Here is a 72,089-nt window from a genome sequence, read left to right as displayed (position 1 = left end):
TATATATATTTTTTTTTTTTCTTGGAGAATAAGACAATCGTAATTATTTCAAGTATTAATATATATTTCCTTTCATAGTGAACGTGTTTCATAAATCATAATCAATATGATTTTTTTTTTTTGGAAACTAATATGATTTTTTTTTAGACAAGTAGAAAGTAGAATTATGTTTTTTATATTCACTTTTCACATACTTTTACATTATAGACTAAATAAATATGTATAATATTGTACATATTTGCATGATTAGAATACAATACAATATTTTCCTTTAAAAAATAATATACAATATTGTACAGTACTATTTATGCAAATGTATACAATTATATGTACAGAACCAGAAATGTAAACTTTTTTATATGATATAACTACCCTTTTGTGTATGACCATGTGAGATTTTAACCCGATTAAAGGAAATGATGTGTATATATTAATATAATGCATCATATATTTTCTAGGCAAAACTACACTTTTAGTTTTTGAAGTTTACCCTATAAGCACAATTGGTCCCCCAAGTTTCAAGTGAGCATTATTGGTTCGTCATGTTTAAAAAATGAGCATTATTAGTCATTTTATTAACTATGGTTAGTGTTAATATTTACGTAGCTATCAAAATGGTGACATGACATTTATTTAGCTGATGTGGCATTTTTTAAATTAGAATATTATAAAGTTGAATTTACACATCATAAACTCATAAAATTGAATTTACACGTCAAAAACCTATAAGCACAATTGGTCCTCCAAGTTTCAAGTGAGTACTATTGGCCCCTCTTGTTTAAAAAATGAGCACTATTAGTCATTTTATTAACTATGGTTAGTGTTAATATTTATGTGGCTAACAAAATAGTTACATGACATTTATTTAGCTAATGTGGCATTTTTCAAATTAGAATATTATAAAATTCAATTTATACATCATAAACCCATAAAATTAAATTTACACGTCAAAAACCCATAAGAGTTTTTTATGGTGGGCATGAGGTATCAAGTCGTGTTATGTGGGTTGACAAAGACTTCGTAGCCCACTGCAATGGCTTCGATTTGGGTTGAAGGGTGGTAGGCTGAGATGTTTTTCTAAACCCATGTGGAGGCGAAGGACTTGGTTTTTGGGTTGAAAACTGTGACTTTGATTCCAAATCCAGATTAGCCTTTGAGAATAGGTCGGTATCGAATACCTCAACTAGGTTTAGACCCTGAGATTTAAGAAAGGACGCCACCTTCGTTGCTGAAGGAAGTAGAAATTAAAAAATAAATAAATAAATAAATAAATGAAGTTGTTTTGAGTTTTGAAGCAAATGCGTGAAAATGCTGAAGAAAGTAAAAAAGCTTGTTTTTATTTTTTATTATTATTTAAAAATGCCTAAAACAAACAAGCAAAAACCCATCATCTATATATATATATATATAATCGAATCTTTTGAAGCTTCCACAGTTTTCCACGTCAGCATAGCATTAAAAAAAATAATAAAACAAAAAAATAAAAAATAAAACCAAAACCAAAAACGTCATAAACCCGACACTACCTGACTCTGCCTTTTCTTTTCATGCTTTCCCTTTCACGAATACTCTACCATTACCTTCCTCCCAGCTCCTCCTCTACCAGCTCCTCCTTAATCAGACCCACGACAATTCAACACCCAACCCATCCAGCCTGCCTTTCCCGATCCTCTGCCTCTCCATTTCCACGGTAAGACCCAACAGACACCTTCTTCAGACCATCAATTTCCTTCCTTAGATCACCAATATCTCCTTCCTCAGACCACCCACATCCAACCACCGATTTGGCACAAACCCCCCACATCCAATCGGCGCCCCATTTGCCGTGGGTCCAATCAAGCCCATGGCCACAAATCCCACCATACCCATATCCACTTCGCTCAGTTTCCACTCTTCCTCAGAATAGAAATGGAGCCCTATTTTCCGCGGGTCTCATCCAGCCCATGGCCCATCAACTATGTCAGTCGGCAATACAACCGACCCAGCCCGTCAAGACCGGCCCAAAGGTATTATCTTATAAACCTATAATATATATATATATATATATTTTTTTTTTTTTTTTTTACTTGAAAACAAACTCGTTCTCGAGTTCATCTTTGAAATCTGAAATCTTCGCTCAAATCAATAACAATATTTCGAATGCTTTAAATAACTTCAATAGGCTCTGAAACTTGAATCCTTCACAAAGTGTAGCATAAAGTTTCTTCTCATCTACTTTCAATTTATTTGCAATACCAATCAAAAAAGAGTTGATAATAATTAAAATTTTCTACTCCAAGAAAATCAACAAATTGTGTAGTCATCTTCAACAAATCAACTGGGACCTCAGGATTGTGAGTTGTGGACTCATCCTCATATTTGATCTCAATTGAATCTTCCATAATGTTCTCAATAATGACATATCTTCATTCCTGTCATCATCCACAACCAATTCAACCGTGTGTTTTTTGACCTCTTCAGCAAATTTTTGACAAGTTGTATCTTTAATCTTCAATTCATAACTTGCTGCAAGTCTTGATCTTTTTTAACCCCTACAAAAATTTCTTTGGAAATAGGTTGTTTCTTCTCAACCCTCAAACTCCTTTCTTTACTTGACACATGGACTTGACTGTGATAATATTTGATTTTGTGGTTGACCTTTCATGTTTTGAACATATTGCTTTCATATGAATATACAGTTTATAATCAACACTTGTATAATCTAGTATATCATAATAGTCATTAGGAAACCATAAATCAATTAATACCTTTTTCATTCTTTGCCAAGAGCAGATTGGATGCTTACCTCGCCGCTTTCTATCGATTTGAATGTCTTCCACCATTCCTCTGCTTCATTGTCTAAATTTATTAGATGCAAGCCGCACCTTTTCTTCATCACAAATCTTCCAAAAATTAAAATACTCTTCTAAATCAAGAAGCCAGTCATAAAATCCATCTTACACATATCTCCATCAAAGAATGGAATTTTCTTGTAATTAGGAGTGCGTCTTTGAATATATTGAACATTTATTGTTGTGAGATGATTTCCTAGCAAGAAGAGTAGCAATCTTTTGCTGGATTTCACCCATAATTTTCTGACTCTTTTCATAAAATCGTTGCTCATCACGAGCCTCTTCACGAAACTTGAGAAACTCAGCCCTAGTGAGGACTGGGTTGTTGACGTCGTCACCGCCGTCATTGTTGTGGTGGTCACCGTCTCGCCGATTAGCCATCAGGCCAGGGTAAGTCAAGGCTCTGATACCAACTGATGTCGCAGGAAGCCTGAAGAGAAGCACACACGATGCTCTCTTGATGAAACAGAAACTAAACTGTTAGTTTCTGGTAGTAAACCTCGAATCCACGAGGGGTTCCCTGAATCCACAAGGAGATAAAACTGGAATCCACCAGAAGAGAAAATTGACAAAAGTCTGTGTTTATTGATAATAGTCTATCGAAAAAACGTTTACAGACTTTGGGGCCTATTTAAGGGCTCCTTAAAACTTGATTGACAAGAAAATATAATCTAAATTAACTCCTAATTGATACCTAACCATAACAGGAATCAAATTTGACCTAAAAACATTAAATGCACCTAAAAACAAGGAAATAAATCATCTAAACCAAAATAACGTTTTTTTACATAAAAATACCAAAAATAATAAATTACAATAATTAAATAGTAATTGTGTCCTACATCACACCAAAAAAAAAAAAAAAAAAAACTCTTGACACACACAATGATACTATTTGATTTTTTTTTTTAATTAAAAAAATAAGGATTGGTATTTGGTACTACTTGGTTATCTAAAAGAGGTCTTTTTTGTGCATGGGTATATGTTAGTCACTACAGGTTAGTCTTGTTAGATCCAAGTTTTTTTTTTGGGAGCTGCACAAAATGAGATCAATTGCTATACCGGTGTATTTTTATGCTTAAAAAATAACAAAGGACAAAGTCCAAGAGGTTAAAAATAGACAATAAAGAAACTTTGACTTGAGACTATTATAGATTCAAAAGTAAATGAAAATAGAACATAGGATCATGAATGTCTGGTTCTTCTTCATCACCAAAAAAAAAAAAAAAGTCTCACCACACACATACACAAATTAATACAATACTAATTTACCTCACAAACAACATAGATCTTTCTTAGGTTTCTGTAGTAAAACTGACCACTATCAAAGTATGTGTATTTGCACATTTCTAGCAATTATGCAATTTACACTTGGTCATTCAATATGTGAGATGAGACCAAGATACATTTTTCATAATGTTTCCCCTGGTTCAACTTATTTCCTTTTTCCTAATCCGCATTTCTAAATATGTATCAATTATCACATGGGTCCCATCATTCACTATGTGAGCTGAAAAAAAAAAAAAAAAAAAAAAAAAAAAAAAAAACCACATTCACAATGTTTCCACAGGTTCATCCTATTAACTATTACCTAATTGGGAAACAGTAGCCCTTTTTTTTTGGCACTCTCATCTCTCTAACCATTCTTCTTACCTATAGGCATGATAAAGGTCGCATGCCTCAAAATCAACCTCAAATGTGCCATTCACAGCATCTCCATATTGTCCAATGCATTGGGCACAGCAATTTTACACACCAATTCATTGCTGCCCATTAATTTCATAGATATAATATATCCCAACCAAAGTCAGATCCCAGCATTACCAAAAACCCAGATATATATTTTCAACCCATAAACATGGCAAAACCCAAGTGGGGGATTTCCATTGAATTTGGTTCAATTTGCAATGAGAGGAATAAGATGATGACATTAGAATTTAGAAGGCTAGATACATTACAGACCAGAAGTTGACAGAGGACCTACATATCAAACTAAGATTGGAAAACTAATAAGGAATTGGGATCCAAGACTTTAATAAGTTAGCTGAGAAAATATTGGATGAAACCCCAACCCTTAAAAAGTCTCAACTGTACCCAAAATCAACCTCAATTCAAGACGTCAATATACAAATTTTACATATAAACCACACATAATCAAAGCCATACTTCTAACAACAAAATATACCAAAGAAGAAAATGTTACAGAAAATTAATTTATATCTATGAAAAGAAACATATATATACAGCAATTTCTTCATCACAAACGCAAAATGAAAAGAAGAAAAAATCCATTGCACCATAGCATAAAAGCAGATTTAAACACAATGTAAAGAAAAAAAAAATGAAAAAAAAGACATATAATTCAGTATGAACAATGTAATGAATAACTAACCTCAACGTACTCCACACCAATTTTGCTAAGATTATCAGGAAGCAAGCTGATAACTCCATCTCACTCAGTTTCCACTAAACAAATTCAAACCCATAGCTCAGTTTCCACACACAAAACATATAACTAAAATTCAAAAAAAAAGTTAAGAAATCCACACTAAAATAGTTAGAAATCAGATGTACATAGATTATCACAGAGGTAAACGAATACCATACCTTACCCTAATTCGAATGGAGGAAAAGAATGAAGAGAAAGGAAATAGCAATAAACCTAGAAATTGAACAGCCGTGAAAAAAAAAAAATCTAATAATAATCAACTATATATATGATAGAGTCCTAATAGTTATAGAGTTCGAATTCAGAAAAAAAAAAAAAAAAAATATATATATATATATATATTATAGGTTTATAAGATAATACCTTTGGGCCGATCTTGACGGGCTGGGTCGGTTGTATTGCCGACTGACATAGTTGATGGGCCATGGGTTGGATGAGACCCGTGGAAAATAGGGCTCCATTTCTATTCTGAGGAAGAGTGGAAACTGAGCGAAGTGGATATGGGTATGGTGGGATTTGTGGCCATGGGCTTGATAAGACCCACGGCAAATTGGGCCCTAGCTGGATGTGGGGGGTGTGCCAGATTGGTGGTTGGATGTGGGTGGTCTGAGGAAGGAGATATTGGTGATCTGAGGAAGGAAATCGATGGTCTGAAGAAGGTGTCTGTTGGGTCTTGCCGTGGAATGGGAGAGGCAGAGGATCGGGAAAGGCAGGNTTAAAAAATAACAAAGACAAAGTCCAAGAGGTTAAAAATAGACAATAAAGAAACTTTGACTTGAACTATTATAGATTCAAAAGTAAATGAAAATAGAACATAGGATCATGAATGTCTGGTTCTTCTTCATCACCAAAAAAAAAAAAAAAAAAAAAGTCTCACCACACACATACACAAATTAATACAATACTAATTTACCTCACAAACACATAGATCTTTTCTTAGGTTTCTGTAGTAAAACTGACCACTATCAAAGTATGTGTATTTGCACATTTCTAGCAATTATGCAATTTACACTTGGTCATTCAATATGTGAGATGAGACCAAGATACATTTTTCATAATGTTTCCCCTGTTCAACTTATTTCCTTTTTCCTAATCCGCATTTCTAATATGTATCAATTTTCACATGGGTCCCATCATTCACTATGTGAGCTGAAAAAAAAAAAAAAAAAAAAAAAAAAAAAAAAAACCACATTCACAATGTTTCCACAGGTTCATCCTATTAACTATTACCTAATTGGGAAACAGTAGCACCTTTTTTTTTGGCACTCTCATCTCTCTAACCATTCTTCTTACCTATAGGCATGATAAAGGTCGCATGCCTCAAAACAACCTCAAATGTGCCATTCACAGCATCTCCATATTGTCCAATGCATTGGGCACACAATTTTACACACCAATTCATTGCTGCCCATTAATTTCATAGATATAATATATCCCAACCAAAGTCAGATCCCAGCATTACCAAAAACCCAGATATATATTTTCAACCCATAAACATGGCAAAACCCAAGTGGGGGATTTCCATTGAATTTGGTTCAATTTGCAATGAAGGAATAAGATGATGACATTAGAATTTAGAAGGCTAGATACATTACAGACCAGAAGTTGACAGAGGACCTACATATCAAACTAAGATTGGAAAACTAATAAGGAATTGGGATCCAAGACTTTAATAAGTTAGCTGAGAAAATATTGGATGAAACCCCAACCCTTAAAAAGTCTCAACTGTACCCAAAATCAACCTCAATTCAAGACGTCAATATACAAATTTTACATATAAACCACACATAATCAAAGCCATACTTCTAACAACAAATATACCAAAGAAGAAAATGTTACAGAAAATTAATTTATATCTAGAAAGAAACATATATATACAGCAATTTCTTCATCACAAACGCAAAGAAAAGAAGAAAAAATCCATTGCACCATAGCATAAAAGCAGATTTAAACACAATGAAAGAAAAAAAAAAAAAGAAAAAAAAGACATATAATTTAGTATGAACAATGTAATGAATAACTAACCTCAACGTACTCCACACCAATTTTGCTAAGATTATCAGGAAGCAAGCTGATAACTCCATCTCACTCAGTTTCCACTAAACAAATTCAAACCCATAGCTTAGTTTCCACACACAAAACATATAACTAAAATTCAAAAAAAAAGTTAAGAAATCCACACTAAAATAGTTAGAAATCAGATGTACATAGATTATCACAGAGGTAAACGAATACCATACCTTAACCCTAATTTGAATGGAGGAAAAGAATGAAGAGAAAGGAAATAGCAATAAACCTAGAAATTGAACAGCCGTGAAAAAAAAAAAATCTAATAATAATCAACTATATATATATAGAGTCCTAATAGTTATAGAGTTCGATTCAGCGGAGGGGTCTGATGTAGGACACAATTTACTATTTAATTATTGTAATTTATTATTTTTGGTATTTTTATGTAAAAAAACGTTATTTTAGGTTTAGATGATTTATTTCCTTGTTTTTAGGTGCATTTAATGTTTTTTAGGTCAAATTTGATTCCTGTTATGGTTAGGTATCAATTAGGAGTTAATTTAGATTATATTTTCTTGTCAATCAAGTTTTAAGGAGCCCTTAAATAGGCCCCAAAGTCTGTAAACGTTTTTTTCGATAGACTATTATCAATAAACACAGACTTTTGTAAATTTTCTCTTCTGGTGGATTCCAGTTTTATCTCCTTGTGGATTCAGGGAACCCCTCGTGGATTCGAGGTTTACTACCAGAAACTAACAGTTTAGTTTCTGTTTCATCAAGAGAGCATCGTGTGTGCTTCTCTTCAGGCTTCCGCGACATCAGGTTGGCTGTATCTATAATAGTCTCAAGTCAAAGTTTCTTTATTGTCTATTTTTAACCTCTTGGACACTCTTGAGACTACTGAATTCAAAGATCAGTAAGTGCTTTGTTTTGGATTCACATTTTTAATATATTTACAGTCTCTACAATACTATGTCTAATATTTTTATGTAATATAATAGGTTGGTGGAAAATAACCAACCAATAGTGCAAATGCCCGAGCAATTCAAACCACAAGTAACAATTCAAGAAGAGATGAACGTCAACAGAAGAACCATAAGTGAAATAAAAAAAAAATTATGTGGGACTCTGATAATGAGCTCATGAGAAAAAAATATACCTTCAACAATAACATTGTGTCCTTAACATTGCTTTATGTACTATAGACTTGCTTTTACAAAATTTAACTATAAAATTATAAATTGATTGATATTAAATTCAATTTCTAGGAAACAATCTTTACATGTCAAGGAAAGATTATAAATATTGACATAGATCATTCTGGTTGGTACTTTATCTCTTGCGAAGAATGTCGTAAAAAGGTAAAGCCAAGAGATAAATTTTTATGGTGCGACAATTGCAACAAAAAGGCATGCTTACCAATCCCCAGGTACACAAAATGAAAATATTTACTTTTTATATTAAAATATACAACAAATAATATGATATTAACATTATATATGTCATTTCTTTTATCAGGTATAAAATTCAATTAAAGGTTGAAGATAGCTCAGGAATGGCCACATTCATTTTATTTGATTCAGAAGCAGAAAAATTACTCAACATATCAACCAAAGACCTTCTGAATAAATCTTTAGAGATGAGAATGTCGAAGATAAAATTAGTATTTAATATTTACTAAACTTTACTTTAGTGTACAATTTGAAAAATGTTACTTTTCTTAGGAGCCCGATGAAGTCATCCTTCCTGTGCAAATAGAAAATCTGAAAGGAAAACAATTTGTTTTCCAAATACAACTAAATGACTATAATCTCAACCATGGATGGGAATTCTACACTATCAAGAAACTTTTTGACTCTTTTGAAGAAACTGACAAAGCAATTCAATTTGATAAAATGACAGAAGTAAGTATTCTTTAATTTAGCAAAATTACAAATATGATATTTAAGATGTATATGTTGTAATACATTCCTCAACCTGTTCTATTGCCAGTTTTACATCAATGATACTTCAAATGAATGTAGCAACAACTTATCAATTGAAGAAGATGGTGATTGTACAAAATTTCAAAAACTTGATGTTCAAACAATGTGCAACTCACACCAACATCGGTACTCAAGGAAAACAGAAGGGCATATTCAGGGACTGCTACAAAGCAAAAAGAAGAAGATACAAAAAACACTTTAAAGTTGTCTTTCAATCTTTAGATTTTCTATGCACAATTTGGTTTTAATGAATTTGTGATTTTGGTACTAAAGATGTATTGGAACAAAGGAAATTTTTTTGCTTTTATGCACAATTTGGTTTTAAATTGAAAAGAGAGGAATTAAACTCTTATATTTAGTTATTTGAGGATACAACTTTACTTCAACGTTTTTTTAAATATAATGAATGCATTGAATATTTAGTGGAAGACATGAAATAAATGAAATTGAAAAATAAGAACATGCTACTAGAGAATTGATACTAAATTCCAATAGCTAATGTAACATCATTTGGAAAAAATTGGTAGTTTTTCTGTACATCGCACAGGTTAGCGACTAGTTGTATTTTAAGTTGAAGACTTTTCGTGGAAGAAAAACAATTAGCTGCTAGTGAGAAGAGGGAAAGAAACAAGAGGAAACAAGAGAAAGCTAGGTGAGCTATGCTTTGGTTTTCAAAGAAATAGTTGATTCAATCAACTGTGGGGATTATGACGTGTAAATTCAATTTTATAATATTTTTATTAAAAGAATGCCACATCAGTTAAATAGATGTCATGTCACTGTTTTGTTAGCCACATAGACAGTAATACTAACTGTAGTTAATAAAAGGACTAAAAACACTCATTTTATATACGTGAAGGACCAATAGTACTTACTTGAAACTTAAAGGATCAATTGCACTCACAAGATAAATTTCAAGGACTAATAATGTAGTTTCATCTATTTTGTACAGATAGAAAAATAGCAAAATAATAAATTTACTAAAATAAATTAATATAAGATAGAAGGTTGTTACAGATAGTGAAGGGCATGGAACCTGAAAGCATGTTTTCGCTGCGGCAAGACTGGCCCTTCTACTAGGCTAATTAGGACATTGCTTAAGGCCTCGAAGTGGAAGGGCGGCCCCAAAATTTTGAACAAGTAGGGGTAGGTAGAAAAAAAGAAATTAGTTTAAGATGAATTTTAAAAAATTTGGCACATTCTTGTAACTAAAGAACAAAAATTCTAGTATATCTTGTTAAACATTGGTACCACAAAAAATTGTTTGGTCTAAACAAAATCAATTGTCCCAAAAATAACATCATTATCCTCTTGATAAACCAAAATTCAATAAGATAAACTACAAAATCCAGTCAAAGAAATTAACCACAAAGCAATCACAAATCACAACAAATAAAAAATGGCGTAAAACCCATTTTTGTCACTACATTTCATGCGATTCCCACTTTAGTCCCTAACTTTTTTTTTTTCACCGCTTTTAGTCCCTATCCCAAAAAATGCGTCTCGTTTTTGTCCTTGTCGTTACATTAAAGACGGAAATTGTATAGGTGGCAAACGACATAAGTTAAGGACATTAAAATAATAATAAAAATTTTTATTTTAGCATTAAAAAAATGCCACGTTAGCATCTAAACTTAAAAAAGTTAATTTAGTAATTTTAACTAAATAAAAAAAATTAGAAACAAAAATAAAAACCAAAAATTACATTAATTGAGATCTAAGTATGTCTCGGACAAGAACACAAACTCAAATTTAAGAACACAAAATTAAAGTCCAAAAATCACAAAACACAAACACAAACTTAGCAACTGATCTTCCTTGTCAACCATACATAAAAGCAACAAACACAAAACACAAACACAATGACAGACATTGAGAGAGCAGAACAATATATATAATGCTAATGATAATCCCCATCCACAACCTCCTCGTGGAGCACCCATTGCTTAGATTCCTGGAGGTCTGAGCCATTACCACCGTGCTCCGAGCCATCGGCGACCTCAGGAAGCCGCCGCACAACCAATGGGCCCTACATATGGACCTCTTGGACTAGCTCGCCCTCTTCTTCGGCTTCCAAAGCGATAACGTTTGCACCTCATCCTCCACCTCGCCAATGCTCAGATGCGCTCTCTCCTTCCCTGGACAACATCGACGCCCTCGACGCCACCGTTTTGCGCAAGTTTGGGAGGAAGCTCCTCAGGAACTACACTAACTGGTGCTCCTATCTCAGCAAGAAATCCAATATCTGGATCTCTGATCACCGTAAGGCCGCCGCCGATCACCGTCGGGAGCTGCTCTACGTGTCGCTCTTCCTTCTGATTTAGGGTGAGTCTGCTAATCTCCGCTTTATTCCTGAGTGCATTTGCTTTATATTTTATAATATGGCCATGGAGTTGAACAAGATCTTAGAGGATTACATAGATGAGCACACAATGACGGATTCTCTTTATCTTCTTCCACGTCAGTTGCTGGATTTGTGTTTTGTGTTTGTTGCTTTTGTGTTTGGTTGACAAGGAAGATCTGTTGTTGAGTTTGTGTTTGTGTTTCTAGGTTTGTGATTTTTGGATTTTAATTTTGTGTTCTTAAATCTGGGTTTGTGTTTTTGTCCAAGACACATTTAGATCTCAATTAATGTAATATTTGGTTTTTATTTCTGTTTTTAATTTTTTTATTTCGTTAAAATTAATAATTTTTTTAATTTAGATGCTGACGTGGCATTTTTTAATAAAATAAAATTTTTATTATTATTTTAATGTTCTTAACTTATGCCGTTTGTCACCTGTGCAATTTTCATCTCTGATGTAACGACAATGACAAAAACGAGACACATTTTCTAGGCTAGGGACTAAAAGCGGTGGAAAAAAAAAAGTCAGGGACCACAGTGGGAATTGCGTGAAAATATAGGGACGAAAATGGTTTTTACACCATAAAAAATATCAAATCCCTAAAATTATTACCCTTTCTATTTCTCATTCTTGCTCTCTGCCTCTTCTCTCAAGTCTCTGCTCTTGCTCTCCTCCTCTCTCATTCTTTCTCTCTACTGGCTTCCTCTGATCTGAATCAATAATCATCTGATCACATCTGAAGACTCTTATCTGAACTGAGGACTAACCAACTGAGTTATAGTTTTGTTCTCTTTCTTTTGATTATGCAGATGTGTTTTTGACTTTTTGTTCTCTTTCCTTTTGTTCTGTTTCTTATTTGTTACTGGCTGGGGGCCGCAGGGCGTACTTCTACATTCTATTCTGGCTAGCCGTTAGGCCTTGAAGACTTGAAGTAGTTTATTTATTTATTTATTTTAAAATCCTGCGTTTGTTTATTTATTTATTTATTATTATTATTATTAGGTGATCTTACTAATAACACCTGCATAAAATAAAGACTTACTCATTATATTACCATTTTTTTTTTTTTTGAGAAACCAGATCATAAGCTTTCATTATATCAAACTAGCCAAAATCGGCTTGAAGTACACTTTGTAGCTGTGGTGGAACATCCTCCATCCACACAAGATAACCGCTAACATGTCTAGCATGTCTAGCAAGGTTATGTGCCAAATTATTACCCTGCCTATGAGTATGCGTGAAACTTAAGCTGCTGAAGCTATCCATAATTTGTCTTGCTGCAGCAATCAGATGACCATATGTTGACAGTGATTCCTTCTTGCTCCTCATGGCTTTGATAACTACTTCAGATTCTCCCTCAAGATGATAGAAGACACGCCTAACTCAACTGCAAAGGACACCACTCGGATAGCTGCTAGAGCTTCAACTTCCATGATGGACGGTGGGAGCGCTACATTCTCAGTCAAAGATGCGTGGACTTGACCTTGGTGGTTTCTTATCACCACACCCAACCCCGCCCTTTTTTCTTCTTTAAATACAACCCCATCGAAGGTTATTTTAAACTTCGTCGTTGGAGGAGGTTGCCAACGGACTTGCTGGTCCTTTGTTCTCGTTGGCTGACGTTGTCTTTCTGGAAGCACCTGCACAAAGTCGTGTAACATTTGGGTGGCCAACGGACCGATTTGGTTGTCAAAGGACACCACTCGGATAGCTGCTAGAGCTTCAACTTCCATGATGGACGGTGGGAGCGCTACATTCTCAGTCAAAGATGCGTGGACTTGACCTTGGTGGTTTCTTATCACCACACCCAACCCCGCCCTTTTTTCTTCTTTAAATACAACCCCATCGAAGGTTATTTTAAACTTCGTCGTTGGAGGAGGTTGCCAACGGACTTGCTGGTCCTTTGTTCTCGTTGGCTGACGTTGTCTTTCTGGAAGCACCTGCACAAAGTCGTGTAACATTTGGGTGGCCAACGGACCGATTTGGTTGTAAGTGAACTCTTTCTGGCTGACCCTCACTTGGTTCCTTTGATACCATATCGCCCAAACTAGCATGCCAAAACTCTCCAGATCCTTGCATTCAGCTATAACATGTTGAACTAACACCTGGAAGGTTGTGAAGCTTGTATTTCCCCTAAAGCTCCACTGATTGTCTTTCTCCCACACCACCGACAATTTTGGACACTCCCAGAGCGCATGAAGGGCTGTTTCTGGAGTTGCACGATAGTGATCACAGGTTCCCTCAGTCAGAATTTTCCTTTGCACCAAATTCTTCTTTGTTGGGATTGCATTTTTGCACACTCTCCACAGGAAATTTCTCACTTTATTTGGAACAGAAGCATCCCAAATATTTTTCCAGAGAGCTTGATTAAGGCCCAGATTGGTTGAGCTTGTGGCTTGAGATGAATTTTCTTTAATTAGAAAATTATAACCTGACTTGACCGTATAATTACTTGAAGGGACAAATGGCCAGATTATTTTATCTTCAGTCCTCCTCTAACTCAAAGGAATACTCAAAATCAGTTCAACTTCTTGGGGAGTGAATAGACCCTTAATCAAATCTGTCTCCCACTTGTGAGAATCCGGGTTGATGAGGTCCCTCACTTTGGCATCTTGAAAGGCTTCCACCACTAGTGATTGCATTGTAGGCCTATTCCGGGATGGTAGCCAAGCATCATTCCACACGCTAACATTCTCCCCACATCCTATCCTCCACGCTCCTCTCTTCAACACATCTCTTCCTTTCAATATACTCTGCCAAGCATAAGATCCACTAGATGATTGAGTAGCCTCCATGATGGAACAATTAGGAAAAAATTTTGCCTTGAAGATCCAATAAAACAGAGAACTTTTATTGTGAAGAAGACGCCATGCTTGTTTTGCTAAGAGAGCATCATTAAATAAGGCTAAATGCTTAAAACCCGTACCTCCTTCTTTTTTTGGTTGGCAAAGACTCTCCCACTTCACCCAATGGATTTTTCTACGCTCACCTCTTTGTCCCCACCAAAATATCTTGACAAGGATTTCAATCTCAGAGCATAGACCAACTGGGAGTTTAAAGCAACTCATGGTATATTTGGGTATTGCTTGAACCACAGCTTTAATTAATACCTCCCTCCCTACTTGTGAAAGTAGCTTCTCTTCCCATCCTTGTAGTTTCCTCCACACCTTTTCCTTGATGAAGTTGAAACTGGCCTTTTTTCTCCTACCCACAAATGAGGGTAACCCTAAATACTTCTCATATTGCTTGATTTCAAGGACTCCCAAAGCATGCTTTATGCGGTTTCTCATATCTTCTGAGGTGAGCTTGCTAAAAATATGGTAGTTTTGTTCCTATTTATCCGCTAGCCAGAACATCTACCATAAGTCTCCAAGATTTCAAGTACTTTTTGGCACTCCTGCACTGTTGCCTTGCAAAATAGGAGACTGTCATCTGCAAAAAGAGGATGTGTTAGTTTTGGGCTATTTTTGCAAAGCTGATAGCCTTGGATCTCTCCAGAGAGTGAAGCTTGGTTTATGAGACCATGAAGACCCTCTATGCATAGTAAAAACAGAAAGGGTGAGAGTGGATCTCCCTGGCGAATACCCCTTATTGGATGAATCATACCTTTGGGCTCCCCATTCACCAATATAGAATATGAAACTGTAGTAACACATAGCATCAACAATTTCACCCACTGTTCACTAAACCCCAACTTCCTCATTACCTTCTCCAAATATGGTCATTCAACCCTATCGTAAGCTTTACTCATATCCAATTTAATCACCATATAATTATCTCTCCCTTTATGTTTCTGCAAGCTGTGAAGTGACTTAAAAGTTACCATAATATTATCAGAAATCAATCTACTCTTAGTAAAAGCACTTTGATGTTTCGAAATAATTTTTGGTAAAATTTTTTTAATCTATTTGCTAAAACCTTCGAAAAGATTTTATATAAAACATTACATAAACTGATGGGTCTATATTCAGAAACATTTTTCGAGCTTTTTAATTTTGGGATAAGGTTGATAAAGGTGTGATTTAGGTGAAGGGGTAGGGTAGCCGAATTTAGAAAACTGAGAATATCCAAAGTGACATCATTTCCAACAAGGTTCCAGTAATTTTAAAAAAATAGAAGGGGCATACCGTCAGGGCTTGGAGCTTTTAACGAATCCATCTGTTTAATTGCTTCCTTTACTTCTCATGCCATAAACTGAGCTGAAAGCTGAGAGTTCATATCTTCTGTAATTATATTCTGAATGGAATTAATAGTCTCATTGTGCTGAGGAGGTTGACTGGAAGTGAATAGATCTCTATAGTAATCCACCAATGTAGCCGTCACTTCTTCCATATCTGAACACCATTGCCCTTCGAAGTTTCTGATGTTTACAATGGAGTTCTTTTGGTATCTTTGGGTAGTTCTTCTATGGAAATACTTTGAATTCTGGTCTCCATTCTTTGTCCATAGCACTTTTGACCTTTGTAGCCATATGCGTGATTCCTTATCCAGAAGATCATTAATATTTGCCTTAAGAGATCTTACACATGAATTATCCCCAGATTGCAAAGCTTCTTTTTCAACTTCAATGAGTAGTCTTCTCTTCAGGTTTAACTTAAATGTAACATTCCCAAAGTGGACTTTACTCCAATGCATTAATTCTTTCCCACATTTCTCAATCTTCTGAACCACCCTTACATTCGAATCTAAACCTTCTTGAGAAGACCATACTACTTCTACCACTTCTGTGCATCCCTTGTTAGACAACCACATTTCTTCGAACCGGAAAGGTTTGGCAATACGTGGAAGATCCATACTCTTTGGCCTAATCCATAAAGGACTATGATCAGAAGATGTTACACATAAATGGTAAACTCTCGACTCCGCAAATCTAAGCATCAATTCATTATTGGCTATAGCTCTGTCTAGTCTTTCCCAAATCAAATGGCCATTAGCAAAATGTTTTTGCCAAGTGAACTGAGATCCCACAAAGCCAAGATCTATAAAACCACACTCATCCACTGCTTCTATGAATATTTGCATCTATGTCTGGCTTCTATTGCTTCCTCCCCACTTTTCTGAACTTTTCAGCAACTCATTAAAATCCCCTGCATACAACCATGGAAAAGTAATACGATTATTTAATTGTCGTACTAAATTCCATGATTCAAATCTTTTACGCGTGATGGGTTCTCCATAGAATCCTGTTATCCGCCAAGCATCTTCCTTCCCCTTATTAACAATGGCATCAATGTGATTTTTTGAGTTGGTATCTACTTGTAAATCCACACAATTCCTCCAATACATCACTAGTCCACCTCCTCGATTATTCCTATTAACAAAGAACATGTTAGAGAAATCAAAGTCTTTTTTTATTTTTTTTAGCCTTGCTTCATCCGCCCAAGTTTCGACTAAGAACATGACCGAGGGATCTTTAGCTCGGATCAACTCTTCAAGCTCTTTCTCTGTATGCAGGTTCCCAATCCCGCGACAGTTCCAAAATAAGCAACTCATTGCGATTAGCGGGGCTGCCCAGCAGCCTCCACCATTTGAATATTGATCTAGCCATCCTCCTTCGAAACCTGTAACTTCTAACTAGGTAAATCAGGTTGGACTTCTTCAATACACGTCCCATAACGTTTGCCATTGCAAGATTGAGCATGCATGGTTTGATCCTCAGAGTTCACTGAACGTGCAATCCCCTTTCATGTCCTTAGGGTTTGTTGTCCACTTGTCATCACCCTATTGGTTCCATCGGATAATTCATGCAATGAGTTACTGTTAGTGGACAAATTTAAATGACCGCGTTTATCCACCCCTAAGAAATCTCCGGAGTTTGAAGCCAAAAAATGATCTTCAGCTTCCAAGATAATCTCACCCGTAACAGTACTCTTTTCCTTATCAAAACGCCTTATCTCAGCATCAATCTCTTGTATTTGAAATTCAAAAGACTCATACATGGAACCAACTTCTTGGATACTTGGGTTAATGATTGTATTTTTCAAATTTGGATGATCCTCCAACCGAGAAGATTGCGGGATAATCTACTCGATATGCGGATCCTCCAAAATTGAAAAATCTTGACGGGGAAACTGGTTGGTGTTGTTCCGCCACCCTTCTAAACTCCTTCAGTCGTCGGTTTTGCCACTGGTGTTTCAGCCCCTAACACGTTACTCCTACCTTCAACTGCCATGAAAGTTTTTCTACTCGATGGGAACTGTGAAGCCCTAAGCCAATCTCCGTATTCTTGTTGCTCCTCTGCTAATGAACACTTGCTTGCTAACCATACACTGCACTCCTTATCACCGTGAGTTACCATGCCACACCAGTAACAGAAATTTGGCATTTTCTCATATCTGAACGACACCCACCCTTCTTTGTCACCTTCAAGCAGAACTTTTCGACCACGACACAGGGGTTTTGAGACGTCTATCTCCACTCTCACTCGTAGAAAATCACACCTTATCATATCCCCCCTGTTTTCCGAATGCGAAACAGAGCCCACCGATTTGCCCACCTCCATAGTTGTTTTCCAGTTCAACTTGCTCACTGGGAGGCCATGCAACTGAATCCAGAAATTGATCTTCGAAAACTGTAGCTGACGGATTGGACATGAACCATCAAATTTCTGCAATAGTACGAGATGCTTGTCAAAAGTCCATGGTTCCAAGGCAAGAACACGTTCCGCATCACTCTCCACTTCAAAGACAAATAGGATCGTATGACTACCCACCACCCGTATATGGAAGCCGTGCTGTGCTTTCCATAATGGTTTAAAAGTTCGTCCAATGGCCTCAACATTCAATACCCTATGAGTTAAAAATCTTGCAGCTAGAATGTATTCCTTGACTACCTCATCCGAATCACTCTCAAGGTTGACTCTCTCCCCTTCATCCTCTGTGAGAGATAGGCTATTCCAGTTGCTTAAAACTTCAATCCATGGTAAAAGTGTTTTATAACTAAAAGAGAAGATTGGAAAAAACTATAAACTACACTGTTTCCGCAACCCCAAAAGTAAAAGAGAAAACCATGAACCCTACTAGTAACACTGTTACTAGAGGGAAGAGATATCAATCCTAGGGATGATAAGGAAATTCTACTGTCTAGTTTCCATGGGGAACCCACAGCGACGTCCGCAGAGAAAAAAATAATAATTAAAAAAAAATCTTACTAATTATATTACCTATAACTAAAATATACATATATAAAAGTGCAAGATTAACAAACACAGAAATCAAGAAGATCACAATAATAACACTCATCATTCACCTAGGCAAGAACACCTCACTTGAACACTTCTATAGTTACTCTTCTTCTTTTTTGGGTAATCCAGACTTTCCTTAAAGAAAAAAACTAAGAAACAACATAAGAACAATCAGTCCTGCAAATATCAACAATACTAGCAGGGAGGTTGGCCTTATTACAAGAAAAGAACCTTCTAAGACTACAGCCAGCTTAGCAGAAGCATGAGCTTCACCATTATAGTCTCTACTAATCCAACAAAATTTACAACTCAAAAAACTCTTACTAATTTCTAAACTATTTCTGGTTAAGGTGGAGATGGACCAGTGCACTTAAAGTGATAAAATGTAATTAAAAAAAAATGATCTATAATAAAAATATGAAACTATAAAATTTTAATGAAATGATTAAATATATATATATATATATAATGAAAAAAATTCATTCTAACAAAAAATGTTTAAAAATTTTTAAGGTCTAAACATACCCCAAATTAAAAGGTGATTAATTATTATTATTTATTTATTTTAGCATAGAATAGAAATAAGCATTTTCCACGAACTTACTCAGTTCCTCCTAGGAGAGCAGGGAAGCAAGAGTGAAAGAAGGAAACAAGGGCACAAAAAAGCAAGTCTCCTCGCCCCCTCTTTGGTCTCAGGTGGTGGGAAGCAAATAACAGCGAGCAAGCTTCCATTATTCACACTCTGTAAGATTTTCTATACCATATTTCCTCGCGCTTTCTCTCTCATACGCAATTCCTTTTAAGCTCAAGATTTCTCGCTTTTCAATTTCATTTCCCATTGCCGATTCCCCAAACCAACATATCTGGCACTTACGCAATCTGGGTATTTTTTTCAAATTCCATATTTTTGCAAATCCCACTCTTTAATTTCGAGTATTTTTCACAAACACTTGCTATGCGTAACTCGAATTAGGGTTTTCAGAAAGCCACTCTGGTCCGCACATCTACTATTTCTCTTGCAAAATTAGGGGTTCTTAAGGTTTTTGGTGCCTGCCCTTTTGGTGTAATACTTGAAGTTAGCTCTTAAAAGTTTGAATTTTAACGAGTTTTGATCCTTCTTGTGTTGTTTGGGTTTTGTGGGTGTTTGTTGAAATTAGCTTTGAGCTTACATTTGTAGTTAGGGTTTATGTTTTGTCTAAGTAGTATGAGGCTGTGAATAGGAAAAGTTAGGAATTTTTTGGGTTTAGATTTTTCTGGGTGGACTTGAATCGATTAGATAGCTATGTCTGCAAACAATAATAACCCGCCTAAGAGCCTTGGGGCCTCTTCATTGCCCTTTGGCAATGCTGGTATGCCCACAAACCCTTCGTTTACACAATCACAAGCTCAAGCACAAATTGAGGCCGCCTTTCAAAATCAGTATCAGCTGTCCCAAGCGCATGCTATTGCACAGGCACAGTCGAAAGCCTTGGCTCATGCTCAAGCTCAAGCACAAGCGACACATGCCCAATTCCAAGCTCATTTACAAGCTCAAGGGCTGTCAGGCATTGGTAATTTGGGTGGATCTTCACCCTCCATGTCAACTCCTGGTAATTCAAGTATTAAGCGGATGCCCCAAAAACCCCCGATCCGACCTCTTGGTGTTTCCCCTACACACATGGTTTCCCCCTTGAGACCAATGGAGCAGTTTTCTGCCAATCGGAGAAAGAAGCAGAAGCTTCCCGAGAAACAGCTACAAGATAAAGTGGCAGCGATTCTGCCTGAGTCTGCTCTATATACCCAGCTTCTTGAATTTGAGGCTCGTGTTGATGCTGCTCTAGCAAGAAAGAAAGTCGACATCCAAGAGGCCCTTAAAAGCCCACCCTGTGTGCAGAAAACTCTTCGAATTTATGTCTTCAACACTTTTACAAACCAGATTCGCACCATTCCAAAGAAGCCAAATGCCGAGGCTCCTACTTGGACGCTTAAGATAGTTGGTAGAATCTTGGAAGATGGGGTAGATCCTGATCAGCCTGGAGTGGTCCAAAAGTCAAACCCTTTGTACCCTAAATTCTCATCTTTCTTCAAGAGAGTGACCATTTCCTTGGACCAGAGACTATATCCTGACAACCATGTCATTATGTGGGAGAATGCTCGAACCCCTGCACCTCACGAGGGCTTTGAGGTGAAGAGGAAAGGGGATAAAGAGTTTAATGTGAACATACGCTTGGAGATGAACTATGTGCCTGAAAAGTTCAAGCTTTCACCAGCATTGATGGAAGTTCTTGGTATTGAGGTTGATACCCGCCCGAGAATAATTGGTGCAATCTGGCATTATGTAAAAGCTAGAAAACTGCAGAACCCGAATGACCCCTCTTTCTTTAATTGTGATCCACCTCTTCAAAGAGTTTTTGGGGAAGAAAGGATGAAATTCACCATGGTTTCACAGAAGATATCACAGCATTTATTCCCACCTCAGCCTATACATTTGGAGCATAAGATCAAGCTTTCAGGAAATAGTCCTGCCGGAACTGCCTGTTATGATGTGTTGGTTGATGTGCCTTTTCCAATTCAGAGGGAATTGTCTGCTCTATTGGCTAATGCAGAGAAGAACAAAGAAATTGATACCTGTGATGAAGCAATATGCAGTGCTATAAAAAAGATCCATGAGCACCGCCGGAGGCGATCATTCTTCCTTGGGTTTAGTCAATCACCGGTGGAATTCATCAATGCATTGATTGAATCTCAAAGCAAGGACTTGAAACTTGTAGCTGGAGAAGCAAGTCGTAGTGCTGAAATAGAGCGCCGTTCAGATTTCTTCAACCAACCATGGTAAGGTCATCCAAATTGAATTTGCTTTTGTTGGATGTATGCAATATTTTTTTGGGTCATCCTCTAAGAAAATTGTCACCGAGTCACTTATTATAGGATATTTGCATCACTGACATGAGGAATGACATATGACATTTTTTTCAGATGCCATGTTCATTTTACGGTTCAAGATTATTCGATGTTATTTTAGCTTTCCAATAACTGTACAATTGATTGCATAATCATATATGTGACCAAGTGCTCCTTAACATCAGTAATTCCTTATCAAAAGTATATTTGTTAATCCTTGACAAGAGTACACTCATTCTTGATTTATTTGGCAAATTCTTACAGGGTTGAAGATGCTGTTATCCGATATTTGAATCGCAAGCCAGTTGCAGGAAGTGACGCTCCTGGAAGTATGTGAAGAGATTGCTTAGCTTGTTTGATGGGCCATGTCTTTGGCGTTTGTTTTGCTCAATAGTTGAAGATCGTTCTGACATCCATAACAGAAGTATCACACATATGATTTGCTCTATTGTTGGTTGTGGAGGAAGCAGCTTGCTTGTAAAAATAGACTATTTGTAGCTTGTTTTTTGCACTAATAGTGCCTGTACTTGTTATGCAGCTGATTAGGCTTAATGAACAAATATAAAAAATACAGTTGATGTATTCTTTGCTGCTTCAGACTTTTTGGTTATTTTCACTGATGAATGTAGAATCAATTATGAGTCTCGCAAGAAAAGAAAAATTATGAGCAAGGCATTAGCAAATACCAACGCGTAGATCTGTTCTGTTTTATATTTTTTTCCTCAAAAAGCTTTAGATAGCCCCCCCCCCCCCCTCTTTCTCTCTCTTCTTGCAATAGGGGACCTCATTCATGTTAGGTGCTATCTTACAATTAGTCTGATTCAGGTTTTTATTTTTTTATTTAATTTTTTTTTTTTTGGGTATAGAGCAATATTCACGAAGTGATTACCATTAACCTCAATGATTACAAGAAATCCCTATTGATATTTTCTTTATTTTTATTTCAAATTGTTGGATTCATGAATCAAGCTGGGATTGTAACAATAAGAGGAATAGTATTGAGTAGTCAACATTGTAGCTTATGGATTTTCCTCATCTTCAATATATTTATCTTTAGTGTAGATCGAGACATATATAACTGCCCCCAAATATTTGGTCGCATATAAGTTAATATGGCCTTATTTAGATCAAGTTTTCAGTGCTAATGTAGATTTCCCTAGTTAATTCGCTACATCAAATTTGGTACCTCAAAATTTTCCTTCATGGTATTCTTGCTTTCTTTGCAAAGGACTATTGATTGGTTCTATGCTCAGGTAGTACACATTCTATGTTTCACAATTTTTTATATATACTAGGCCTATGCTTGCATTTTATGATCCAAAAACCTGACAAATTAGTCATTCTACTTGCTCAAGAACTCTCCGTTATCAATGATTAATGTTATGTAATTCAACAATTTATGATTCTGCTTGCTGGTTTTGCCCACCCCTTATATGAGGACCATGGCTTAAAAAAAATAAAAGAAATGGAAATTTATGGATCTATATGGGAGTGTCATTGCACTGATTTAGTTCTATGGGAACACAATCTATTTGTCCGCTTTGGTGGGCATGCTTATGGTGCAACATCCCGAGCTTCTATCCCCTCACGGCTTTGTCCTCAAGCGACGTGGGCATGCTTATTGTGCAAGAGTCACACATCGGCTAGAGAAGCGCCCCACCTATGCCTTATAAGCATGAGCTCAAGGCATAAGTGTACCACTACTACACGTGAGGGGATAGAAGCTCAGGACGTTGCACCATAAGCAGGCCCAAGCCTGCCCCCCAAAGCGGACCCCCAAGCATTTTGTACATGGGGATGTGCCAATTTAGCTACAAAGCCTGTGTCAAAGTCTAATATGCATACATATGTGTTTTAAATATGTGATACATATGGTTAGTAGATTTTCCATACATTGTACATCCCAACACTATTCTCCATACTTTCTTTACCACATAACCAAAAATATAACGGAAGTTCTCTAGCCAATAATGAGAAGATATATCATAACATTTATATAGAATCTACTATTAAATATTTCTGTATGTAATGAAATATGTATAATGATGAGAAACTGAACAAAAACAATATCAAGCTTAACGTCAATAACATTACTACAATTAACCATTTCCGTGCGTAAGCACGAGTTACATACTAGAATATGTAGTTAATCATACATCCTTTTGCATTACTGTAAACACAAATTGCTTTGAGCTACTTTGCTCCAACAAGTTTTTTAGGGAGTAGCATTACCTGCAAAATATAATTAGTCAAACACAAACAAGGAAAAACTATAGACAAATTTCCTATTCTCAATCTTCTCCGACATCCTTTAGAAACTTCAATTTGATATTTTTGAGTGTTGTTACAACATCTCTCATGTTTGACCTCTCTTCAGGTGCCTCTATTGAACAATCCATAGCCAATTGCATAACAGACAACATACAATCCAGCTTAGCATTAAAATTCTCTTCACCTCTCTTCAACAAATTAGCATCAATAACTTCAATTACTGAAAGAGGTAATGATTGTTTTACCCAACCTTTTAGGCTCATTTCTCCGGAAAACATTTCATCTGTGGGATTCTTCCTTGTGAATGTTTCCATTAACAAAATGTCATAACTATACACATCACCACGTGTGGAAATGATCCCTTGTGAACTATACTCTACAATTTTGATTGAAATTTATTGTTAGAAAATATCCAATATCTTTCCTTGATCGTAAAAAGAAAAAAGCTTAATACTTTTCAAAGATAACTTTGTGTTTGTGTTTGTGTTTGTAAACATAAAATTGAATTGTAAACTAAAAACATCACCTGGTGCCATGTAACCAATAGTGGCCAGCGTCATAGTTTGTGTCATAGAGTCTTCATTGCCTAAGAATTTTGAAATGCCAAAGTCACTCACAAGTGCAACCATATCCTTGTTTAGGAGAATATTGCTGGGCTTCAAATCACAGTGAGCAACAGGTAAAGGACAACCATGGTGGAGATACTCCAATGATGATGCAACATCTATCATCACGTTCAATCTTTCTATCATATCCAAGAAGTGGTTATGAGAATACAACCACTTCTTAAGGCTCCCTTTGGGCATGTACTCTAGTACCAAGGCTTTAAAATCAATGCTACTACAGCTACTAATGATTTTCACAAGATTACGGTGGCGAATACTGCCCAATACATCACATTCAGCTTCGAAACTCTTAAACCCTCCTTCTATATTCAAATTAAAAACCTTTACGGCAACACTAGTCCCATCTGAAAGTGTCCCTCTGTACACCGAGCCAAAACTTCCTTTCCCAACTAAGTTACTTTCGCTGAATCCATCTGTTGCCTGTTCAAGTTCTAGATATGTTATTCTTCTCCATGTTGCTAGAGGTAACAAATCTTCTTGACTTTTTTGTTTTGCATCTGTCTTTCGGCATCTCAACAGAGCAAATATGAGGAATAATGCAAGTATTGTTGCAATCATTGTCGGCAATATATACCTTACCATACCTGTAGTGGTTGATTGTCCAACATTACTTGTTTCACAAGGTGGAACTTTAAGTTGGGGTGGACCACATAATGCTTGATTTCCCATGAATGATGAAGCTAAGAATTGAGCAATAGCACCGCCAAATGGAATTTCACCTTGCAATCTATTGAAAGACACATTGAAATATTTAAGGCATTTGAGTTTCATTAGAGACTTGGGAATTTCTGCTGAGAAGTTGTTATCAGAGAGATCCAAGTGTTCCATGCTTATCAAGTTACCAAATGACTGAGGAATAGGACCCTGGAATTTGTTATGTGCTAAGGATAGGCTTACCAAAGAACATAGGCCTCTAATAGCATGGATATCACCTGATAGTTTATTCCATGATAGGTCCATTTGTGTTACATGCTCCAATTTCCCAACATCTAATGGCAGATAGCCACTTAAAGAATTAGAGGACAAGTTTATTTGCAGTATTTCTGTAAGACTCCAAAAGGATGAGGGTATGGAAGTCAGCTTGTTGGAATTCAAGTACAACTTTTGAAGTTTAGAAAGACTTCCCCAACACGTTGGTATTGGTCCAAAGAGCTTATTATGGTTTAAAAATAATTCATCCAGATTCTTCAACTGACAAGTACCATTTGGTATAGATCTTTGCAATCTATTGTGTTGAAGATACAAACCTTGGAGGTTTCTCATTCCTCCAACCGTAGATGGAATCGGTCCAACCAATTCATTGTTTTCTAGGTGTAAGGTCATCAAGTTGCTTAAATTACCAATATCTCTTGGAATTATGCCCTTAATGTTGCAATTAAATGCTACAAATTCTTCCAAAGAAGTAGAGAAATTTCCTATGGAAATTGGAAGGGTTCCATTCAGTGGATTTTCTGCTACCACTATACTTGTCAAATTTACGCAATTTGTCAACGATGAAAGAAAACTCCATTCTAGAGTTGAAGAGTCACTAGTCAAATAATTGTTGACTAAGTTGAGTCTCTCTAGATGTCTTAAATTTCCCAAAGTATTAGGAACAGAGCCAGAGAAATAGTTTGCACCCAACTCAAGTTCAACAAGCATAGAAGCATTTGAGACAGAACTGGGGATTATTCCCTCTAGTTCATTGCCCCATAGGTAAAGCACCTTAAGATTTGGAAGCCAATTGCCTATACTTGGTGGAAGATGGCTTGAGAGCTGGTTCATGTATAAACTAATGACTTCAATCTTTGAGCTATTGAAGATTGCATCTGGGATGTGACCAGCTAAGCTGTTATTAGCTAAACTTACCTCCGTTAGATTTTGAAGCACGACAATCTCAAGTGGTATTTCACCTACCACATAAAATCAAAACAAATTCAAATCTCATTATACACAAAACATAAATTTTTTTCTCTTTGAAATATACATCCTATGTATTTAGAAAAATTGATGGCAACTATCATATAAAAGGTCACAACCATCCTATGTACTAAGTGAGTACTAATGACTCCTGAAATTTTCAATAAAGACATCTATAATTCAAATTTTTCTCTCCCAACTAAAAGAAAAAAAAAAAAAAAAAATAGAGTGCAGTTGATGAGGTCAAAAAATAAAGTTGGTTTTTGGCGAATCTCGCACAGACACACATATACAAATAACGATAATAATCAAATAAGCAAATCAATATATAGTACTCATCCAAATCACTCTATGTAGATAATGAAAGAAGATTCAATTTTTTTAGCCAAGGTGGAAAACCTGCCCCTTCAAATCTTTAAGGAGAGTACTTTTTGTTTATTATACTTGCTCTATAATAGTAATCTGTGCACAACTTATAATATATAATGATGCGGCCTAGGAGGGGTGGCCTAGTTGGGTGAGATCCCGCGTGCATGCATGAGGTCCCTCGTTCGAGTCGTGGTGGGTACCATGTCGGGGGTGGGTTCCTAGCATGCATTGCGCCTCATCTGCTGGCTCTTTTAGGTTGCTAGGGTGAGGTCTGTGGCACCTCGGTCATAGTAATTATGGCTTAATCTAACATTCCCTAGCAAGGGGGTGCCCCTATTAGGTCACGCCCTAAGGGGTAGGCCACATATGGTCACCCTTGCCCCCCTCTTGTTCATCAATATATATATATATATATATAATATGAAGCAAATTAGTTTAGTCCAGTTAGGCTTTATTCCATTGTGTAAAATTGATTCTCCACAATCTCCACTAGTATGCTTGTCTGCTGGAATCACTATAAACGAACCGGATACACTAATTGCTTCTCTAATCAGTTTGTAACAATTTTTTTTGGTAAGACACTAAGACTTGTAATAAGTACCAGATACACTAATTACTTCTCTAATTACTGTGGTTTTATAAACACACTGCAGCACCATGTGTACACAATATTCACCACCCTGAGTTTCTCAAAAAAAAAAAATATATATATATATATATATATATTCACCACCCTGGTTGGATGAGAAATTATTCTATATACCTAGTATACTATTATTTTTTCAGACATAAAAGTGAATTTCATGTACTTAACCTATTGATGAGTCATGAGACTTACTTTTATGTGAGAGGAAAGCATATAGTACACCATAAAGACAAAACAATTTCTAACAAGAAAAAGAAAAAAAAAATGATGCACTAAATAATTGCACTTTTATTTTTTGAGAAACTAATAATTGCACTGGATGGACCTAATTTTTTAAATTTTCAAACAATCTAGGAGCAGAAAGGGAAGTAGTATTTAAATTTAAGTGGTTATCATCATACCTGTAAAATTGTTATCATCCAAGTGAATTATCTCGAGGGATGTACAGTTTCCCAAACTTTTTGGAATTACTCCTGCAAAATTTCAAAATGTAACAAGTGATCAAAGAGCTAGTAGGCTTAACTTAACTAGTGATAAAAATACGAGCTTTTTATTTTGAAGCTAAAATAATCATTTTAAAGCTTTAATCTTTCCACGCTTTCTTAATTAAGGAAGATACTTGTCTAATGTGGAAAATTTTGGGAACTATAAATTTATAATTTTCAAATGATTCGAGAGAAATGTTATATCTATAATATTTTCATAACAAATCCTAAGTATTAGGTTGTTACGGATTGTTATTGGTGAATAAAAACGTAATTTCAGTGATAGGTAACAACTTACCACATTGACATGGTATATTTTAATAATAACTCCAAACTTAGTTGGCAAAATTTAAATGTTTTTTTTTAATAAAATAAATCTTTAAATAATATATATATATATAGATGAATTTTTCAATTAGCTCACCTTTTAATAGTTGTAAATGAATCTAAGATATATAAAAATATATATATATATATATATATGACACTTCTAAGTTAATCCAAACAAAATTCGACATTCAATGTCTTAAAATGATGAATATGATCATATATAATATTTTAAAATTTCCAGTATATGATCATATTCTTAATTCTTTAAGTTAACTTATTTTTTTCATTTACTTTTAATTATTTAAATGATTTTTTTTAATATTTTATATTAACTTCATATGTTAATGAACTTTTTTTTTTTTTTTTGAGAAACATATGTTAATGAACTATTTATTGAATTTTTTACTTGTTTGAAAATATATATATATATTATATTCAACTTAAATTATGAAGTAGTTTAAGTATACCAATATTATACTAACTCTAATGCTAGGTTTGAAAATTAATTAAGACAAACATGAAGAAAATATTATAACTTACATCATTATGTGAAAAGAAAGAATGCATCATATTATTGTACTCTATAGTATTGTATAATTAGTTATGAAAAATATTATGTCATTATCATGAAGAACTCTTTATTGATGCCATAATAATCTATATTTATATTAAACCGAAGCTTTTGACTTTTGGTTTACCTTCCACAATTTTCATATTAGCATTTTTTATTTATATTTTTAATTGGATTAATTCTTTCGATTTTATAGCACCAAATTGCAGAAAAATTTATTAAATTTGTTGTTTGTGACATACAACCACTATACTCAAAGGAGACCAAAATTGTCACATAATCAAGGAATTTTTAGATAATCCTAACAAACTATATAATAACTCCATTAACATAAATTTATCACAAAAAATGGAATTATCTCCATTAATTTGATAATTTCTATGTTGATGATATTTTAAAAAAATTCTATCATATTTCCTTATATCTATCAATCACGTTTCTTTCTCTCTCTCTTTTTTTTTCTTTTTCTTTTTTCTTTATATTAACATTGACTAGAAATTATAAGTAGGATTAAACTCTATAATTATATCAAATGAGACTCAATAAATTATATCATTTTTAATTTCAATAAGATTTAAATTTTATATCAAATGGACTCTACCAACATATTGATCCTTTAACAAAAAAAATTATATAACCAAATTTGATTAGGATCCATAACCCTATATTATATTATAAATAGTTTTTTTTTAGGGATTATTTGTTACAATTTCAACTCAGATTTTCATTCCTATATTATATTTAAATTTTTTTTTTTTTGGGATTATTCTTCCAACCACCATTCTGTTGTACCGTCTCTTGCATTGAATTTGTTTCTTGTATGCCTTCAAAGCAAAAGGTATGTAAAGTTTTCTTATCAAGTTTAATATTAACATATATGAGAGATATTTTGGTCACTTAGAAAATTTGATGAAACATAAAAGGAAAAAGAACTAAACAACGCACAATTTTTTTTTAATAGTGATTGTATTAGACAGAGGCTTTTGGAGATTGTTGTTTTTATTTTTGGAATTCTTTACGTTCATGTGTATGTATGTATTGGATTTAATTGAATTGGAATTATCTTTGAAACTTTAGTTTTGATTGAATAATGAAAATGGCAGAAGAAGTATGTACCAATATTTGGAGTCTTTTGTATGTGTTATTATAGTTTAAACTTGGTATATGAATTGTTAAATTGTCAATTCACAGTTTCATTGTTCATTTAGTAATTATGAATAATAATATTGCTATTTGCAACCATCATGATATGGTATCAATGATGTGATCAATCCAAATGCTTTCCTTTAGAGTTTAGATAGAGTTTATTTTATGAATAAAAAAAAACTTACAATTAAAAGACTTTTGAAATTACATTTTTTTTTTTAAATATTGGATATGTTGGATCTTAAATGACTTATATTAAACTCCATCCTTTATGGCATCATTAAAAAGAAAATTCATATAGAAAGGTTATTAGGATATTATTTGGAACTATCATAATGGACTAACGTATTATACATGGTACGGATCTAACTGTAACATCCTATGTTATAAAATAAAAATTAGGCTTATGGCTATCTTCTCTTTGCAAAAATTGGTTAAACTCTCATTAATTGTGATAGTTCACTTTTAGGTAAAATAGAATTCTATTAACTAAGTTTTAAGAAATTTAAAATTTTATTTCAAAAAATTTCCAGAGCATTAGATTTTATTTTAATAATTTTATATTGCAAAAGAATAAAATTTAACTGTCATAATGGACTAACGTATTACACATGGTATGGATCTAACTGTAACATCCTATGTTATAAAATAAAAATTAGGCTTATGGCTATCTTCTCTTTGCAAAAATTGGTTAAATTCTCATTAATTGTGATAGTTCACTTTTAGGTAAAATAGAAATTCTATTAACTAAGTTTTAAGAATTAAAATTCTATTTCAAAAAATTTCCAGAGCATTAGATTTTATTTTAATAATTTTATATTGCAAAATAATAAAATTTATACATTACATACAATCATTACTTCAGTTACCTTCTAAAGATGGAAAATATGAGAATGCAATTTGTAGATCTACTATCAAGATAACATAGATTGGATTGGTGGTGAATAGTAAATTAATTGTAGTTGAGTATTGTCTGAAGTTATCACCATAGAATAGGTCATGCGGAATGTGTTATGTGGAACCAATGATATGAAGAAAATAATTTTACTAACCATTATATTGACAAAAAATTACTTATTGTCATTCATTTTTCAAGTTATACATTTTTTTAAGTCAAATTATAGACTTTTAAGCAAAATAAATACTTTTAATATTATTTAAACTATCACATGCATTGCACAAGTTAGCGATTAATATATAAATAGAAAATAAATAAATAAAAGTACTCTTCGTTTTGAGAATAAGCAGCAAAAACCTAACGCTTGGGTGTGTTTGTTTGGAGGTGAAATAAGGTAAATGGAATTAAAACTTCGGAGAGAAAATAAGAAGGAAAATCTTTTTAGATGGTATTTGGTTAGGAGGGGGGAGAGGAAAAAATGTGATGGGGCTTGGGTGTTTTCTCTCCAAATTTGGGAGAAAATTGAAGGGAACAAAAATTGACAAAAACACCTTGCTCAACGTTAACGGGGTTTTGTTTTGATTTTTTTGATAAGCAAACTGGGTTATGTCTTTGTTTTTTTTTTTTTTTTTTTTAATAATATTTTTCATTTCCTACTTTGGTTTTTGTTTTTGTTTTTTTTTTTTTTAATAATTCATATATTTGGTTGTTCTTTTCTTCTTCTTCTTTTCCTGTTTTTTCTTTTCTTTTTTTGGTTCATCCCTTCTTTCTTTCTCTCTCTCTCTCTCTCTCTCTCTCTCTCTCTCTCTTTTCCTAATTAGCTACTTTTTTTTAATATAGTAGTGACATAAAAGTAAATCTATATAAATTACATTTTCTATTCTTCTACTTTTCCACCCTAAACCAAACACCACAAGAGAAAACTAAAATATTTTTTATCCTCTCACTTTTCTATTCTCTCACTTTTCCACTACTCCAACCAAATGGACTCTTATAGAACTAAAGAAGGATAGGGAGGTTGTTGATATATATTGTGGCTTATTTGTGAAGCTAGTCAACACAAAAAAAGATATATGATATATGATATATACACATCTTTCTTTTATAAATGAGATACCTTCTCGAGATAAAATATGATATATAAAATATTTTGAATGACATGTATGTGTATTTTGTGTTAATAGTGTGTAGTTATTCTCCAAATATTTTATGCATGAGACAAAAGAAAAAGGAAAAAAATGTTGGGTACCAAAATAAAATAATTTAAGATAATAAAAAGTTGTAGATAGTGGAGGGAATCCAACCTGAAAGATTGTTTTCGCTGAGATGAAGTACTTTCAGTGACGATATGTTGCCTAGAGATTCTGGAATACTACCTTCAAAACTGTTCGAATAAGCATACAACTCTTGAAGTTTAGGTAAGATCCCAAGCCATGATGGTAACACTCCTGAAAAGACGTTCAATCCAAAGCTGACATTTTCCAACCGACGCAAAGCAGCCAACTCGTTTGGAAGAGAACCATGGAAATTGTTGTTTCTGAAGGATAAATGAGACAAGAATGTTAGGTTTCCCACTTGTGGAGCAATGGTTCCTGAAAGACCCATGTGAGCCAGATTCAAGGTAGTGACTCTATGGTGTTTGGCACCACAAATGATCCCAATCCAGTTGCAAACAGAGGTAGAGTTAGACCAATTGCTTGCCAAGATTTTGTGAGGACCATCAGTGATATGGTCTTTGAGAGCAAGGAGAGCTGATTGGTCTGTGGTGATGTTGGTCCTTACTGCCACAGCTGAGCTAGCCATTAAACAGTGTACCAACAACACCACAAAAAAGAGGAAAAAGGCTGCAATCTCCATGAGTTTCTGTGTAGGTTGATATGTGAAGCTAACTATTGTATCAAACAAGTGTGGCTGGATGATGTTTTTATACTTGGAGAAATCAACTTTTGTTGAATTACAATGAAAAAGAAGAGGATGACTGAATCAACATTCAACTTTTTGTAGTCTTCATCTAAAAAAAAAAAAAAAAACATTTTTGTTGTGTCTTTCGTCGTTTGAGGGTATATATGTGTAAGGTATTGGATTTTAAAGTTTGATACAACAGTTTCATGGCCCACATCGGTTTCTTCTATTCATTTCCCCTTTTTATTTTTCTCTTCTGGTTAAGTTATAAAGTTCAATAAAGATTAGGATAGTCATCATGAACCGTTTTAGTGGAATTAATTATGAAAAAACCTGATTTTATTGCCACGTTGTTGCTTAAGTCAATTATGTAGATCTCAGGTTAAACATAAAATCAATCATCTTATATCATATCATGCAGCGGAAAAGTAAATAAGATACAAATATGATGACACAAATATGTAAACTCAAGAAAGCCAATTAAACAAACCAATTTCAAGGTAAAAAACTTGGGGGGACTAATCCCAAGAAGAACAATCTAGTATATCAAATGGAAGTTTTTAGTTAGGAATATTTAATTCATAGTAAACATAACTATGATTAGCAAACCTAGCTCTAAAACCTTTAGACTTCTTTGATATGGATCTATTCCAACATGAACCTCCAGTTCATGCTTTTGATCTTCAATACACTTGATATTTGAAACTTGGGTTGAAACTTTGTTTCACCAGTACTTATGAAATCATATTGATCTTTGGTAGATGCTTTGGAAGAGTAGAAGACACAAAACCTCTCAAATTTCAAAAGAGTAGCTCTCCAAGACTTGAAAAAACATGCTTTAGGGTTTTTCCTTATATACAAGTAAATCTGGATTGAAACACTAAATGTTTAATGGGCTGTTGGGATTCAATTAAAATTTTGCAGATTGCATCTCGATCGATCGAAGGATTCTCTTGATCGATAGAGCCAGCTAAACTTCAATTCCTTAACCTGCAACTTGTATATTCTTGAATTCTAACTTGTAACACTTTGAGCAATGTCTAATACACTTTATAAATACTAAGATCTATACCTAGACAAGTTTATGTATATGGTTTGCCAACAAACAAATCATTTAAAACCTAAATATTTATACCTAAATATTTAGAAAACCTAACAAATTTGATTATTTGACTAGTGAATGACCGGCAATTTAAAGTTTGAGGAGACTATATATGTGACAGAATTACAACTTTTCACAAGTATCATCATTTTCTTATAATCACTAGTAGTATATATGATCCACAGATTAATTAAAAATTATGTATTAAAAAATATATTTTAAAAACACTATCAAAGCTTTAATTACTGAGTAACTTGAAATAAGTTTCACTTGGATTAAATTATCAAAATGCAAAAGACATTAATTTTCAAATAAATTTTTAATTTTAGTTTAAATTCTTAAATTTTTTTTAAATAAAATAGAATTTAAATTTCTCAGAACTTTGCTAATAGAATTTGACCTAAACTAAACTATAGTTGAAGTAGAATTTCAAATTAATTAGGATAGTTCTTTTTAGGTAAAACTCTATATAGAGTTTTACCTAAAAGGAACCATCCTAATTAATAATAATTTAATTAAACATTTGCAATATTTGTGTGGGGGTAAATATTGTCTAAGGAAACCTTTTTACATTGTGCCTCCAAGTCTTTAAATTTTCTATTTGTTCTTAAATCTCATTTGTTTGTTTGTTTTGTTTTGTTTTGTTTTGTTTTTTTTTTTTTTTTTTTTACGCCCTTTTTTCTCCAACATATAGTATATGATTTTGTTAAATTCTAAGACCACTTGTGTGGATTCATAGAGTGATAAGTGTTGGCTATAACTAAAATTATTTTTATTTTATTTTTTGGTGGAACAGAGTTACTTTCCTGTTTTGATAGTCGCCTGAGTCTCCGAGAAGTCATGCTTTTCCTTTTCTTTTAATCGAACGTCCAGGGCGGATTTTAATACTTCGTCAAAAAGAAGGAATATGATAAAACTAACTTGTGTTTATATAATAGAACTTTATCGTAGTCTCCTATCAATTCAACAATCTAAATAAAGTGTAGCCCCAAGACGTTGGAAAGAGGACGTGAATTTCCAATTCAAGAGAAAAAGTTGCATGCTTTTCCTTGCCTTGACTCCTTCTACATGCAAAGTTGTGGTTCAATAAAGCTAGTTACATGCGTTTCACGAAGTCTTGCACCAAAAAGAATTAAAGACTTGCATGTTCTACCTAACTTTAATGGAAGCATTAAGCAATCGCATAATAATAAGTCCAATTTTGTTTTATCTCTCTTCATTTTTCTTCTTAATTAACCTTGTTGAAACTGATAATATATTATTGGATCACAATCTAATGTATGGAGGAGCCCTATATAGTATATACACTTAGCCAAAACGAGAGATAGAGAGAGAAAGATAGAGAAGAGCTATATATAGAAGTAGAGTTTAGAACTATTAGTACACAAGTGCAAAATTACATGCAACAAGTTTGGTTGATGCAATTTGAAGGTCTTATTTGATCAAAGCTACTAGATCAACTATTGTACGTGGCAATAAATTTGGTTATGGATAACATTCCAGAGAAGCCAATGTAGTCAGCAATGAAGTCTCTCTGAATTTGGGACATTCAAATGTGAAACTTATCTCAAATCTAGAACTAACGTGAAAATCAAGTTGGAATTGAAAGTTCCCTGATTGGAAACATTACTTGCTAGAAAAATTTAACAATCAAGGGTGCCAATCAACATTCAACAACAGTGCAATAATCATCACTGTTGACATGGCATAAAATTTTAACATGTGTGTTGACATGGCCTAAGATGATGACATGTCAATATTGATAGGGCTAGGTGATGTGAGCCATGTGGCATAGTGTTGGCGTGGTAGGATGACATGACCCACTGATGTGACAATATTCTTACATGACAACGAGCTTGGTTGTGACATGTGGCAGTGGATGAAATTATTAGTTGGCTAGGATGTAAATACGTAGTATAACAAACTTTGGTTATTTCGACCCTCTTTTATCAAGGGTTTACTAAATCTGTTGATACAATCTATACATACAAATGCACTTGGTTATATTACTAAACGTGTGAGCGTGTGAGGCCAAACAACATCAATGTGTGGTTGAGACTTGATAGACTATAATATTTTGCCAATGCTTGCAAAAACGTTTTTGGATGATTCTAGTGGCATTTTATTGTGGTCTTTTCACTTCTACAAAATTAATATATAGTTCTAATGATACTATGTCAGTCGTATCAAAATTTAATAAAAAGAGGCATGTATGAAAAATTATTTCCCTATTAATAAATGAGACACGCATATTAGCGTGTAGTTACTTTTACTCACATGTTTTTCATTTATTATATTTTGATATGAGTAATGTAGTTTCATATTGATATTGTACATAGTAAGATATTATGTTAACTTTATATTCAACATCCCATTAAAGCATCCACTAAGACGAGAAACTCTCTTTTCTCTCTCTACATTTGGCGTGTGATAAAAGAAATTAAGGCAATACAATTTAGTGATTAATGCTTCTATTTAATTGAAATCATGTTTTTATAATTCAAAATATGTTGATATTATTATTCTATAATGTTTTGTAGGGGTATTGGGCCTAGGAGCTCATTATCTATGTATATATTGGGCCTAAGGCACAAGCCGAGAACGAGAGGTCATCTGAGGAGGAGTAAATATTGTCAAGGGAGTCCATGTTTGTAAATGAAGAAGTTAGTTTTGGTTGTAATGGCCCAAAAGGGTGGGTCGAGGATGAATGCCTCCTCAGCTAACCAAAGTCAAGGTCCGGAGAGGTGGTTTGCCGACTAGAGGAATGTTCCAGGAAGTTCTGTCGGTACGAATAAGCATTGCAGAAACATAGGACATAGGAGAGTCCTAAATTATCTATGGAAAAAGCTGCTACCATCGCATTAAATGCTCTGCAGCTAACTCTCTAACCGCATTAATGTGAAGGTGATACCTGAACAGTGGTTTTCAGCCTTACAACTACTACATAAAGATTTTAGGAAAGTGCTGATGGGACAAGTATCAACATCAACCATCTGATCTGCACGTAGAGAGTAAAAATAAAAGGAGAAGAGAGTAAAAAAAGAAGAAAGCAATGAGAGAAAGGGATCGAGAAACTAAGAGAAAAGACTATAGCATCAAGAACTGACTTTGTAATCAAACCTAAAGAAATATATAAGAACAGATCTCCTCGGATTTTGCCGATGATGATTTTCTTTTGCATAAACTTGTCTATCTTTATTTTCTTGTCATCTGAATCCACTTTAGTAGTTGTTTGATTCATTAAAGCCTAGTTTTCCAACCCACTCTCTACAAATTCATTGTTTTGGGCTTTTTGAGCCTAAGTTCATCTATCTTTTGAGCTAGAGACTCAAATCTGATCCTTACATGTTTTATAATTAAAAAATATTTATATATGATGATATATACTTTGCCTTTCTAAAATTTATTTGATATATTTTAGATTTTTTTTTTTTTTTTTTATCAAATAATATCTTATAATCTAAGTTGATGATTCTTGAACACATTATTATTACCGCATGCTATTGTCGCAAAATGGTAATCTGCAATGCAAAAAGTGCTTGGAGGTTTAGAATGGAGGATTTTGAGTTGCATGGTCATCAACATTTAATGTATATATTTCTAATTATTTTCATAATAATAATAATAATAAATGTCATTATTATTAATGATTTTCACAAAACTAGAATCTTACTTTTGCAACAACCATTGTTAGTGAACCATCTAAATCTTTTCTTTTTCGTAAGCCATAACGTACCTAATGGGTAAATAATTGAATCAGAATTCTTAATGATAAAGTAGAATGTGCTTTTTTATAAAGTTTTTATCTTTTTAGAACCATAAAGTACCTATCTTGTTCCTCTGTTTTATTTTCTCTTATAGATGAATATCTTATTTTTTTATATAAGTAAGTGTCGGCTAAATTTTTTAATTTTTATGTATTGAATGTGCAGTATGTACATTGATATTGGCCCACATTCTAATCCTCACTTTAAAATTACTGCAACAAGCCAAAGATCATTGTCCAATTTTAGGTTTAGCAAAAGGTCTATCCTTTTGGAAAGCAAAAAAGAGGAAACTTTACCCAAAAAAGACGTAAACATCGCCACACGTTTTGCTTTATCGAATGACTTCTGAGTAGCTCACCAAAAAAGAAATAGGAATGATATGTCTAGAACATTTTTATAATAATGTTGTAATCTTAGTGTTCAGTTCAAATGTTGTTACTCGTTGTTATTGTTGGGATAAAAAAGTAATTTTAGTGTTCGGTTCAAATTTGAATCAATATCAACTAACCACCTATAATTTGTTGTGAAAATAATTATGAACGCAGCAAGAGGAAAAAATCATTTAAAATTGTATAACTTATTAACTTGAATTAGTTTTAAAAACAAAAAATAACTGCACAAAAAAGAAAGACACATTAAAAAAATAAGAAATTTTCACAACATATTTACAATACTTTTATAACAAATTCCAAGTAGCAGGTTGTTACGAGTTATTATTAGTGAGGTAAAAACAGTAATCTTAGTGTTATGTTCAAATTAGAACCTATAACAACTATCCATTTAGATTTCTCATAAATAATAAGAGAAAACAACATTGTTTGGTGTGTCAATAAAACTAATAAAAAAAAAACTCGAAATCTTTACCAACAATGCCGGTCTGTCCAGAGTCCAACCCAGCATTGTCGTGGCCCAGAGACTCCAACCACTTCTGTGCTTGACCCAAGGGGAGAGAGAGAGAGAGAGAAGAGAGGAGAGAGAGAGAGAGAGAGAAGAGAGAGAGAGAAGAGAGAGAGAGAGAGAGAGAGAGAGAGAGAGAGAGAGAGAGAGAGAGAGAGAGAGAGAGAGAGATTGGCTTAGCAGCAACAACGGGTGTGGGTATTTGTTAGGCAAACGTGTTTAGCAAACAACGTTAAAGAAAATAGACAAATGGGTGAATTGAATCCTCTCAAAAAGGTTTAAAATAATTCAAGTTTAGGGTTTAATATAAGAGCACCCTCAAGTATAAAAATTTAAAATAAATCTGTCCTAAAAAATGAATATATGTACGAGATGGGGTTTAAGATACATCACACATTTTTTATATCATTACACATTCTTTTAAATTTAATGGTCAAGAAAACCCACTAACTGTTTATCAACAACCTTCTAGAAATCAATGTCAAGTCATTAACTCCAAAATTAAATAAAAGTAAAAATTCTCCACCCTCAAGCCTCAACCCTGTTTTCTTCTTCCATCTCTCTCTTCACCAGGACCTCTCTAATATTTTCTAATTATCTAACCTCTCTAAGAACTAGAAGTTTTATAGATAAAGGGTTGATGTGGTAAACTCTAACTGATTCTCATTTAGTACATCATTGACGTAATTTTTTTCTTCCCAATAATCATTTACCAATTAATAGTTTGTAAAAAAATTTGTAAAGAAGTATGTAACTTAGTATTTTCCATAAAAAAAAAAATAAGAACTTTTTTTAATCGACAATAGTACATAGTTAAATTCAAGATTTAAAGCATAATTTGCCCAAAAAGATCAATAATATGATTTAAAGTTCCTATTTCTTTTAAGCGTTGATCAATAAAAATAGTTGAATATTGCTAAAATTCCTTTCTTTTTAAAACTATATATCAAAAAAAAAAAAAAAAAAAAACCATAGTCCTATATTTTAAAGAACTATGCTAATCAAATTATGCTAATAGTTGATCAATAAAACATCTCATATATAGTTAAATTCAAGATCAATAAAACTAGAAGATTTCCTAAGCAATTTCCACTTTCATTCTCAGCATCCTCAAATTCTAGGAAAAAAAAACCCTAAAAAATATTTTCTCAACAATTCACTATTAGTTTACATATGAGAATTATACCTCTCAAGGCAGATTGTTATATTACTGCCCCCATGGAATTTCACTAGTTTCCATCACCTAATAGATATTGGTTACAAATTGAAAAGACAGACATAAAATTTTGGGAAGATCCACTTTGGATGAATTAAAGCTCTTTTCTAGATTAATTATTGTGTAGTTTGGGAGCTTGGGTTGTTCATGTGAACTAGCAGTCTGCCGAAACCAACCGACCTAGCGACATTCAAACCGAGGCTGGCCCGTTCAAAGCAAACCCATGGTCAGCGGTGGGTCTTCGAAGTCAGAACCTGAGGGGTGTAGGTTGAGTGGCAGTTTTGGGTTTCAAAATATGTCAGAAACTGAACTAACCCAACTCCATCTCCTTCTCATCCTTAGTCCGTCGAGATCCAGACCAAACCTGGCGAGACCTCATTGAGATCCATCTAGATCTAGTCCAAGTCCTTCGAGATCCAACGAGATCTTAATGGATCTAGCCAAATATCGGCCAAAACTCAACGGATCTGGCCAGATATCAACTAGATCTCAATGGATCTGGCCAGATCTCAGCCCAATGACAAAACCCGAAATTGACTGGTACAACACGAAACCCAAAAAGATCCAAACCAGCCAATCCGACAAGAATTCCAGGTCAATTTTAGGCCTTGTTTTTATCCACCCAAAAATTTCGGTTTGATTCCGGGTTAGGCACATGCCTAACTTGTGAACATCCTTACTGGGAGCAATGCTAATCCAAGACTACTCAATAAATTCACCCTTTTTCTGTTGAGACTGTTAATGGTCTCACTACAAAGATCCACTCTGGATAAATGAAGGCCCTTTTCTAGAGTAATTATTGAAAAATCATTTATGCATGCAATAAGTGCTCTTGGCAATATGCTTGGCAATTATAAAAATAATAATAATAAATTCACCAAAAAAAATTAGGAAAATAAAAATATTCTAATGAAAATTAGAAAGGGAAATAATGGTTAGAACTCAAGAAGTTATATATATATATATAGAGAGAGAGAGAGAGAGAGAAAGAGAGAGAGAGAGAGAGAGACTTATATGTTCACAATTTCCTAATTTTACAAACCACAAATACCATCACTAAAAATATCATGAAGAAATCATGGATTCTAAGGTGAGAGTAGCTAGAACCCTTACCAAGTTTCTTTGACCCGTGGGTTTGAGAAAAGGGACTTGAGAACTGCTAGCTCTTTCTAGTTTCTTCTTAAGAGATGAATGGCCAAGCCTCCATAATACACTGAAGATGAAGTACTTATATACCCGCTGCAAAAGCCCCAACATAATATTTCTATGTAAATTACTTACGACGTCTTATACACATTGATAATCCTTGCTCAAGTTATTAAATCAAATCCGAACTCCCACGGGCATCACTCTTGAAAAATGAAAGTATGAAACCTCTATCATGTTTTATGATATGGATATACCACACAAGGGGCTTCAACCCAATATATTTTAATTTAAGTTTTGAGATTTTCTTAAAGCCTTTTAATTTAATATTAACATTTTTTTTTATTGTTCTTCAATGACATTTGTTAAAAGAGTGCGCCTAAAACACATAAAATAAAATAAGATAAAACAATCTTGTTTAGTGGGTTTCATTTAGCTCAAGTAGTAAAATTTCTTGCCGTTGAACACAATCATATCAAAGTTGAATTGATTAGATATGTTTGATTAGTTACTTAAGAGGAAGAAAAATTTATAGTAGGGAAAGAAAACAATAGGGTTAATCACACTTCCCTCCCCCCCAAAAGGAGCTTGGGCAATGAGAATCACTTCATATAAATGAGACTATATGAGCTCCAAATTTTCTCTTTTAGTAATTGGCCATGTAAGAAGAACATATAAGACTTGTGAGGAATTTAGCAATTCCAATTCAATTAGTAGGATGAGATTTTAATAGTATAATAAGTTGTTGGTGCATGGGGTCAATATGGCTTTAAATGCGTGGAATTACAACGACATTTAGCAATGTCAAAGTAGCAGTACCTTGACATATTAATGGAATAGTTTTTATATACAAGCTCGCCAATAATTTAATGAGTTTACAAGGAAGGTGGAAATAAATTCTTTTTTATCCACGTTGGATTTGCAACAATACTATTTGGAGTAGGCATTAAATGAAAATACCAAGTACAAAATATTCTTTTTACTGAAAAAAAAAAATTATATTGTACTTCCTAACAGGATTAGGAAAGACCCAAATTGTTGGTGGCCAAGCCAACTTTGCATCACTTGCAAATCCTGGCAATGGTTCTACCCTTCCACCCTCCATGTTATACACGCCCATGTCATGACCACCTTGAATGCCCTCTCGTTGTCCATCTATATAGTCATCAGTAAAATATATACAATTGGCATTACATCCAGCAATGTCTTGAGCTGAGAGAGACAGGGAGTAATTCATTCCCAAAAAGAATATTATCTCCCATGTTCTTTACCTTCTTCCATTTCAAGTCTCTTTGATTTAGTATGCGTTTGGATTTAACGTTTTCACGTCTGCGTTTTGAGTTTTCACGTTTTCTTCTATTTTCTTTTTTTCTTTTTCTTTTTTATCAGAAGTTGGTTTCATGTGGGACACAAACCTGCTAGTGGGTTTCGTACACTGTGCATGAGACCCACTAGCACTTTGAACGTCCACACATTAGTCTAGAATGGCACTATCAGTGGGTCTTGTGCACTGTTCACAGGATCCACAAACCTCACTTTTTAGCAACTTTTTTATTAAAAATGAGTCCTACAGCACTATTTACACATTTAAACATTTAAAAATTATTTTGCTACAATGTTTTCAATTTTCAGTTTTCAGTAAAATAAGCTATATTTAAACGGACCCTTAGTATATAGACCTCAAAGCCAACTGTTTATAGAAAGAAGGCAACAGACCATGAGTAATTGTTCCCCATTAGCGAATCTTATCAACCATAAGAAATTCACCAGATATCATTCTCACCAAAAGGAAACCTTGAGGTAAATTCCTTGTAAGGGATGGTACAAGCTGTGTCATCTTCGGCAGGGTCATTGGTCACCAACCCGTGTTCCTCCATCATTATATAAAACATAGAACGTGCCCTCATGGGAAATTATATCTAGTTCACGATGTCGACCTTCCCTTTGAATAAGATTCCATTTCTTGTCCCCATTTTTATAGAAAGCTAGTTCTGCAAACTCACCGAAGATGGCCATGGCCATGTCCTCATTTGAAGTAGGGCTCGATGACAACAACCTTATCTATGAAACTATCTCAAATTTATTTTATACTTGCAGTCTTGAATTTCTTTAATTTTGTAGGAATAGGTTGATGTGATCTTACCAAGGTTTTTAGACCCGGATCATTCATTGAACCGTAAAAGGGAGAGGTTCAAGGTTTTGAGGTTGAACTAAGGTCGAACCGTGATGACGTCATAATTAATTTAATAATTAATTAAAGCCTAAATATAAATATTAAATTTATAAAACTAGCAAAATTGACTAATATATTTATATATGTGAGGGAAATTTAATGATTTTCAAGCATATATTTAATAATTAAATAAGAAAGTTAATAAAATAAAATAATAACCATGAAAACATTAAAATTTATGATTAATTTTTGAAGTAAAGTTGAATATCTTTGAAGGATTTTAATTAATAACCATGAAAACATTAAAATTTATGATTAATTTTTGAAGTAAAGTTGAATATCTTTGAAGGATTTTAATTATAATTTTTTTTATTCCTTGTAAGCGATGGATAATTTAATTAAGTAGAATAAAATTGTGTTAAGTTGTTTTTTTTATTAAAAAAAAAAAAAAAATTCCTAAAGGGTTGGACCGCACGGTTCTTGACCAGTTTGTATGGTCCAACCCCGGTTTTAGGGGTTCACGGAATTGCCACATATGCCCGGTTCTTTATGCTTAAAAAATCGGTTTTCATCATGGTTCACAGTTTTCACGATCCGACCTCCTGGTCCGGTCCGGTTCTAAGAACTATGGATCTTACCCGAATAATTAAATATTCTTTACCAGGCACGTTTGGACGGTATTTTAATACATCAGGAAAGGTGTCAATTGGTGGTAGCTGAATTTGAGCCCTGGTGAGTGGATTTATTAGAGTCAATTCTGGAGACCCATTGACCATGAGTATCCAACCATATGAACATCCTCGTAATAACTTTCCCCTCAATTCTGGGATTTCCAAGTTATATTTCTTATTTTCTAATATGCTGAAAAATCTACAACAGGTTTCACTTACATTTGGAATCATTAACCATGGTACTTGACTAAGTTGGTGGTTTGGCGCCTTTGGTAGCATGAATTGCAATGACTTACAATTTGAGCGCAATCGGACATAATCAGCATAGATTATGAGTCGCTTTCCCAATCTCAAAGATCAAATGCTCTGGAAGATCTAACAATTGACATCCATTTTTATCTGAAGAGAAATGCTCTGGAAGATCTAACAATTGACATCCATTTTTATCTGAAGAGAAATAAAAAAGCAATTTACTAATGTCATGACTTTGTAATCCTTATGCATTTTAGATTCTTACCAAACCATAATGAAGATGCAGGTGATTTGACAATTAAAAATCGAAAAAAGCTTAAATACATATAAAGGAATCGAGAAAGAATTCTAAGATTTTAGACTTCAATAGATTAAAATAACATCTATTGCAGAAAAAGTAGACAATGAAATGACATAAGTACATAACGCATAAGACTTGTGAGGAATTTAGCAATTGCACTTCAATTAGTAGGATAAGATTTTAATAATAAACTTAAAAAACCTCTTATCCAAGACTAGAAGCTAAGGGGCATACGAAGTGGAGCATATTTAAGTCCAAATTTAAGTATCAAAATTTAATGGAAAAAGATACTATGCTCAAATGTTTATGAAGGATATAAGGCGGTATTGGTAGAAACTTCAATGCAATCAGGATTATTATTTTAAATATTTTTTTTATATAAATTCCTTTATTTTAATGATCATTAAATTCCTGAAGGTTTATTTTAATTTCACTTCAAAACTTTTAAAGTCCTTTCATGCATTTAAAAGGAGGAAAAGAATGCATGTGGTCAACCCTAATTTATCTATTGAGGAAATGTTTATTATTGTTGTTTTATCATGCATTTAAAATTTTCATGGATGATAAATAATCCTACAGAGTGAATGAAACTGTGACGTTCATATCATGTACCTAATTTAATCCTTCCATATCAAATCAACATCTTTCGTTTGACCTCAAAATTTCTTAATTACAATCTAGACATGCCACCTTATACGGAAAGACAGAGAGAACTAAAACTCTCAAAACATTACCAAAAGAAGAGTGCAAACAAAAGAAAAGAAACACCATTTGAATGTACGCTAAAAGGGACATCCACAAAAATAGGTAGAAGAGTACCGAGACCACCTACAGAGTCCTTTAGGTATGCTTGAGAAAACAGAGCAGAAATTGTAGGAAAATAATTCACAGTTAATATCTTTAAAATCGAACTTATATCATCCTCTACCACCCGTGGGAGCTATCATGGATGTAGATTTTTTTTTTTTTGGTAAAATGGATGTATATTTTTCATTTATAGCAAAATGTTCTGGCTGTACAAGTAAGTTCTACCTTGGATTAGGATCCACTAAGAACTTCATGGAATTAACTCTAAGAGGAATAGAGAAAATTTATGAACACAAATTTAAATATTTTCCTCATACTTAGAATGGATCAATGGAAAACAAAATTCCACACAAATTCAATGCAAAAATGACATGTTAAGGACTTAATCAGTAGCCACACTACCAAGCCCTTCCTGCTTTCATATTCATATACACTTCAAACTCATTGTTCAACCAAAGATATTCATTCACACTTCAAAATTATGACATCATTGCTCCACTAAAATTACAAACAACCCTTTTATTAAGTTGCCATGTTGTATTTTCTTATGATCTGAACTGGGTTTTGTCTAACAAGGGTTGTGCTGCTTTTTTGTTGAGGGTCTTGAAAGGTTCTGTATCCCTACTTAAATTGTGGCCAAACGTTATCAACAGACAACAGTTGTGAAGATGGCAAGACTAGAGCGGAAAATATATGGAGGATTTATGAAATCATCCCATTTTGCAATGTAAGAAGCTAGAAAGGATTGTTTTGTAGTATTTGGTGACATGCTGTGTATAGGGGTTTCATGTTTTGAAATCTGCTGGACTCGGGCTGCTTTGTATATTGTTTTGAGTTTCCATAAAATCTTTCCTTGATTACCTTCTTAATTATATATATATATATATTACAAAAAAAGAACAAAAAANATATTAATGAATTATAATTTATTTTTTTTTAAACAATCACATATACTCAATAAAAATCACCACATGTTTCTCAAAAAATAAATAAAATAAAAATCATCACATAACAAATCACCACATGTTCTATCTTATTAAAAATTAGAAAAAAAATGATCATAAATAATATTAAATTTAGGTAAGAATTTTAATATGTGACTAATTATGTTTACTTAAAAAAATAATTTGACTAATTATTTATATTTTATGATAAAAAATGTGTTTAACTTTAAATGTATCTATATGTATACATGAATGCATGTGTTACATGCTTTTAAAAAAAATTAATTTGACTAATTATTTTTATTTTTATAATAAAAATTTTGTTTAATTTTAAATGCATCCATGCATTTGCATAGAGTTACATGCTAGTATATAATAATAGATGTAGGGATAAGGGCCCAAAATTATATATTGGATCTTGGGCCTTAGTCTAGAACGTTGGTTGGTCTGAGGACGAATAAATAGTAGTAAGAGTGTTAAACTTAGAATCCCATGAGTATGTTGCGAATGGAAAGGTTAGGGGAGGTGGTACGAGGAGTAGTATCTCCTCGGATAAACGAAGTACAAATCAAATGTATATCCTATAATTCAAAGTGACCTTCCAAGAAATTCCAATGATAGGGACGTGAATTATGAACGTTCAGGAGGGAAGGAAGCTCAGAAATATCTAAGAGAAAACTGCTACCACCGCATTGAATGCTCTGTAACTAACTCTCTGGCCGCATTAATGAGGAAGTGATCTCTAAATAGTATTTTTCAGCCTTACAACTACCTCCAAAGACTTAAGGAAAGTGCTGATAGAACAGGTATCAACACCAACCATCTAGCCTGCACGTGGAGGGTAGAGATGAAGGGGGAAGAGAGTATAAAAGAAGGAGGCAATGAGAGGAAAGGATTGAAAAATCAGAGAGAAACATTGTAGCGATTAAGAATCAAACTTGTAATCGAACTTGTGAGAAATATATAAAAACTGATCTCCTCGAATTGTGCCGATGACAATTTTCCTCAGCTTAAATCATTCTGGCTTTCTGTTCCTGTCATCTAAATCTACTTTACTTGTTGTCCAATTCATTTTAGAACAATTTTCTAACTCACTCTCTACAAATTTATTTTTTTAGGCTTTTTGGGCCTAAGTCCATCCACCTTTTGGGCTAGGGACTCAAATCTGGTCCTTACAATAAGTAAAGCTGAGAAAAAGTCAAATTAGAATTCTAAATTAGAGTTCCAATTTTATGCCGTGTGTCTTAAATTATTTATTCTTAAAGAGCTTTATTTCTTAATTTTAAAATCAAATGTAGGACCACATCATAAATATTCATCCAAGTGAGTTATTAAATATAAAAACCAAAAAGTCTAGAATAAATGAATTGTAAAAAATAAATAAATAAAAAAGTTCTTCACAATAATTTTTTTTTTTTTAAATGTGGACAATTTACATTTTATACCTAATAATATCCTTACAAAATTTTTTAAGGAGTTAACAAAATATAAAAATGACTATCAATAGTATTTAAATTATATATATATGAATTATATTAAGCATCTTATTATAAATATTTAATTGTATCCATGCATATGCATGGGGTTACAAACTAGTTTATCTAATGGAAAAAACTTATATTTACCTAGAGAACATTGATTTTTTTTTTTTTTTCAGGCCTAAAATGAGTGTTCATTAAAAAAACTAAGTTTAACATTGCACCTAGACTCATGTAGAATGATAAAGAAGAAAGTATGAATGACAAAATTTTCATTGTGTATAGTTGAAGGTATTTGATGAAAAGTTTCAATTGTAGCATATGACATTATTCATTACAAAAATTTAAAAATTGTGACAATGTCTTAGCAAAAACTAGTTACTTATTATTGGAAGATGATGATATTCATTATCATTCTTAAAATTTTTTAGTAAGTGGATATTGCCTTTAGCAAATAAGTTATAAAAATCTATTATAGTTAAATAAATATTTATATGTCAAATAGTTACCATTTATGTTAAATAACTACCATAACTTTGTTTGTGATCAAAAATTTTATACGAATGAGATTAATTTTGTATAACATACTTTTTTATATATATAGTTTCAAACTTCTTAAAATAAAAATTTTATCTTAATTTTTTCACTCAAGAGGTAGCACGTGCCACCCTAACTAGTTAGGGAAAAAAAATGCAATTTTGATCATCATAATTAGACAACGTATTTCCTCCAAAAAAAAAAAAAAATGACAACATCTTTTATTGCTCTGTAACTGCTAATAGTTGTACTCATAAAGCGCTTTTGGGAGGCACATCACTTAATGGATAAAATTTAAATACAAACTTGGTTGTAACTTAAGTTATAACTTTCTTTAAAAAAAACCTAACACCTCTACATATTTTGAAAATCTAACTATTATATTCCATATTCTTTATGCTTTTAACGTAACTGTCAAATTTTGTGTTAATTAGACATTATTTACGATGTGATCCGTAAACATATTTTTTGTGAATAATTTTAGATTACAAAATCTTGCAAATTAAACAATTGATTGATGACAAAACTATTGATCTTTGATCTTTTGAAAATTTTGCAAGCATAGAGAAGATAAGAAAAAAAAAAATGCAATCCAATGGTAAAATTGACAAAATTCACATTCAATAAAACGATATTGAGAGTTGTAACCTTATGTTACAACTAAGTTTGTAACTAAACTTTGTCCTCACGTAACGTAACGTAACATTTCTGCTTCATTTTGAACAAATTATTGAAAAGAATATAGTTGTTGCCTTGAGTTGACGGAATAGGATGAATGGCTCATGAAAAAAAGGGACTACATTGTATCCAAAGAGGAGAAATTTGACTTTATTCCATTCTATAGAATGGATCTTTGTAGAGTTCTTTATCTATATCTATATATCTATATAATAACTAATAGCCGAAACATTTGACTTTTTGTTGACCAGTCCTCATTGCGCCATGTGGCTATATAAATTAATACCATATCTTCCATTAAAAACACAAAACAATGTATCTTTTCATTTGGTTCTTATATAAACCATTTCAGTACAATTCTTTTGCTATTGTTGCCTGTTGGTGTTCAGTTGCATTGTTCCTGCCGGTAGTTATAAATTTTACACATTTCCTAATAAATGTCAATTTATATTTCTTGAGACAAAACTCAAAAACTTCAAGTTCATTCTGATTCTTCACCATCTCTCTATGTACGGGGGAGAACCTTTGGTTTTCACAAATATATTTTTGGCAGGTTTTAACGCTATATTCCATTATAGGTTTTTTGGTTTTATTATTTGAGTTTTAAAATCTTCCTCCACAAATCCTAAAGGTAGGTGCTCCACAAATTTTAAATGCATGCAACATAGTAACGTCTTCTCCTGTGTCTCCAGTCCGCTTTTTTCTTCTTAGAAAGTGTTAAATAGCTTTTTCTTTCTTCATTTCTTTTTTCGATTAGGTTTCTGTGCGTGGCATATGGGAGATACTTTGTAACCATTCTAATTGCATATTTTATTGTAAAAAATTAGATGGTGATAGGCTTAATTATGTGAATTTGACCTTACAAGAGAGGTTTGTATTTTTCATGGTTTTCTGAAGTTCTATGGATTATATAATATTTATTTTGTTTTAACTATTGTATGGAAAGGAAAGATGTTCCTTATAATNAAGATTCATTCATTGTATTGCTGGTTTATGTTGATGATGTTCTAATTGCAAGTAATGATAAAAAGGGAGTTGAGGAGTTTAAAGTTTTGTTAGACCAGAAGTTTAAGTTGAAGGATTTAGGGGACTTGAAGTATTTTCTTGGTTTGGAGGTAGCAAGGACAGCCAAGGGCATTTCCTTATGTCAAAGGAAATATGCTCTAGAAATTTTGGAAGATGTTGGACTACTAGGGTGCAAACCAGCCAAGGTTCCTATGGATCCTACTTTGAAACTTAGTAAACATGAAGGTGATGTGTTACATGATCCTAGTCAATACAGGAGGTTGGTAGGGAGGCTGCTATACTTAACTATTACTAGGCCTGACATTACTTTTGTTGTTCACAAGCTCAGTCAGTTCATGGCAACACCTAGAAAGGCCCATTATGCTGCTGCACTTAAGGTACTTCATTACCTTAAGAATGAACCAGGGAGAGGAGTATTCTTTTCTGCAAAGTCAGAATTCCATGTCAAAGGCTTTAGTGATGCAGATTGGGCATCATGTCCAGATATAAGAAGATTTGTTACAGGTTACTGCATTTTTCTTGGAGACTCATTGATTTCTTGGAAATCAAAGAAACAAGCTACTGTATCAAGATCTTCAGCTGAGGCAGAGTACCGGGCCATGGTTGTGGCAACTTGTGAAATTGTATGGATACTTTATTTGTTAAGGGATCTGCAGATTAGACATGATAAAGAGGCAATGTTGTTTTGTGACAGCCAATCAGCCTTGCACATAGGGTCCAATCCAGTTTTCCATGAAGGGACCAAACATATAGAGATTGATTGTCACATTGTAAGAGACAAAGTGTTGGCTAAGGTGATTAAGTTGAATCATGTGAGAACACATTGCCAATTGGCAGATTTATTGACTAAAGCACTAAGCCATAAACAATTCTCTGTGTTAACATCCAAGATGGGACTGCTGAACATCTATTCTTCCTCAGTCCATCTTAAGGGGGAGTATGAAAAGCAAGAGGATGCGCCAGCTGCCACACCAGTACAGCACAGCATGCCACCCAGTGCAGCAGCCAGTGCATCAGGTGATGCAGACCCAGCTGCCACAATCAGTGCAGCACAAATTGGTACTCAGTGCACAACTAAGACAAAAATTCAAGACCAAATTCAAGTAGAAGTCCAGACTATTTCTCAGAATTGAAGAAAATAAAGACTTGTAATTATTCCTCTAAACGATAGTGTGGTTTACTTAGTCTACTTGATGAGTATACATAAACGGCATGTAGTTTTCCTTGCTTCTTGATTAGTTAGTATGTTAGCTCTAAGTCTAACACGTGAGAAAATTAGTTATGTTTGTTACATTGTGTTCACACGTGCTTGAAGTGGTTAAGTTAGTATAATATATATATGATTGTACAGTTACAGAATCAATTCAATGAAAATAGTTTTTCATCCAAAACTTTATAGCATCACAGATTCATAGTGTAAGTATTATATAAAGGTCATTATTCATACTGCGTGTTTAGTTCATGCATAAGGAACATCAATTTTAGGGTCTTGGAGATCAAATTGGCTTCATAGATTATCTTTATGGATTTTAATTTGCTTATGTAAATAACTTGTCTTTGATGACTTTATTAAACCCATGGGATGCTCCTTATAGAAGTTGACCGGTACTCAAATCTGAAAGATATTTGTATAAACTTTCATGAAAGTTAAGTGAGTACGAAGAAGAGAAGCATGTTAACACCAATGGGAGAATTGACCAGGAAATCTTGGTGCCATGGGAATTATTAGAAATTTTTGGATTTAAAAATTGTATTAGATTGTAATTTTAATAAACAGTATATGTTTATTTCTTTATTTCTACCATCCAATCAAAACAATTATAAAAATTATATTTAAAAATAAAAGCAACAACAAGACAAAACATTATAAGAATAAACACACAATATGAAGAAAATAATAAATCTTACATTAGTCATTATGTAAGACTCTTATTCCTCCACAGAAAACTAATAAATAAAACAATATTGTTCTCTTTTGCCTAACTAATAAAACTTTGTGTTATTTCATTCAATATCTTTTTTTTTTTTTTCTTTTTATTTTTTTAATTTCATGCATTTTTGCTTACTACTCCAACTAAAAAAAAAAAGTCTTTTTTTTTTTTTTTTTTGAAACTCATTCTATAGCTATTCCCGTGCATCGCACGGGTTAGCGACTAGTATATATGATGCTGAAAATCGTAGGTGAAAGGCTTCGAACTAGTGATGGCTTAATGACCTAAAAAAAAGAAAAGATTGCCAAGGTGACGGTGTAACCTGGCCAAGGACCACCGAAAGTTAAGTTAGTTTCTCTCTATAACACAAGGATGGGAAAACTATGAATAGTAGAACTTACATTCATTAGATGGACTTGATCCTTTTATAGAGAGTTAGAAGTGGGTCTACTTTTGGATCCACTATCATCATGAGAGATGTATGGAGTTAATGTAGAAAATGGAGCGATTTCAGAATCCTCCCCAGGTCTATGGAATGACAGATATGGTTTGATTGGGTAGAGCTTGTAAGAACTTCTCTTGAAATATATTAAGTGTTGTATGGTCGTCCATACCCTTGTGAGCCATGGACGACCACCCTTGGTTGTTCGTACCCATCTGCCTGTATGGACGACCACCCTGATTTGGACGGTTGCAATATCTTATGGAGGGATCTTATTCATGTTTGGGGTGCTTCTATTGGGCTTCTTTTCTTGTAAAACCCTCTAAATGTGATTTGGTCATGGACGAATTAGACTTGGTTTGGACCCCATCAATATATATGTGTGTGTGTGTGTGTGAGGGCCAAAGGCCAAGGTACCCTACCTGAAGATAGACTTGCCAGCCCAAGCAAAGAAACGCAACCAGACCCCTAAGATCACATTTACTCAAGGAGGACTAAAAGACCAAATGGCAACTGGCACCTTGAAAAGCCTAGGATAAGGGAGTAGATGACAAACGAAGAGTACAAGACATGTAGGGGTGGAGAAAGGAAGTTCCCTAAGGGAGACACCTCACACCTTTGCATTCAATAATTTGCACTGACTTAGCTAGCTGCAAAAGTGACCCTAAACAATGTTCTTACAACCTGCCAAGCATATCTCAACCACTAGCACTGCCTTGATGGGACAAGTATCCAAAGAAGGATCCTCAATCGTTCAGATGGTGGGCAATGATGCATTCAACATTGGTATATAAAGGCAGGGAGAGCCAAATGAGGGGGGATGGAGAAATCAAGTTAGAATAGAAATAGAGAGAGAAAAGTACGGTTGCTCCCCGAGCATTGTTACTTGAATCTAAACTATATAATACATATCCTTGGGCATTCCTAAAGAAGAGTTTGAATTTAACTTCTAAATTTCCCTTTGAGTTGTTATTTCCCCGTTGCACTCATTAATCAAACCTGATCATAAGATTAACTGATATACGTTCCCACACTCTACAAATTAGTTTTATTGAGTCTAAATAAACCTAAGTTTGGTCCTTAAATCTTAGTGTCTTATTTCAAGGCCCACTACAATATATATATATATATATATGTATATATATTAAAAGTTGAATCCTTAAAATTGGTAAATACACAAAATAGTGACAAGAGTCACTTTGGCAAAGCCTATAACAAGACATGTGCCATTTTTAAGGACCTCCCACTCTGATACCATGTTTAATTACCGATAGTCCCAAAAGCTTAAACTATTGAGATATTTTAAATTTAATTATTTAATCACATACTTCTAACATCAAAACCCATCACTTTGTCCCTTCAAAACCCAATAAAAAACCCACCTAGCACCAAAATGAATGTTCTATCAAAGTTCAAACTGGCCTTTTGGCTCTCCAGAATGAATCCCTTCAATTTGAAACATAGTTACAAACTCTCAACCTAGAAGCAGTTCTTTTTAAGAAACAAACACACACACACACACACACACACACAGAGGGGAGAAGGAAAGGGGTTTTAACACAAAGACACACTCACCTAGAAGCAGTTCGATCTTGATCACACTCACCTTGTGCAAAAAACTTATGGGTCAAGGTTTCTTCATTAACGTTGATGACAACCAGTGACGAAACTACTTAAGGGCTAAGGGGGGCCATAGCCCTCCAACATTTGAAAAGAAATATCTACCAATATGTATATTAACAAAAACAAATTTACTTTTGGCTCTAAAATTTATATACTTGGCCCCCCTCCCCAAAAAATTTACAAACTGACCCAAAAATCCAAAAAATGGATAATAAGAAAAATCAATTAAAAAAAATGTGCATATCTGGATGATAAAAATATATATATATATATATATTTGGACAAATCATAAATCCGGTCTAAGCAAAAACAATAACAACAAATCAATTACAAATCCTGGAAAAAAATATCACAAAAATCTAATAACTTTTACTTAATTTCTCATTCTCACTTGAGAGCTTTATGCCCCTCTCAATGACTCCACCATCATTGCCACAGAGACAACTCCTATGCCATGTACTGAACGCTCCATCCATATACCAGTTAGACCTTGAAAATATTAGAATGTGCCAACTGACTTACAAAACTCTTGATTATAAAATCCTATTATTGATTTTTTTCAAAAGAAAAATGCAAATAATAGTTAAAAAATTAATGCTAATAATGTGTCGTTGTCAACCTCTAGTATTGATATTCCAATTTTTTTTTTTTTTAAATCTTTGAACAAATAACGTTGGCCCTCCCTAAGTTTGAATCATAGTTCCATCCCTGATGTCATCCAATTTTGGAATTGAAGTTGTAGTGTAGCTAAGATTGTCGTTCCATTGAGAAAAGGAAAGCAAGAACACGTCTAAAGCAACAATAATATATAGAAAAATATGATTAAAACTTAGAAAAAATAAAGTTTGGTAAAATTCAATAATTAAAATCATTAGGGTTTGTCCACCAATATTGCTATGCATCCACTACCAATCCAATTTAGTACACAATTGGGAAAGTAAACACATAGACTATCCGACTGGAAGATTTAGAAATAAGCTTTATTAATAAAACTCTCTTTGGTTGATTATATTCATCAATTTTTCCAACAATTTAGTCTAGAAAATAATAACTTTGCTAGAAAAACTCAAAAACGTCGCATGCCCTAGAGGCAATACTATGGAAAAAGTAATATCTAATAAGATTATCATGTTTTACTAGAGAGATTATAAAACCTTATTCTAACAATAAGAAGATTCAATAATAGACATATGAAAGAATTATAAATTAAATATCAATCTATTAAAACAATTATGAAAAAGAGAATAATTGATTTTGATTATCAAAATGTGAAAAACATGCTTAGATTGAGTAGTGGACAACTTACAACATTGGGGATTCACCCCTAACCCTAGCTTAGGTTCTTAAACTTCCATAGAAAATAAAAATCTTAAAAATTGATGAAAAATAAGGTTTCCTAGCAGCCCAAAAACGTGGCTGCCCTTGTATCGCTTTAATATTTATAACATTCAAAACCCTAAAACACATGCTTCCCAAAAAGGAAATATAAAATGTCAATTCCCGTTTTTCAATGGTGGGTCAAATTTCAGGTCAGTTTTGGCCTTGAATAGGGAAGATTCTGAAGTTTTGGTAAACTATAAAGTTTTATATCTTCAAGTCCTCTTTTTGTAGCCATAAGAACCAAGTCAATCCAATATCAAAGTAAAAAGATATGGCCAAAATACCAAAACCGGTTAGAATATTTCCATGCCAGGATTTTTTCCTACTTTGGCTCGAATGAATTTCTCTCTTTCTTTTTATGTTTCCACACATCTTTGACTCATTAAATTCTTCAAAAACCACTTCTCAATTGATATTCACCCTTGAATTTTTCTTGGCTTCATGTTTGCATACTTTTTTTTTTTTTTTTTTGTGAAAAAGGTAAGATAATATAAATTTACAAAAAATTAAAAAACATTATTTTGGAATACACTTTCCAAATCCGAAGGTAGTTCTTCTACCCATGCATCATAATCTGCAGATGAAACTGTTCTTCTAGCAAGGGCATGAGCTAACATATTCCCTTGCCGTCGCACAACATCATTTCGGGTCAGGTTGTCATCCGGATCAAATACAACTAGACTCCACAAAGCACAACAAATCTCCCACTTGAAGACTAATTAATCACCAACATCAACCGCAATCCTCCAAAAACAATCCCTCATTCCTGCAACTCATCCTTCTGACCTCAAGCTAGAAGACCAACTAAAGCTGCACACAGCTTTAGCTTCTCAATAATGACACCCTTAGTTAACATGTCTGTCGAGTTCTTAGATCCACAAATATTTTCAAGTATTACCAACTTATCTTCAACAAGGTAACGGATAAAGTGGTATTTTGTCTATATATGATTCGACTTTGAATGAAAAGCCGAATTTTTTAGTAAGAAAAATTGCACTTTGACTGTCACTGTGCAGAATGCCCATCTCTTGCTTTTTACCCAATTCATCTAAAAAGTCCTGTAGCCAAATCATCTCATTTCTAGCTTCAGTTGCTACAACATACTCAGCTTCTGTAGTAGACAAAGTAACAATCTTTTCTAGATTTGAAGCCCAGGATATAGATGTACCACCCAGAGTAAATATAAACTCAGTAGTACTCTTTCTACTATCAATATCACCAGCAAAATCAGCATCTATATAATCCTGCAGTTTCAAACTTACACCTGTGAAGCAAAGACATGTATTTGATGAACCCCTCAGATATCTCAGAATCCACTTAACTGCCTTCTAATGCTGCTTTCCTAGCCTACTCATGAATTTTCTCACAACTCCCACTGCATGTTCAATGTCTGGCCTTGTACACACCATAGCATACATCAAGCTGCCAATAGCTGAGGCATAGGGCACCTTGCTCATATGGTCCCTTTCTTCTTTTGTCTTCGGTGACTATTCTTTTCTTAATTTGAAATGACTACCCAAGGGTGTGCTCATTAGTTTAGGTTCATTCATGTTAAACCTGCTGAGAATTTTTTTCACATACTTTGACTGTGAAAGCTTCAATGTACCATTAGCCTTATCTCTAATGATTCTCACACCAAGGATTTGCTTTGCAGCTCCCAAATCCTTCATTGCAAACTGTTTTGATAATTGCTTCTTTAGATTATTAATCTCCTTAATGCTAGACCCTGCAATGAGCATATCATCCACATACAATAGTAAGATGATGTAAGAATTGCCAAAGAACTTAATATAGCAACAATAATCAACTTCACATCTCTTGAACCCAATTCTATGCATAAAACTATCAAATTTCTTATACCATTGTCTTGGAGCTTGTTTTAGGCCATACAAGCTCTTTTTCAGTTTGCAGACCAAATTCTCTCATCCCTGAACAATGAACCCTTCTAGCTGAATCATGTAAATGTTTTCCTCCAAGTCACCATGAAGGAATGCCGTCTTCACATCTAACTACTCAAGATGTAAATTTTCTACTGCCACCATTCCCAGTACCAGTCTGATTGTTGACATCTTCACAACTGGAGAAAATATTTTTGAGTATTCAATGCCCTTTTTTTGCTGGAACCCTTTGATAACTAATCTGGCCATGTAACGCTTGCTACCATCATGCTCATTCTTTATTTTGTAATTTAACACAAAATTCTCAAATCTACGAGAAACAAAATAAAGAAAACACACACCAAAGAAAAAATAATCACACGCACAAGACAGTATTTATGTGGTTCAGCAATTTGCCTACGTCCACGGAGTTTCAGGGATTTCACCATTATCAAGGAAAAATACAAAGTGCGGTAGTACAGTTCTTTTTTCTCTCTCAAAATCTACATCAAGAAACCCTAATCACCAAAACAACGCAACATGGACTAAGACTCAGAAAATCTCCCATTAAAAACCATGCAAGGGGCATTCGGATCAAATACAACTAAGCTCCACAAAGCCCAACAGTTTCTCCATGGTACAATATGTTTTCTTTGCTCACTTTGTGTGTACTGGCCTTTGGCATTGAGGACTTGAGATCATGCCATGTGGCTGATGCCTTAGAAAGTTCAAAGGTATAAATTGTTCTATTTGAATCTCCAGGGGCTAATTTGTGTTACCCTAAAGTCTCTGGGGTCAACATGCAATTTCTTTTGTTCTTAATATATATCGAATGTGGTGCTATATATAAGTCACTTGTTATTTTAGAATAGGAATCTCATTTGTTTTGTATCAATGGTCTGTGTAATGCTATATTTGAACTAATTTTCATCTATTAATCTTTATAGAAAGTTGTTCTTCTTACATAAAACAATGGTAATAGTACCTGCATCAGCTGAAGTACATTGAAGTGGGAGGAGGGGTTGGGGGAATTATCTGAATATCTCCTTTGCCAAACCTGACTTCTGATCCCAAAATTGCCTAGATTTTTTTAGGTAGCTTTTAAGTTCTTTTACTATTAGAAAGCAGTTAGTGAGTGTTGAATATGGAAAGAACTAGAGATAGTTTAGTTAAGGTGCAAATTGCTGATTGATGTCTATATTCTTACCAATGGCTATGTCCAGAAATTTCTAGGCAAGTTGCATAGGTTTAGGCAGTGACTAATTTTGTCTTCAATGTCATTTGAACCAATTTCGTCTAAGGATATTTATATTCATGTGAAAAGGCAATGTGCACTTTGAGTTTTGGTTTTCAACCATATACTTACAGAATCAGTATTGAACTGGCCTTGTTTTGGATATGTTTCCTAATTAAACATGATTGGTTTACTTTTATGGTTTCATGATCTTACAGTGAAGTGCCTAAATAATGGCACTGGCATAACAACAAGGTGGTCTTAAATAATACTTTATAAATGCTTTACATTGAAGAGGATTGTGCAACAATTTTTTTTTTTTTTTTTTGTAGAAAGTTGCTTCTGCTTGTGCAGAGAATTGTGTAACAATTACTCGTCAAGGAAGGAGAATGAATCCTTGTAATGAGTTTTGGAGAAACTAAAGCTTCTTTTGAGGTTTTTAGAGGTTTTGCAGGATTTTTATTTTTATTTTTTATTTTTTTTATTTTTTGAGATATACTCTTACGTGATACCACTTGACTCAAAAAGTATAAGTCTATAAGTTTTGGCCTAATTATATTATATCAACGATTTACTTTTTTAATCATTATTCAATATGAGACTTCACTCACACGTGTACATACTTTTAGAATAAACCTTACTCCCTTTTCTCATCGTTATTCAAGGTTAGTGACGAGGAAAATTTCTCCCATTCCTACTGTTAGCTAGCTAGGTAAATAGTTTTGACCTTGTATATATGTATAAATATATATTGAAAATTATTATTAGTCCAACAGCACCTTGGTGTTGTAAAATGCATGTTGGCAGGTGGCATGCAACATGTTGAGCTCATGATTTTGCTATCATGGTGGCAACTCTTTGGTAAGTTAGTTTTTGTAAGAAAACTCCATAGAGGGAACATCTAACCTTGGCAAGAATGAATCTTTCCTCTTTCCTCATTTTCTACTAAGGACTAGCGATCCAACCTAAAAGGATTAGTGAGGAAAAATATTAAAAATATTATTGATTTCACTTAAAAATGATTTTCAATTTTACATAATTATAATAAGTTCATAACTATAATTGATATTATCTTAAAAACATTTTAAAAAAAAAATAATAAGTATAATTGATATCATCTTAACTGAAAGATCGGATTTGTGTGAAAACACAAGAGCTTGTTTAGACTCCAAATTAAAAATTACGCCTAAATTGCTTTTACTCTAACTTAATCAAAGTGTGGAAACAAGAGTAAATGTGCGCAATGAACTAATACTATTCTAATGCATAAACATGAACAACAAATAATAAAAGTAAAGCACAAGAGTAAGGGAATAGAGATGCAAACACAGGATAACACGAAGACGTGTTATCGAAGAGGAAACCAAAGAACTCGGCGAAAAACCTCTCCGCAATCCTTCAAGTCAAAATTGATCCACTAGAGAATAAAGTTGGAGTACACGAATAACAAAAGACCCTCCAAGCCTAGTTTACCCAATGTACTTGAGCCCTCGAAACTTTTGCTACCAATAGACTTTTCGGAGTTATGTCTTCTCTAGTTTTCCGGATCCTACAATATGCCCGATTGCATTTGCCAAGCATCACCTGCTTCTTTTGGAAAATCCCCAAAGTTTCCCAAGCTCCAAAACACTCTTTACACTCTGAAAAGGTGTGGGTTGTGTTTGGGTACAAATCTCCTCTCAATGTATGACAATGGGAGAGGGAAGGAGAAGAGGCTAGAATGATTTCTCACTAAAGTTGAGTAGCTCTCTCTCTAAAAGATGGGTGTGTGTGTGTGTGTGTGTGTGTTGTAGAAAATCTATCTAGGGTTTTTCTCTCTGAATAGCCTCTCCCACTTTTGTGGGTAATGAGGGTACACTACAACAAAATGTAACTATAGTAACGAATTTTAGTGACAAAATTTTTTTTGTCACAAAAAAGTACCATATAGTGACGAAATTTACGAAATTTATATTTCGTTGCTATATATATATATATATATAAATAGTAACATTTAGTGACAAAACTTTGATTTCGTCACTATAGGGTGTGCTGAATTAAGGGCGCCAAACAAAAGTGTAGGCGCGAAACCAAATTGATCTATAGTGACGAATTTTTTCGTCGCTAAAAGTTTAAGTTTTTTGCGACAAACAGTTTCACCACTAAAAGGTACTGCTAGTCATGTTATTATCGACGAAACCTATTTCGTCGCTGAAAGGAAAACGGTGGCCATTAGTTTATTATTTGCGACAAATCTAACTTCGTCGCTAAAGGCATACAACAGTGACGAATTCAAATTGTCACTAAAGGTTATGTATATATATTCACATTTCAGCTCTTTTTTTCACATCAAACCATTAACTCTCTTTTTTTCCCTTCGCACCCGATACACATCTCAAGCTCTCCCTTACAGCCGATGCCAACCAGACTTCAGCCGACGCTGACGGAGCTCTTCAGCGTCGACCCAGAACCCGCCAATGATGCCGTCAGCCTGCCGCTGCCTTTTCTCTCCTTCACCCTCCCTCTCATCTTCAATCTCCCTCTCTCCTTCATCCTCCCTCTCTCCTTTCTTTCCCTCCCCCTTTTCCTCCACTACCTCCCCTCTTCCTTCTCTTTGTCTCCCTCTTTCCCTTATCATCTCCTTCCACTGATTTCAACATCGTAAGTATTTTTTTGGGTAATATTTGGTTTGTATTTGATTAAATGATATGGGTTTTGAGTTTTTTCCTTGTAAGTGTAAGTATGAGTTAACGAGTTTTGTGTTAGTTACTTGCAATGGGTTTTTGTGTTAGTTACTTGTAATTGGTTTTTGTTTTTGTGTGATTTTAGAGTGTTGAATTAATGGGTTTCCTCTGATTTCTGCATTGTAAGTTTTTATTTTTTGGTAATATTTGGTTTGTATTTGATTAAATGATATGAGTTTTGAGTTTTTTCCTTGTAAGTGTAAGTATGAGTTAATGGGTTTTGTAAAATTGTTGAATCAAAGCTTGTTCTTATTAAAGTTTTAGCTTCAGTTGTGGGTAAGCATATATGTTTATTTTCGGTTATGAGTATTTTAATGGTGTAATGGTTTACTTTAGTTTCAGTTCTACGTTCTCTAATCTGATTGTTAGAAGCTGAAATTTGTGGTTCTGTGTTAGCTATTTGTAAGATTGAAGATATCATGGTCTTTTAGATGCCTATTCATGTAATCTAACATGTATAGTATAGGAATAAAATACCCACATGAAAATCTATATTTGCTTTCTACAACTTATACATTAGGAGTTGTGATTTTAATTCATTGGTGTGGCTACTAATAATACATTGTTAGAAATGTTTCTTATAACATAGTTAATGTTTTTACTTTATGATTTTAATGTAGTATTGTTTTTATATTTGTGCAGATTTCTTATTGGTGGCTTTTAGGGGATTTACTTTTGGCATTACTTGAAGACATAAGAGAATATCCTTTGTTGGTTCTGATTATATTGTGCTACACTTTTTGTATTGTTATAAAACATCTTGAGTTATTGTATGTGTTGCAAGCAATTATTGTATGGAAGGAGTTTGAATTAGATACTTGTTTTATTTTTTACTTGTGGAATGTATGGATCTTTTTTTATAAATGTGTTGTTGAAATAAATATGTTATTCGATCAAATGTGAGGTTTTAATAATGTAATGATAGGTTACAGTTTAATATCAAAGCCATGAAAAAATTAAAAACAGAAAATAAGTTTTAGCGATGAATTTTTTCGTTAGAAATATAGCAACAAAAAATTGTTCTAGTGACAACATATTTCGTTGCTAAATGTAGCTGAATTTTGTAAGAAATGGTTTTAGTGACAAAAATTTTTGTTGCTATGTGTGCCTGGATTTTCTTAAAAATAGTTTTAGTGATGAACTTTTTTGTCACTATATATACCCGAAAATAGTTTTAGTGACGAAATTGTTCGTCACTAAATATTATTTAATAAACTAAAGTGTTTTTAGTGACGTAATGTTTTCGTCACTAAAAGTTTTTTTTTTTTTTTTTAAACAAATTGGACTTTTAGTGATGAACTTTTTCGTCGCTAGGACTCTTAGCAACAAGTTTTCAGCGACTAAATGAGTTTCGTCGCTAATTAGTAGATTTCGTCGCTAAAGGTCCTTAGCGATGAAAAATTGGACTTTTAGTGACGATTTTTTCCGTCACTGAAAATACATTTTGTTGTAGTGTATATAGTATGGGTGAAGGGTAAGAAAGTTACACTTAAATCCTCCAAGTAGAACGTTTCACGAGTATTTCGTGGAAATGTCTTACCTGTGAGACACTTGTGAAATCGACTTATAAACTAATGTCATCATACTATGCTCCTCACGAGTATGCTCCTCACGTGACTTTTAGCTTTCTTGATCAAATCTCCACCACTTAATACTAAACTCATTACAAATAAATCTCACAAAAATACAAGGAAATAAAATTAAAACAATTACAACATTTTTTATCATGAAATAAAGCCAACATAAAACGTAGTTATAAATCACAAAACTTTACATTAACAACATTAAAAAAAATAATAATAATAAAAAAAATGCTAGATAGTAAGTTGTTATTGATTTTAATTTGAACCCACCACTGAATTTTTTTTGTTACCCACAATAACAACTAAAAACAATTTGTCACTTAAAATTTTTTGTGCAAATGCTATGGACAAAAGTCCACTTTCTTTTTTATTTCATGATTAAAATACATGAGCTTGAGATGTCTTTTGGTTTGTTGTAAGTTGTAACTATAAAATTATTGGGAAAAAAAAAAGTTGATGGTTTTGATATTTCAACGGAGTAACAATTGTAGTAAAATTGTAGTATTGCTAATATGACTAGTTAATGAAGCCTTATAAACTAATGTCATCATAAATTGTCTTTAGCTGGGTATGACCATCAGATCAATTTAAAATGGTGTTTTCGTTTCAAATAAATATAAGATATTTGGTTTTGTTCAAGAAGAATGAAGTGGATGGTGCACTCCAGATGCTTGATTAAATATCTGGTATAGGTTTTGCACCTAGTTAGGCTAGTTTGTTTGTTTGCTTGTTTGTTTGTTTGTTTGTTTGTTTTTTTTTTTTTTTTTTTTTTTTAAGTTTTTTTTGCAGAAGAAAAAAAAAAAAAATACATTGACGAAAACTTGATAAGAGATCTTAGGTGTTGTGCAATTTCCTTCAACCAGCGTGTTGCAATTTGCAAATACAGATGCTTATTAACAATGTTTTGGCTTGATAAACTCTGAAGTTTCTCTCAAAAAAATAAGCTGGCCTTGTTTATTTTTCTTCAATGTCATTTGTTAAAAGAGTGTGCCTAAAACACATAAAATAAAATAAGATAAAACAATTTTGTTTAGTGGGTTTCGGTTAGCTCGACTAGTAAAGTTTCTTGTCATTAAACACAATCATATCAAAGTTAATTAGATATGCTTGATTAGTTACTTAAAGAGGAAGGAAAATATTAGGCAAAGACAATAGGGTTAATCACATTTTTAGTCCAAAATTGAGCTCCAAAATTTCATATAGATGAGACAATATGAGCTCCAAAATTTCTCTTTTAGTAATTGGCCATGTAAGAAGACACATAAGACTTGTGAGGAATTTAGCAATTGCACTTCAATTAGTAGGATAAGATTTTAATAGTAAACTTCAAAAACCTCTTATTCAAGACTAGAAGCAACTAAGGGGCAATTTTTTTCCACATTGGTGGAACATAACCATATATTACTTTCCAGTTTTGATAGTCACCTTTGAGTCTCTGGCAAGTCATGCTTTTCTTTTTCTTTTTCTTATAATCAAACGTCCAGTGTGGGTTTACTCCGTCAAAAGAAGGAATATGATAAAGCTTTCTTTCTTGTGTTTATATTATAGAACTTTATTGTAGTCTCCTATAAATTGAACAATCTAAAATAAATTGTAGCCCCAGATGTTGGTAAAACGATGTGAATTTCCAATTCAAGAGGAAAAGATGCTTGCTTTTCCGCGCCTTGACTTCTTCTACATGCAAAGTTCTGGTTCAATAAAGCTAGTTCCATGCGGTTCACGAAACATTGCACCTTAACAAAATAAAGACTGGTCGTATGTTCTACCTAACTTTAATGGAAGCATTAAGCATCGCGTAATAATAAGTCCAATTTTTCATCCCGCTTCATTTTTCTTTTTAATCTTGTTGAAATTGATTATATATTATTGGATCACAATCTAATGTATGGAGGAGGCCTATATATATAGTATATATACTTAGCCGAGAGAGAGAGAGAGGAGGCCTGGCTATAAGTACAAAATTACAACAAGAATAGTGAGCTTGGTTGATGGAATTTGAAGAAAGGACAGGGCTTTTTTGTTCAAGACTAGTAGATCAACTATTGTGGCATTAAATCTGGTTGTGGAGGACATTCCAGAGATATTAGTGTAGGTCCTTGAAGTTGAAGGATATATGTAATGTAGTCAGAAACGAAGTATCTCTGAATTGGGAATTTCAAATGTGAACGTGAAAATAAAGTGGAAATTGAAAGTGACTAATTGGAAACAATTGCGTGCTAGAAAAATTAAACAATCAATTGGTGCCAATCAACAATCAACAAGTATCACAACAAAACCTACAACAAAATTTTACATTGCAAAACATGTAAATTTTTTGTCACTGCCTGCAGAAAGAATAATGTTAGCTAGTATCACAACAAAACCCACAACTTTGCCACAACTCGCCACATGGATAAGTTGTGACAAAGTTGTGGGTTTTGTTGTGGTACTAACATTATTCATGCAAAAGTACATTTGAATGATTGTAGTTGCATTTTATTCCTTACGATCTCATCAATTCTCCAACATTAATTCATAGAACTGATTAATGATTCCACGTTAGTCATATCAAAATTCAAAATGAGAAACAGATGTGAAAAAATAACTACCCCACTAATAAATGAAATATATGTGTTAGCGAGTTGTTATTTTTGCACACATGTTTCTTATTTATTGAATTTTGATATGGATGATATGGTAGCATTTGATACAAAATGTTAACTTGAATATTCGTTGTTCCATTAAACCATGCACTGAGACATAAACTCTCTTTTCTCTCTCTTCATTTGGCATGTGAAAAACTTATAAATGAAATGAAGACAATAAATTTAGTGATTAATACTTCTATTTAATTGAATTCAGGTTTTCAAAATTCAAAATATATTGATTTTTATTATTTTTTTCATGTTTTATAATTAAAAACTTATTTATATACGATGATATATACTTTGTCTCTTAAAAATTTATTTGATATATTTTAGATAATCTAAGAAAATTATTATTTCACAAATCTAGAATCTAACTTTTGCAACAACCATAGTTAGAGAACCAAATTTGTTCTTTTCATAACGTACATATTGGGCAAATAATTGAATCAGAATTCTTAATCATAAAGTAGAATGTGCTTTTTATAAAGTTTTTATCTTTTTGAGAACAATAAGGTTCCTATCTTGTTCCTTTGCTTTATTTCTCCTTTTAAAGATGAATATCTTATATTTATGTGAAGTACATATTGGGTAAAAAAAAAAAAATGGGCCCATTTGTTTTTTAATCTTTACATATTCAAGTGCACTATGTACTCATATTCAAGGTAAAAAAAAGAAAGAAGAAGAAGACAGAACGTAATCACAATTCAAAATATTGTTAAAAACACTGTTGTTTCCATCAGAGTTATTCACGATTCAAAACTCCCTCTTTGTTATAAGTTGTAACTATCAATCTTATCGAAAGTAGAAAATAAATAAAAAATTGTTGAAGCCCGGGTAGCAATCAAGATATTGATCTTGCTATTATTAATTAAAAACAAATCCAATAAAATATAATTCAAAGTCTTCGGACTTTAAAGTTCAAAAAATATTTGTAATATATTATTTTTAAAGTAAAATATGACAAAAATAAAATATTGACATACCTAAAATATAGCAAAAAGTATGTTCAAATAATATATATATATATATATATGAAAAACTGAACATGTATCGAAAAATATAGCGACTTGTCAAAAAATATTGGATTATTAAAACACAATTAAATATCCATCACTAAAAAGCTTTCGACCAAAGGCCAAATCTTGTTTCTCAAAAAAAAAAAAAAAAAACTAAGTTGTTGTTGTCCCTTGTTTGACGCTCCAAAGTAAAAAAGTTTTATGGTCAAGTCGTAAGAAAATTATTAAGTATTCTCAGAGTATCATAAATATGTATTATTTTCTCTCATATGAATGGTGAGTCTTATCATGAATTTAATTAGTGAGATCTACTATTCATGTGAAAAAAAGAAATACGCATTTATGATACTCTGAGAGTACACAATAATTTTCCCAAAGTCGTATAATGGATATTGATGTTGACCCACGTTTTAATCCTCACTTTAAAATTACCGCAATATGCCAAAGATCATTGTCTCTTTTTTTTCTTTTTAATAACTCATTGTCCAATTTTAGGAAAGCAAAAAAAAGGAAATTTTACCCAAAAGAGACGTAGAGGGCATTTGGATTCAGCTGAAAGCTAAGTCCACGTTTTGCGTTTTTCGGTTTTTTTTTTTTTTTTTTTTGGTCCCTGCAAGTGAACAGTAAAATCACATGATTTTACTGTGCAGGGAAAAAACACTATTTATGCACTGTTTAGCACTATTTATAACACTGTTTATGCACTAAAAAATATTAAAAATAGGTCCCACGATACTATTCACACATTTAAAAATTATTTTGCTATAGTGTTTTCAGTTTTTAGTTTCAGCAACAATAAGTTCAATCCAAACGGACCCGTAATCATCCCCTCACGTTTTGCTTTATTGAATGACTTCGAGTCTCCCACCAAAAAAGAAATAACGCATAGTATCGTTCAATAAGCAAGGGAAAAATAATTCATTTTAAACTGTATAACTTTTTTATCCATTAAAGAAACTGAATAACTTATTAACTTGAATTAATTTTAAATTAAGTTTTAAATTTAAAAAAAAAATTCAATAAAAATTGTTTCTTTTTTAAATCGTTTTAATTTATTCTCATTGATAATGTCATTTTCTAAAAGATTGTCCCTAAAACACAAAAATAATTGTACAAATAGTAGAAGAAAACAACATTGCTTGGTGTAGGAGTGTGTAACCAACCCACCAATTCGCCAAAACCAACCTAACCCAACCCAACTCACCGAGTTAGACCAGTTTTTAGTGGGTCGGGTTGGATGCGGGTCATAACAATCACAAACTCGTCTAACATGACCCGACTCACCTATATATTTAAATTTTAAAATATATATTTAGAAATATATTATATAATTAATAAATTTTCTCCTATTTGGCTATTCCTATCTAAAACCCAATTATCCTGCAAATCCTAACAATTTTATTTTTCTCTCTACCGCCTCCCACTTCCACCCCACTTCTATTTGTTTATAATTGAGTTTAAATACTAGTTCATGTATATTTTATATAATAAGTCAGTTGGATCTGTTTGATTATAATTGAGTTGGAATGCTAATTTATGAATATTTTGTTTATTAACTCAGGTGGTAGATGGGATATATAATTTTCTGCCCAAGTTAATAATAATAGAAATTTATAAAATAAAATAAAATAAAAGTCCAACCCATGGGTTGCAACCCGATNTTTACTTTTGGCATCCAAAGCCATTACCATCGCTCTAGACCAGGTTGGATAGTTATCCTCAGTCAAATGTTGAGCAACGAGGATCGCACCAGGAGATTCTCCATGATGCATAAAGAATGGACTGCGAGGATCCTCCATTGGAGTAAGCTCGCGATGTGAAGAACTGGATGAAGTGGTTTCAGTGTTTGACGCCTTTGATAAAAGCTCAGGCTCTGATACCATATAAGAAAGCACAAGTATCTATAGAGAGAAACGAAGTGCTAGAGAGAATTCAAGTTGAAGAAAAACTGATTTTACATTAATGAATTAATCTATACAACCTCTGTATCTAAATACCAAAAACTGAGAGCATCAGAGAGCAAAGAAAATATCCCTAAATACACGGAGGTAGTTATGGCATGTGAGTGAGTTAGTTACTCCACGTGTGAACTTAATTCTCCTAAAACAATATAAGCTACATGTAGTTTTATACACCAAACAATATATTACACTTATACTACTGTCGTTTAAGTCTTGTTATTTATTTCTTCGTTTTGTTCTTCTTCTGTTGTATTCCTTCTCTTCCTTTCTGATGTGAACCACATTCTTCTCTTCCTTTCTGATGTGAACCACAATCTTGATATAGTTCTTTAAAAAAATAGGACTATTTTTATTATTATTGATATATAGTTCAAAAAAAAAAAAAAAAAAAGGAACTTTAGCAATATTCAACTTTTTTTATCGATCAACGCTTAAAAAAAAAAGGAACTTTAAATCAAATTATTGATCTTTTTGGGCAAATTATGCTTTGAATCTTGAATTTAACAATGTACCGTTGTAGATTAAAAAAAGTACATTTTTTTTTTTATAAACTATTGATATGGTTAGCAGTTATTGGGAAGAAAAAAATTACGTCAATGATGTACTTAAATGAGAACCAATTAGAATTTACTACATCAACTGTTTATTTATAGGACTTCAAGTTCTAAGAGAGGTTAGATAATTAGAAAGTATTAAAGAGGTCTAGGTGAAAAGAGAGATATGGAAGTAGAAAACAGGGTTAAGGCTTGAGAGTGGAGAAATTTTTTTTTTTTTATTATTATTAAATTTTGGAGTTAATGACTTGATGTTGATTTCTAGAAGGTTGTTGATATGATAATTAGTGTTTTCTTGACCATTAAATTTAAAAGAAATGTGTAATGATCCAAAAAATGTGTGATATATTCTTAAACCCCATTTCGTGCATATATATTCATTTTTTGGGATAGATTTTATTTTAAATTTTATAATTTGAGGGTGCTCTCAAATTAAACCCTAAACTTGAATTATTTTAAACCTTTTTAAAAGGATTCAATTCACCCATTTTTCTATATTTCTCTAATGTTGTTTGCTAAACACATGTGCCTAACAAACGGTCAAACGCCCACACCCATTTGTTTCTTGGTAAGCCGAAGTTTCTTTCTCTCTATTTTTAGCCTTTGGTCAGGCACAAAAATGGTTGGAGTCTCCGTACTAACGACAATGCTGGTGTTGGACTTCGGAGGAGACCGCATTGTTGGTAAAAATTTCGTCATTTTAAAAAAAAAAATAATTTTATTAGCACCAAATTAGGAGTGTGCATGAGTCAGATTGAGAGGTTTTTCGACCCAACCCATCACAAGGGTTCAACCCAACCCATACGGATCGGGTTGCAACCCATGGGTTGGACTTTTATTTTATTTTATTTTATAAATTTCTATTATTATTAACTTGGGCAGAAAATTATATATCCCATCTACCACCTGAGTTAATAAACAAAATATTCATAAATTAGCATTCCAACTCAATTATAATCAAACAGATCCAACTGACTTATTATATAAAATATACATGAACTAGTATTTAAACTCAATTATAAACAAATAGAAGTGGGGTGGAAGTGGGAGGCGGTAGAGAGAAAAATAAAATTGTTAGGATTTGCAGGATAATTGGGTTTTAGATAGGAATAGCCAAATAGGAGAAAATTTATTAATTATATAATATATTTCTAAATATATATTTTAAAATTTAAATATATAGGTGAGTCGGGTCATGTTAGACGAGTTTGTGATTGTTATGACCCGCATCCAACCCGACCCACTAAAAACTGGTCTAACTCGGTGAGTTGGGTTGGGTTAGGTTGGTTTTGGCGAATTGGTGGGTTGGTTACACACTCCTACACCAAGCAATGTTGTTTTCTTCTACTATTTGTACAATTATTTTTGTGTTTTAGGGACAATCTTTTAGAAAATGACATTATCAATGAGAATAAATTAAAACGATTTAAAAAAGAAACAATTTTTATTGAATTTTTTTTTTAAATTTAAAACTTAATTTAAAATTAATTCAAGTTAATAAGTTATTCAGTTTCTTTAATGGATAAAAAAGTTATACAGTTTAAAATGAATTATTTTTCCCTTGCTTATTGAACGATACTATGCGTTATTTCTTTTTTGGTGGGAGACTCGAAGTCATTCAATAAAGCAAAACGTGAGGGGATGATTACGGGTCCGTTTGGATTGAACTTATTGTTGCTGAAACTAAAAACTGAAAACACTATAGCAAAATAATTTTTAAATGTGTGAATAGTATCGTGGGACCTATTTTTAATATTTTTTAGTGCATAAACAGTGTTATAAATAGTGCTAAACAGTGCATAAATAGTGTTTTTTCCCTGCACAGTAAAATCATGTGATTTTACTGTTCACTTGCAGGGACCAAAAAAAAAAAAAAAAAAAACCGAAAAACGCAAAACGTGGACTTAGCTTTCAGCTGAATCCAAATGCCCTCTACGTCTCTTTTGGGTAAAATTTCCTTTTTTTTGCTTTCCTAAAATTGGACAATGAGTTATTAAAAAGAAAAAAAAGAGACAATGATCTTTGGCATATTGCGGTAATTTTAAAGTGAGGATTAAAACGTGGGTCAACATCAATATCCATTATACGACTTTGGGAAAATTATTGTGTACTCTCAGAGTATCATAAATGCGTATTTCTTTTTTTCACATGAATAGTAGATCTCACTAATTAAATTCATGATAAGACTCACCATTCATATGAGAGAAAATAATACATATTTATGATACTCTGAGAATACTTAATAATTTTCTTACGACTTGACCATAAAACTTTTTTACTTTGGAGCGTCAAACAAGGGACAACAACAACTTAGTTTTTTTTTTTTTTTTTTGAGAAACAAGATTTGGCCTTTGGTCGAAAGCTTTTTAGTGATGGATATTTAATTGTGTTTTAATAATCCAATATTTTTTGACAAGTCGCTATATTTTTCGATACATGTTCAGTTTTTCATATATATATATATATATATATTATTTGAACATACTTTTTGCTATATTTTAGGTATGTCAATATTTTATTTTTGTCATATTTTACTTTAAAAATAATATATTACAAATATTTTTTGAACTTTAAAGTCCGAAGACTTTGAATTATATTTTATTGGATTTGTTTTTAATTAATAATAGCAAGATCAATATCTTGATTGCTACCCGGGCTTCAACAATTTTTTATTTATTTTCTACTTTCGATAAGATTGATAGTTACAACTTATAACAAAGAGGGAGTTTTGAATCGTGAATAACTCTGATGGAAACAACAGTGTTTTTAACAATATTTTGAATTGTGATTACGTTCTGTCTTCTTCTTCTTTCTTTTTTTTACCTTGAATATGAGTACATAGTGCACTTGAATATGTAAAGATTAAAAAACAAATGGGCCCATTTTTTTTTTTTTACCCAATATGTACTTCACATAAATATAAGATATTCATCTTTAAAAGGAGAAATAAAGCAAAGGAACAAGATAGGAACCTTATTGTTCTCAAAAAGATAAAAACTTTATAAAAAGCACATTCTACTTTATGATTAAGAATTCTGATTCAATTATTTGCCCAATATGTACGTTATGAAAAGAACAAATTTGGTTCTCTAACTATGGTTGTTGCAAAAGTTAGATTCTAGATTTGTGAAATAATAATTTTCTTAGATTATCTAAAATATATCAAATAAATTTTTAAGAGACAAAGTATATATCATCGTATATAAATAAGTTTTTAATTATAAAACATGAAAAAAATAATAAAAATCAATATATTTTGAATTTTGAAAACCTGAATTCAATTAAATAGAAGTATTAATCACTAAATTTATTGTCTT

The 72,089-nt window shown here is 33.1% G+C and overlaps 4 protein-coding genes across 4 annotated transcripts; 2 read left to right on the top strand and 2 right to left on the bottom strand.

Moving 5' to 3' along the window:
- Positions 1–15,802: 15,802 nt before the first annotated feature.
- Positions 15,803–16,642, bottom strand: LOC112032872 (uncharacterized). Its single transcript, XM_024065639.2, has one exon. It carries the CDS (start codon positions 16,640–16,642, stop codon positions 15,803–15,805), a length of 840 nt encoding a protein of 279 aa, XP_023921407.2.
- Positions 16,643–19,388: 2,746 nt separating this feature from the next.
- On the top strand, positions 19,389–22,392 carry LOC112005143 (SWI/SNF complex component SNF12 homolog). Its single transcript, XM_024037395.2, has 2 exons — positions 19,389–21,614; positions 21,948–22,392. The coding sequence occupies exons 1-2, from the start codon at positions 20,086–20,088 to the stop codon at positions 22,018–22,020; spliced, it is 1,602 nt and encodes a 533-aa protein (XP_023893163.1). The 5' UTR covers positions 19,389–20,085; the 3' UTR covers positions 22,021–22,392.
- A 1,582-nt stretch (positions 22,393–23,974) lies between these two features.
- LOC112032873 (probable LRR receptor-like serine/threonine-protein kinase At3g47570) lies at positions 23,975–32,781 on the bottom strand. The gene is made up of 4 exons (XM_024065640.2): positions 32,229–32,781; positions 27,896–27,967; positions 24,481–26,472; positions 23,975–24,330 (listed from the first exon to the last, which is right to left on the bottom strand). Exons 1-4 carry the CDS (start codon positions 32,779–32,781, stop codon positions 23,975–23,977), a joined length of 2,973 nt encoding a protein of 990 aa, XP_023921408.2.
- A 16,952-nt stretch (positions 32,782–49,733) lies between these two features.
- On the top strand, positions 49,734–50,954 carry LOC136062440 (uncharacterized mitochondrial protein AtMg00810-like). Its single transcript, XM_065761464.1, has one exon. It carries the CDS (start codon positions 49,734–49,736, stop codon positions 50,952–50,954), a length of 1,221 nt encoding a protein of 406 aa, XP_065617536.1.
- The last annotated feature ends 21,135 nt before the right edge of the window (positions 50,955–72,089 follow it).

The sequence above is a fragment of the Quercus suber genome, unplaced genomic scaffold, assembly GCF_002906115.3.
Source record: "Quercus suber isolate HL8 unplaced genomic scaffold, Cork oak 2.0 scaffold_415, whole genome shotgun sequence".
Lineage (NCBI taxonomy): Eukaryota > Viridiplantae > Streptophyta > Magnoliopsida > Fagales > Fagaceae > Quercus > Quercus suber.
This window is presented reverse-complemented; position numbering and strand designations above follow the sequence as displayed.

Bases quoted from the DNA above. Each gene is read 5' to 3' on its own strand.
- LOC112032872 (XM_024065639.2), bottom strand. From the start codon at position 16,642: ATGCAAATATTCATAGAAGCAGTGGATGAGTGTGGTTTTATAGATCTT.
- LOC112005143 (XM_024037395.2), top strand. From the start codon at position 20,086: ATGTCTGCAAACAATAATAACCCGCCTAAGAGCCTTGGGGCCTCTTCA. The intron at 21,615-21,947 runs GTAAGGTCATCC...AAATTCTTACAG, and splicing joins GATTTCTTCAACCAACCATG to GGTTGAAGATGCTGTTATCC.
- LOC112032873 (XM_024065640.2), bottom strand. From the start codon at position 32,781: ATGGAGATTGCAGCCTTTTTCCTCTTTTTTGTGGTGTTGTTGGTACAC. The intron at 26,473-27,895 runs GTATGATGATAA...TTTATGTGGTAG, and splicing joins GGATGATAACAATTTTACAG to GTGAAATACCACTTGAGATT. The intron at 24,331-24,480 runs GTGATGTTTTTA...TCAAAATTGTAG, and splicing joins TATTGGTTACATGGCACCAG to AGTATAGTTCACAAGGGATC.